The sequence below is a fragment of the Heptranchias perlo genome, unplaced genomic scaffold, assembly GCF_035084215.1.
Source record: "Heptranchias perlo isolate sHepPer1 unplaced genomic scaffold, sHepPer1.hap1 HAP1_SCAFFOLD_430, whole genome shotgun sequence".
Lineage (NCBI taxonomy): Eukaryota > Metazoa > Chordata > Chondrichthyes > Hexanchiformes > Hexanchidae > Heptranchias > Heptranchias perlo.
Window position 1 is genome coordinate 91461 of NW_027139443.1, and position 72089 is coordinate 163549.

Below are 72089 nucleotides of genomic sequence, written 5' to 3' on the forward strand. Positions count from 1 at the left end.
ACACTAATCCCACTGCCCCACTCTCCCCCCATAGCCCTGTATCAATCCCCACACTAATCCCACTGCCCCACTCTCTCCCCATAGCCCTGTATCAATCCCCACACTAATCCCACTGCCCCGCTCTCTCCCCATAGTCCTGTATCAATCCCCACACTAATCCCACTGCCCCACTCTCCCCATAGCCCTGTATCAATCCCACACTAATCCCACTGCCCCACTCTCTCCCCATAGCCCTGTATCAATCCCACACTAATCCCACTGCCCCACTCTCTCCCCATAGCCCTGTATCAATCCCACACTAATCCCACTGCCCCACTCTCTCCCCCCATAGCCCTGTATCAATCCCACACTAATCCCACTGCCCCACTCTCTCCCCATAGTCCTGTATCAATCCCCAAACTAATCCCACTGCCCCACTCTCTCCCCATAGCCCTGTATCAATCCCCAAACTAATCCCACTGCCCCACTCTCCCCCCATAGCCCTGTATCAATCCCACACTAATCCCACTGCCCCGCTCTCTCCCCATAGCCCTGTATCAATCCCACACTAATCCCACTGCCCCACTCTCTCCCCATAGCCCTGTATCAATCCCCACACTAATCCCACTGCCCCACTCTCTCCCCATAGCCCTGTATCAATCCCACACTAATCCCACTGCCCCACTCTCCCCCCATAGTCCTGTATCAATCCCCAAACTAATCCCACTGCCCCACTCTCTCCCCATAGCCCTGTATCAATCCCCAAACTAATCCCACTGCCCCACTCTCCCCCCATAGCCCTGTATCAATCCCACACTAATCCCACTGCCCCGCTCTCTCCCCATAGCCCTGTATCAATCCCACACTAATCCCACTGCCCCACTCTCTCCCCATAGCCCTGTATCAATCCCACACTAATCCCACTGCCCCACTCTCTCCCCATAGCCCTGTATCAATCCCCACACTAATCCCACTGCCCCACTCTCTCCCCCCATAGCCCTGTATCAAACCCACTCTAATCCCACTGCCCCGCTCTCTCCCCATAGCCCTGTATCAATCCCCACACTAATCCCACTGCCCCACTCTCTCCCCATAGTCCTGTATCAATCACACACTAATCCCACTGCCCCACTCTCTCCCCATAGCCCTGTATCAATCCCACACTAATCCCACTGCCCCACTCTCTCCCCATAGCCCTGTATCAATCCCACACTAATCCCACTGCCCCACTCTCTCCCCATAGCCCTGTATCAATCCCACACTAATCCCACTGCCCCACTCTCCCCCCATAGCCCTGTATCAATCCCCAAACTAATCCCACTGCCCCACTCTCCCCCCATAGCCCTGTATCAATCCCCACACTAATCCCACTGCCCCACTCTCTCCCCATAGCCCTGTATCAATCCCCACACTAATCCCACTGCCCCACTCTCTCCCCATAGCCCTGTGTCAATCCCCACACTAATCCCACTGCTCCACTCTCCCCCCATAGCCCTGTATCAATCCCCACACTAATCCCACTGCCCCACTCTCCCCCCATAGCCCTGTATCAATCCCACACTAATCCCACTGCCCCGCTCTCTCCCCATAGCCCTGTATCAATCCCCACACTAATCCCACTGCCCCACTCTCTCCCCATAGCCCTGTATCAATCCCACACTAATCCCACTGCCCCACTCTCTCCCCATAGCCCTGTATCAATCCCACACTAATCCCACTGCCCCACTCTCTCCCCATAGCCCTGTATCAATCCCACACTAATCCCACTGCCCCACTCTCTCCCCATAGCCCTGTATCAATCCCACACTAATCCCACTGCCCCACTCTCTCCCCATAGCCCTGGATCAATCCCACACTAATCCCACTGCCCCACTCTCTCCCCCCATAGCCCTGTATCAATCCCACACTAATCCCACTGCCCCACTCTCTCCCCATAGTCCTGTATCAATCCCCAAACTAATCCCACTGCCCCACTCTCTCCCCATAGCCCTGTATCAATCCCCAAACTAATCCCAATGCCCCACTCTCCCCCCAGAGCCCTGTATCAATCCCACACTAATCCCACTGCCCCGCTCTCTCCCCATAGCCCTGTATCAATCCCACACTAATCCCACTGCCCCACTCTCTCCCCATAGCCCTGTATCAATCCCCACACTAATCCCACTGCCCCACTCTCTCCCCATAGCCCTGTATCAATCCCCACACTAATCCCACTGCCCCACTCTCTCCCCATAGCCCTGTATCAATCCCACACTAATCCCACTGCCCCACTCTCTCCCCATCGCCCTGTATCAATCACACACTAATCCCACTGCCCCGCTCTCTCCCCATAGCCCTGTATCAATCCCCACACTAATCCCACTGCCCCACTCTCTCCCCATAGTCCTGTATCAATCACACACTAATCCCACTGCCCCACTCTCTCCACAATGCCCTGTATCAATCCCCACACTAATCCCACTGCCCCACTCTCTCCCCATAGCCCTGTATCAATCCCCACACTAATCCCACTGCCCCACTCTCTCCCCATAGCCCTGTATCAATCCCCACACTAATCCCACTGCCCCACTCTCCCCCCATAGCCCTGAATCAATCCCCACTCTAATCCCACTGCCCCACTCTCCCCCCATAGCCCTGAATCAATCCCCACTCTAATCCCACTGCCCCACTCTCTCCCCATAGCCCTGTATCAATCCCCACACTAATCCCACTGCCCCACTCTCTCCCCATAGCCCTGTATCAATCCCCACACTAATCCCACTGCCCCACTCTCTCCCTATAGTCCTGTATCAATCCCCACTCTAATCCCACTGCCCCACTCTCTCCCCATAGCCCTGTATCAATCCCACACTAATCCCACTGCCCCACTCTCTCCCCATAGCCCTGTATCAATCCCCACACTAATCCCACTGCCCCACTCTCTCCCCATAGCCCTGTATCAATCCCCACACTAATCCCACTGCCCCACTCTCTCCCCATAGCCCTGTATCAATCCCCACACTAATCCCACTGCCCCGCTCTCTCCCCATAGCCCTGTATCAATCCCCACACTAATCCCACTGCCCCACTCTCTCCCCATAGCCCTGTATCAATCCCCACACTAATCCCACTGCCCCACTCTCTCCCCATAGCCCTGTATCAATCCCCACACTAATCCCACTGCCCCGCTCTCTCCCCATAGCCCTGTATCAATCCCCACACTAATCCCACTGCCCCGCTCTCTCCCCATAGCCCTGTATCAATCCCCACACTAATCCCACTGCCCCGCTCTCTCCCCATAGCCCTGTATCAATCCCCACACTAATCCCACTGCCCCGCTCTCTCCCCATAGCCCTGTATCAATCCCACACTAATCCCACTGCCCCACTCTCTCCCCATAGCCCTGTATCAATCCCACACTAATCCCACTGCCCCACTCTCCGCCCATAGCCCTGTATCAATCCCACACTAATCCCACTGCCCCACTCTCTCCCCATAGCCCTGTATCAATCCCCACACTAATCCCACTGCCCCGCTCTCTCCCCATAGCCCTGCATTAATCCCACACTAATCCCACTGCCCCACTCTCTCCCCCCATAGCCCTGTATCAATCCCACACTAATCCCACTGCCCCACTCTCTCCCCCCATCGCCCTGTATCAATCCCACACTAATCCCACTGCCCCACTCTCTCCCCCCATAGCCCTGTATCAATCCCACACTAATCCCACTGCCCCACTCTCTCCCCCCATAGCCCTGTATCAATCCCACACTAATCCCACTGCCCCGCTCTCTCCCCATAGCCCTGTATCAATCCCACACTAATCCCACTGCCCCACTCTCTCCCCATAGCCCTGTATCAATCCCCAAACTAATCCCACTGCCCCACTCTCCCCCCATAGCCCTGTATCAATCCCCACACGAATCCCACTGCCCCACTCTCTCCCCATAGCCCTGTATCAATCCCCAAACTAATCCCACTGCCCCACTCTCCCCCCATAGCCCTGTATCAATCCCCAAACTAATCCCACTGCCCCACTCTCTCCCCATAGCCCTGTATCAATCCCACACTAATCCCACTGCCCCGCTCTCTCCCCATAGCCCTGTATCAATCCCCACACTAATCCCACTGCCCCACTCTCTCCCCATAGCCCTGTATCAATCCCCACACTAATCCCACTGCCCCGCTGTCTCCCCATAGCCCTGTATCAATCCCCACACTAATCCCACTGCCCCACTCTCTCCCCATAGCCCTGTATCAATCCCAAACTAATCCCACTGCCCCACTCTCTCCCCATAGCCGTGTATCAATCCCACACTAATCCCACTGCCCCACTCTCTCCCCATAGCCCTGTATCAATCCCCACACTAATCCCACTGCCCCACTCTCTCCCCATAGCCCTGTATCAATCCCACACTCATCCCACTGCCCCACTCTCTCCCCATAGCCCTGTATCAATCCCACACTAATCCCACTACCCCACTCTCTCCCCATAGCCCTGTATCAATCCCACACTATTCCCACTGCCCCACTCTCTCCCCCCATAGCCCTGTATCAATCCCACACTAATCCCACTGCCCCACTCTCTCCCCCCATAGCCCTGTATCAATCCCACACTAATCCCACTGCCCCACTCTCTCCCCCCATAGCCCTGTATCAAACCCACTCTAATCCCACTGCCCCGCTCTCTCCCCATAGCCCTGTATCAATCCCCACACTCATCCCACTGCCCCACTCTCTCCCCATAGCCCTGTATCAATCCCCACACTAATCCCACTGCCCCACTCTCTCCCCATAGCCCTGTATCAATCCCACACTAATCCCACTGCCCCACTCTCTCCCCATAGCCCTGTATCAATCCCCACACTAATCCCACTGCCCCACTCTCTCCCCATAGCCCTGTATCAAACCCACTCTAATCCCACTGCCCCACTCTCTCCCCATAGTCCTGTATCAATCCCGCACTAATCCCACTGCCCCACTCTCTCCCCATAGCCCTGTATCAATCCCACACTAATCCCACAGCCTCGCTCTCTCCCCATAGCCCTGTATCAATCCCCACACTAATCCCACTGCCCCACTCTCCCCCCATAGCCCTGTCTCAATCCCACACTAATCCCACTGCCCCACTCTCTCCCCATAGCCCTGTATCAATCCCCACACTAATCCCACTGCCCCACTCTCTCCCCATAGCCCTGTATCAATCCCCACACTAATCCCACTGCCCCACTCTCTCCCCATAGCCCTGTATCAATCCCCACACTAATCCCACTGCCCCACTCTCCCCCCATAGCCCTGTATCAATCCCCACACTAATCCCACTGCCCCACTCTCTCCCCATAGCCCTGTATCAATCCCCAAACTAATCCCACTGCCCCACTCTCTCCCCATAGCCCTGTATCAATCCCCACACTAATCCCACTGCCCCGCTCTCTCCCCATAGCCCTGTATCAATCCCCACACTAATCCCACTGCCCCGCTCTCTCCCCATAGCCCTGTATCAATCCCACACTAATCCCACTGCCCCGCTCTCTCCCCATAGCCCTGTATCAATCCCACACTAATCCCACTGCCCCACTCTCTCCCCATAGCCCTGTATCAATCCCACACTAATCCCACTGCCCCACTCTCTCCTCATAGCCCTGTATCAATCCCACACTAATCCCACTGCCTCGCTCTCTCCCCATAGCCCTGTATCAATCCCAAACTAATCCCACTGCCCCGCTCTCTCCCCATAGCCCTGTATCAATCCCACACTAATCCCACTGTCCCACTCTCTCCCCATAGTCCTGTATCAATCCCCACACTAATCCCACTGTCCCACTCTCTCCCCATAGCCCTGTATCAATCCCCACACTAATCCCACTGCCCCGCTCTCTCCCCATAGCCCTGTATCAATCCCACACTAATCCCACTGTCCCACTCTCTCCCCATAGTCCTGTATCAATCCCACACTAATCCCACTGCCCCACTCTCTCCCCATAGCCCTGTATCAATCCCCACACTAATCCCACTGCCGCACTCTCTCCCCATAGCCCTGTATCGATCCCCACACTAATCCCACTGCCCCACTCTCTCCCCATAGCCCTGTATCAATCCCCACACTAATCCCACTGCCCCACTCTCTCCCCATAGCCCTGTATCAATCCCCACACTAATCCCACTGCCCCACTCTCTCCCCATAGCCCTGTATCAATCCCACACTAATCCCACTGCCCCGCTCTCTCCCCATAGCCCTGTATCAATCCCCACACTAATCCCACTGCCCCGCTCTCTCCCCATAGCCCTGTATCAATCCCACACTAATCCCACTGCCCCACTCTCCCCCCATAGCCCTGTATCAATCCCACACTAATCCCACTGCCCCACTCTCCCCCCATAGCCCTGTATCAATCCCACACTAATCCCACTGCCCCGCTCTCTCCCCATAGCCCTGTATCAATCCGAAAACTAATCCCACTGTCCCACTCTCTCCCCATAGCCCTGTATCAATCCCACACTAATCCCACTGCCCCACTCTCTCCCCATAGCCCTGTATCAATCCGAAAACTAATCCCACTGTCCCACTCTCTCCCCATAGCCCTGTATCAATCCCCAAACTAATCCCACTGCCCCACTCTCTCCCCATAGTCCTGTATCAATCCCCACACTAATCCCACTGCCCCGCTCTCCCCCCATAGCCCTGTATCAATCCCACACTAATCCCACTGCCCCACTCTCCCCCCATAGCCCTGTATCAATCCCACACTAATCCCACTGCCCCACTCTCTCCCCATAGCCCTGTATCAATCCCACACTAATCCCACTGCCCCACTCTCTCCCCATAGTCCTGTATCAATCCCCACACTAATCCCACTGCCCCACTCTCCCCCCACAGCCCTGTATCAATCCCCACACTAATCCCACTGCCCCACTCTCTCCCCATAGTCCTGTATCAATCCCACACTAATCCCACTGCCCCGCTCTCTCCCCATAGCCCTGTATCAATCCCACACTAATCCCACTGCCCCGCTCTCTCCCCATAGCCCTGTATCAATCCCACACTAATCCCACTGCCCTGCTCTCTCCCCATAGCCCTGTATCAATCCCACACTAATCCCACTGCCCCACTCTCTCCCCATTGCCCTGTATCAATCCCACCCGAATCCCACTGCCCCGCTCTCTCCCCATAGCCCTGTATCAATCCCACACTAATCCCACTGCCCCGCTCTCTCCCCATAGTCCTGTATCAATCCCACACTAATCCCACTGCCCCACTCTCTCCCCATAGCCCTGTATCAATCCCACACTAATCCCACTGCCCCGCTCTCTCCCCATAGTCCTGTATCAATCCCACCCGAATCCCACTGCCCCGCTCTCTCCCCATAGCCCTGTATCAATCCCACACTAATCCCACTGCCCCGCTCTCTCCCCATAGCCCTGTATCAATCCCCACACTAATCCCACTGCCCCACTCTCCCCCCATAGCCCTGTATCAATCCCCACACTAATCCCACTGCCCCACTCTCCCCCCATAGCCCTGTATCAATCCCCACACTAATCCCACTGCCCCACTCTCTCCCCATAGTCCTGTATCAATCCCACACTAATCCCACTGCCCCACTCTCTCCCCATAGCCCTGTATCAATCCCACACTAATCCCACTGCCCCACTCTCCCCCCATAGCCCTGTATCAATCACACACTAATCCCACTGCCCCACTCTCTCCCCATAGCCCTGTATCAATCCCACACTAATCCCACTGCCCCGCTCTCTCCCCATAGCCCTGTATCAATCCTACACTAATCCCACTGCCCCACTCTCTCCCCATAGCCCTGTATCAATCCCCACACTAATCCCACTGCCCCACTCTCTCCCCATAGCCCTCTATCAATCCCACACTAATCCCACTGCCCCACTCTCCCCCCATTGCCCTGTATCAATCCCACACTAATCCCACTGCCCCACTCTCCCCCCATAGCCCTGTATCAATCCCACACTAATCCCACTGTCCCATTCTCCCCTCGCCAGAAAACTAATCTTTTTTTTGCATGCTTTTCGATTCCCTCGGCCCCCAGTCTATTCTCATACTCTCTCTTTGCCCCTCTTATTTCCTTTTTCACTTCCCCTCTGAACTTTCTATATTCTGCCTGGTTCCTCACTTGTGTTATCAACCTGACATCTGTCATACGCCCCTTTTTCCCGTTTCATCTTACTCTCTATCTCTTTTGTCATCCAGGGAGCTCTGGCATTCGTTACCCTACCTCTCTCCCTCGTGGGAATGTACCAGGTCTGTCCCCAAACCATCTCCTCCTTGAAGGCCGCCCTCCGTTCAATTACAGTTTTGCCTGCCAATCTTTGATTCCAATTTACCCGGGCCGGATCTGTTCTCATCCCACTGAGATTGGCCCTCCTCCAATTGAGTATTTTTACTTTAGAGTGGTCCGTGTCCTTTTCCATTGCTATTCTAAACCTTATGATATTGTGATCGCTGTTCCCTAGATGCTCCCCCACTGACACTTGCTCCACTCGGCCTGCCTCATTCCCTAGAACCAAGCCCAGCGATGCCTCCTACCTCATTGGGCCTGAAACGTACTGGTCAAGAAAGTTCACCTGAACACACTTCAAAAATTCCTCCCCCTCTTTGCCCCTTATATTAATACTATCCCAGGCTTTACAAACCCCTGGTTAGACCGCACCTGGAGTACTGCGAGCAGTTCTGGGCACCGCACCTTCGGAAGGACATATTGGCCTTGGAGGGAGTGCAGCGTAGGTTTACTGGAATGATACCCCGGACTACAAGGGTTAAGTTACGAGGAGAGATTACACAAATTGGGGTTGTATTCTCTGGAGTTTCGAAGGTTAAGGGGTGATCTGATCGAAGTTTATAAGATATTCAGGGGAACGGATAGGGTGGATAGAGAGAAACTATTTCCGCTGGTTGGGGATTCTAGGAGTAGGGGGCACAGTCTAAAAATTAGAGCCAGACCTCTCAGGAGCGAGATTAGAAAACATTTCTACACACAAAGGGTGGTAGAAGTTTGGAACTCTCTTCCGCAAACGGCAATTGATACTAGCTCAATTGCTAAATTTAAATCTGAGATAGATAGCTTTTTGGCAACCAAAGGTATCAAGGCAGCATTTGACCGAGTGTGGCACCAAGGAGCCCTAGTAAAATTGAAGTCAACGGGAATCAGGGGGAAAACTCTCCAGTGGCTGGAGTCATACCTAGCACAAAGGAAGATGGTCGTGGTTGTTGGAGGCCAATCATCTCAGCCCCAGGACATTGCTGCAGGAGTTCCTCAGGGCAGTGTCCTAGGCCCAACCATCTTCAGCTGCTTCATCAATGACCTTCCCTCCATCATAAGGTCAGAAATGGGGATGTTCGCTGATGATTGCACAGTGTTCAGTTCCATTCGCAAACCCTCAGATAATGAAGCAGTCTGAGCCCGCATGCAGCAAGACCTGGACAACATCCAGGCTCGGGCTGATAAGTGGCAAGTAACATTCGCGCCAGACAAGTGCCAGGCAATGACCATCTCCAACAAGAGAGAGTCTAACCACCTCCCCTTGACATTCAACGGCATTACCATCACCGAATCTCCCACCATCAACATCCTGGGGGTCACCATTGACCAGAAACTTAACTGGACCAGCCATATAAATACTGTGGCTACAAGAGCAGGTCAGAGGCTGGGTATTCTGCGGCGAGTGACTCACCTCCTGACTCCCCAAAGCCTTTCCACCATCTACAAGGCACAAGTCAGGAGTGTGATGGAATACTCTCCACTTGCCTGGATGAGTGCAGCTCCAACAACACTCAAGAAGCTCGACACCATCCAGGACAAAGCAGCCCGCTTGATTGGCACCCCATCCACCACCCTAAACATTCACTCCCTTCACCACCGGCGCACTGTGGCTGCAGTGTGCACCATCCACAGGATGCACTGCAGCAACTCGCCAAGGCTTCTTCGACAGCACCTCCCAAACCCGCGATCTCTACCACCTAGAAGGACAAGAGCAGCAGGCACATGGGTACAACACCACCTGCACGTTCCCCCTCCGAGTCACACACCATCCCGACTTGGAAATATATCGGCCGTTCCTTCATCGTCGCTGGGTCAGAATCCTGGAACTCCCTTCCTAACAGCACTGTGGGAGAACCTTCACCACACGGACTGCAGCGGTTCAAGAAGGCGGCTCACCACCACCTTCTCAAGGGGCAATTCGGGATGGGCAATAAATGCCGGCCTCGCCAGCGACGCCCACATCCCGTGAACGAATAAAAAAAAAAAAAAATTAAAAAAAATATGGGCCAAAGGCAGGTATGTGGAGTTAGATCACAGATCAGCCATGATCTTATCAAAAGGCGGAGCAGGCTCGAGGGGCTGAATGGCCTCCTCCTGTTCCTATGTTCCTATATTAGGATAGTTGAAGTCCCCCATTACCAATACTCTGTGGCTTTTGCACCTCTGTAATTTCCCTGCAAATTTGCTCCTCTATCTCCTTCCCACTAGTTGGCGGCCTGTAGAATACACCCAGTAGTGCAATGGCACCTCTACTGTTTCTTGACTCTAACCAAATAGATTCTGTCCTTGACCCCTCCAGGATATCCTCTCTCTCCAGCACTGCAATATTCTCCTTAATCAATACCCCCACCCCGCCCCCCTCCTCCTTTCTTTCCTGCCCCATCTTTCCCGAACACCTTGTATCCAGAAATATTTAGTGCCGATCCTGCCCTTTTTGGAGCCAGGTCTCCGTTATCGCCATGACGTCGTGTTCCCATGTGGCTATTTGGCCCTGCAGCTCACCGACCTTGTTAACCAGGCCTCGTGAGTTTACACACATGCACTGCAAACCAGTCTTAGGCGTTCTTGTACTCCCCCTTGGTCTGGTCCCACCTAATACTGTACTATCGCGAGCTCTAGTGTTACCTCCCTCTCACGATCCTTTGTGCCCCTTGTTCACCGACGTACAAACTGAGGGCAGGAGTAGGCCATTCGGCCCCTCGAGCCTGCTCCGCCATTTGATAAGATCGCGGCCAATCTGATTGTGACCTCACCCCCTACGTTCCCGTCGACCTACTATAACCTTTGACCCTCAGGAATCTCTCGAACTCAGCCACAAGGGGACACATCCCCTCGGCATCTACCCCTTCTAGTCCCCTCAGGATCTTATATGTTTCAGTAAGATCACCTCTCGTTCTTCTGAACTCCAATGTACACTTCAAATAAATGCTCGCCATTGGTTGTGAGGGGGCTTTGGACATCCTGAGATGGTGAGAAGGTGCTGTATAGATTGCAAGGGGCGTTAAATTGGGCCGTGTATGGCCCGTTGTTTCGGCGCTACGCGGCCTCTCCGGCATCCAAGATGGCGTCTTGGACGCGCGCGCACGTTTCCGGGGTGACGTGCGCCGGACGCCGTCTTGGTTTCGGAGTTAGCGCAGGCCGCAGATAACGAACGCTGGAATCACGTAAAGTCCGGAGAAAACGGCCTCAGTCAGTGTCCGACGCTGATTTAAAGTGATAGACACCATTTTGGGATTAACGCTCAACTCAACGCACAGTCTTAACCCCCGATCATCTGAACGTGTCTTCGAGTGTCTGGAGGACCCCCCACTGGTGCTATTTAAAGGGACCGTGCAGGATTTACAGGTTGGTGGCTGGATTATTGCTTCTGGCAGCCGAGACATTTGTCACTGTTTTTGGAGGTCTCCTAGACTTGAATACTAGGACACGGGGACATGGCCTAACATTTGAAGCCAGGACGTGCAGGAGTGAAGTCAGGAAATGCTTCTACACGCAAAGGGTGGGAGATGTTTGGAACGCTCTTCTGCAGACCGCAGTTGATGCTCGCTCACTTGTGAATGTTAAATCTGAGATTGATAGATTTCTGTGAACCAAGGGTATTAAGGGATATGGGGCAAAGGCGGGTATATGGAGTGAGGTCACAGGTCGACCATGATCTGATCGAATGGTGGAACAGGCTAAATCCCACCGCCACTTGCTGCCTCCTGATATGCGCCTCCTTCTCCTGCAAGGGAGCGGGACGTGTGTCTGGGTGATGTGCCTGTCATGGTTGAATAGCTGCCAGTGTGTGTGGCCTGTGCTTTGTGGGTGGGCGGCTTGAAACGGCGGTAACGTGTGAGAGTGAGAGGGTCGAGTGCTGATGGAAAGAGTTTATTGGTGTGTGGGTGATGGGGGTACAGTGTGTGGAGCAGTTGGTTGGAGACACCACTTGACAGTTGACCTCACTCACCTTGACCACTCATGTCAGAGCATTGAACTTCTTCCTGCACTGCATCCATGTTCATGATGCTGTGCGCCTGGCATTGACTTCATCCCCTACTGCCTTTTGGGTGAATGTCTGGAGGGCCTCTTGCTCCCGCCCCCACCCCCCACCCTGTGGATATAGGATGTCCCTCCTTCTGTCCACCTCTTGCACCAAGGCCTCTGGGGCATCAGCAGAGAACCTCGGTGCACAGAGTCTCAGATCGGCAGATTGGTGAGGCCTGTCGTGCAGATTGGAGGACGTGGGATTTAGTGGTGCGCAACCTTTATTCAAAGTTTTAACATAACTCATCAGTGTGTAAACATAGGGACGGGACCTGCATCTGTGCTTTACATGTGCGATGTCTGATCTCCGTTCAGACTCTGTGCAGAGAGCAGGCTGTTATATTCAGCAAATAACAGGTACCAGCTCCCGTAAAGAGCGTTCCAACAGACAGCCTGCCTTTAAGAGACTGGAGTCTCCCCCTGCTGGTGGAAAGTGCGAATCGCAGGGAACCCTCGCTCGGCGCTGATTTCCAACCCGGAATGCAGGCGAGCCCTCAGCCCTGACGAAAATCTCGTCCTGCCTGGGCCGGGACCAAAAGCGGATCGCGCTGCCCCCGCCCAAAAACAGGCCCGAACCAATTTTCTTCCCTCCCCCCCCCCTCAAGGCCTCTCCCTCAATCTTTCCGATCGCCGCTCCTCACGGATAATGTGCCCTGCTCCCTCGCGGCCTCCCCCCACCCATCCCCTGAAGTGCGCGGACTCATCCTGCAATAGCCACGCGATTCGGCTGCCCGTAAACCAGCTCGTGGCAGGGTATCGCCTCACCACAGCGTGCGACTGATGGCCTCGAAGAGCTGAGGCATCAGAGCACACTGCATGTCACTCAGCCTCATCGGCTTAACATCTCATCCCGAAAGACGGCATCTCCGACAGTGCGGCACTCCCTCGGTACTGGGACCAGGGAGTGTGGGCCTGGATTATGGGGCTCGAGTCCCAGAGTATATCCATCTACCTCCGACAGTGCGGCACTCCCTCAGTACTGGGACCGGGGAGTGTGGGCCTGGATTATGGGGCTCGAGTCCTAGAGTATATCCATCTCCCTCCGACAGTGCGGCACTCCCTCAGTACTGGGACCGGGGAGTGTGGGCCTGGATTATGGGGCTCGAGTCCTAGAGTATATCCATCTCCCTCCGACAGTGCAGCACTCCCTCAGTACTGGGACCGGGGAGTGTGGGCCTGGATTATGGGGCTCGAGTCCTAGAGTATATCCATCTCCCTCCGACAGTGCAGCACTCCCTCAGTACTGGGACCGGGGAGTGTGGGCCTGGATTATGGGGCTCGAGTCCTAGAGTATATCCATCTACCTCCGACAGTGCAGCACTCCCTCAGTACTGGGACCGGGGAGTGTGGGCCTGGATTATGGGGCTCGAGTCCGAGAGTATATCCATCTACCTCCGACAGTGCAGCACTCCCTCAGTACTGGGACCGGGGAGTGTGGGCCTGGATTATGGGCTCGAGTCCTAGAGTATATCCATCTCCCTCCGACAGTGCAGCACTCCCTCAGTACTGGGACCGGGGAGTGTGGGCCTGGATTATGGGGCTCGAGTCCTAGAGTATATCCATCTCCCTCCGACAGTGCAGCACTCCCTCAGTACTGGCACCGGGGGAGCGTGGGCCTGGATTATGGGGCTCGAGTCCCAGAGTATATCCATCTCCCTCCGACAGTGCAGCACTCCCTCAGTACTGGGACCGGGGAGTGTGGGGCTGGATTACGGGGCTCGAGTCCTAGAGTATATCCATCTCCCTCCGACAGTGCAGCGCTCCCTCAGTACTGGGACCGGGGAGTGTGGGCCTGGATTATGGGGCTCGAGTCCGAGAGTATATCCATCTCCCTCCGACAGTGCAGCACTCCCTCAGTACTGGGACCGGGGGAGTGTGGGCCTGGATTATGGGGCTCGAGTCCTAGAGTATATCCATCTCCCTCCGACAGTGCAGCGCTCCCTCAGTACTGGGACCGGGGAGTGTGGGCCTGGATTATGGGGCTCGAGTCCTAGAGTATATCCATCTACCTCCGACAGTGCAGCACTCCCTCAGTACTGGGACCGGGGGAGCGCGGGCCTGGATTATGGGGCTCGAGTCTCTGGAGTGGGGGTCTCGAACCCACGCCCTTGCCGACTCAGAGGCGAGAGAGTGGGCTACTCGCTGAGCCCCCTCCACTCCTCTCTGTCAAGCCCAGAACCGATCGTTTAACACTGAGGGAGGGTTGGGGCAACGTTACAGCCCTGGAGACATGTGACACTAATTCACAAAGCAAAGCCACCCCAGGGCGCTATTTGGGACTGGAGTGGGGGAGGGGGGCATGTGTGTGTCGGGGGGGGGAGGAGGGGGGGCAGGAGCGGGGGCGGGGTGGATGGGGGTTGTCCGAGGGGGAGCGCGAATTCAAGACGTTGGAGCGAGAAGCAATATTTCAGTGATTGGGGGGCCAACGGGGGCCACTTGGGGATAAGGCGATCTCAACTCATTAAAATGCAAATCCGTACAGGTTCCCTTCGAGCTGAAGCTCAACCGAGTCGCTGGTTGGGCCTCAGCTGGACGTTTCTGGGCGCCGCCATTCAGTGAGGCCATGGCCGATCTGCGCCCTGACTCCTTCCACCCGCCTAAGCCCCATGATTCCTTAATCCCAAAGATCGGTCAATCGCAGATTTGAGATGAACAATCGAGCGAGCGTCGACCGCCGTTTGGGGACGAGATTCCAAACTTCTCCCACCCTTTGCGTGTCGAAGTGTTTCTTAACTTCGCTCCTGAAAGTCCTGGCTCTAATTTTTAGGCTATGCCCCCTACTCCTGGACTCCCCAACCAGCGGAAATAGTCTCTCTCTATCCACCCTTTCAGTTCCCCCCTTAATATCTTGCAAACTTCGATCAAGTCACCCCCTAATCTTCTAAATTCCAGGGAACACAACCCTAGCTTGTGTGAAGTTCACCTCGTAATTTAACTCTTGGAGTCCAGGTATCATTCCAGTAAATCTACGCTGCACTCCCTGATGAGGGACCTCAGTTAGGTGGAGAATCTGGGGTCGTTCTCCTCAGGGCAGAGAAGGTTAAGGAGGGGATTTACCAGAATGGTACCAGGGATGAGGGACCCCAGTGGAGAGACTGGAGAATCTGGGGTCGTTCCCCTCAGAGCAGAGAAGGTTAAGGGGGAGATTTACCAGAATGGTCCCGGGGATGAGGGACCCCAGTGGAGAGACTGGAGAATCTGGGGTCGTTCTCCTCAGAGCAGAGAAGGTCAAGGAGGAGATTTGATCGAGATGTTCAAAATCGGGAAGGGGTTTTTGAGAGAGTAAATAAGGAGAGACTGTTTCCAGTGGGCAGGAGGGTCGGTGACCAGAGGTCGCAGTTGGGAAACATGAACGAGAGGGGGAAAATGAGGAGACATTTTTTTTCCCCCAACATACGGAGGGTTTTAAGATCTGGAACGCCCTGCCTGAAAGCCAAGGGGTGGAGTCAGATACGACTAGGGGACTTTCAAAAAGGACATTTTGATCAGCGGGAGGGAGTCAAAGGATGTGGGGAAAGGGTGGGGAAAAGTGGAGTTGAGGTAAAAATCAGATCAGCCGTGATCTCATCGGATGGCGGAGCAGGCTCGAGGGGCCGATTGGCCCACTCCTGCCCCCATCTCTCATGGACATGTGCTTGAAGGGGGCTGATCGGCAGGGTTGAGGGGTGGGGGCGAGGGGTTGATCGGACAGCACTGGCACTGGCTCGATGGGCCGAACGGCCTCCTTCTGCGCCGAAAGATTCTCCGATTCCGTGAAAATAGCCTTCTGGGACACAGTCAATGAGCAACTCGAGACATGACTTGTGACGAGTGTGACAGGCTCGGAACAGTTGGCTTTGTATCGACGGGTCCCAAAGCCCCCCTCCCCCCCGCCACCAGGACCGGGAGGGTCTTCCTCACCTCATGTCTGGGTCGTTGATGGAGACTGTGAACAACAAACACCAAACCCCCTGTTCACACAGGGCCTTTAACGCAGTGAAACGTCCCCCAAGGCCCTTCCCAGGAGCGATTCTCAAACAGAATTCGACACCGGGCCACTTAAGGAGATATTAGGGGCAGGTGACCAAAAGCTCGGTCAAAGAGGGAGGTTTTAAGGAGCGTCTTAAAGGAGGAGAGAGAGGGGGAGAGGTTTAGGGAGGGAATTCCAGAGCTCGGGGCCCAGGCAGCTGAAGGCACGGCCGCCAATGGTGGAGCAATGGGAATCGGGGATACACAAGAGGCCGGAATTGGAGGAGCACAGAGATCTCGGAGGGTTGGAGGAGGTTCAGAGATCGGGAGGGGGGCGAGGGCACTCCCTATCTCTGTAACCTCCTCCAGTCCCCCTACAATTCTCATCCTCCTGTTCAAATCCCTCCATGGCCCTCGCCCCCCCTCCCTATCTCTGTAACCTCCTCCAACCCCTACAATCCTCATCCTCCTGTTCAAATCCCTCCATGGCCCTCGCCCCCCCTCCCTATCTCTGTAACCTCCTCCAGCCCCGACAATTCTCATCCTCCTGTTCAAATCCCTCCATGGCCCTCGCCCCCCCTCCCTATCTCTGTAACCTCCTCCAGCCCCCCTACAATTCTCATCCTCCTGTTCAAATCCCTCCATGGCCCTCGCCCCCCTCCCTATCTCTGTAACCTCCTCCAGCCCCGACAATTCTCATCCTCCTGTTCAAATCCCTCCATGGCCCTCGCCCCCCCTCCCTATCTCTGTAACCTCCTCCAGCCCCCCTACAATTCTCATCCTCCTGTTCAAATCCCTCCATGGCCCTCGCCCCCCTCCCTATCTCTGTAACCTCCTCCAGCCCCTACAATTCTCATCCTCCTGTTCAAATCCCTCCATGGCCCTCGCCCTCCCCCTCCCTATCTCTGTAACCTCCTCCAGCCCCTACAATTCTCATCCTCCTGTTCAAATCCCTCCATGGCCCTCGCCCCCCCTCCCTATCTCTGTAACCTCCTCCAGCCCCTACAATTCTCATTCTCCTGTTCAAATCCCTCCATGGCCCTCGCCCCCCTCCCTATCTCTGTAACCTCCTCCAGCCCCTACAATTCTCATCCTCCTGTTCAAATCCCTCCATGGCCCTCGCCCCCCTCCCTATCTCTGTAACCTCCTCCAGCCCCTACAATTCTCATCCTCCTGTTCAAATCCCTCCATGACCCTCGCCCCCCCTCCCTATCTCTGTAACCTCCTACGACCCTCCGAGATCTCTGCGCTCCTCCAATTCTGGCCTCTTGCGTATCCCCCATTCCCATCGCTCCACCATTGGCGGCCGTGCCTTCAGCTGCCTGGGCCCTGAGCTCTGGAATTCCCTCCCTAAACCTCTCCCTCTCTCTCTCTCCTCCTTTAAGACGCTCCTGAAAGCCTCCCTCTTTGCCCGAGCTTTTGGTCACCCGTCCCTAAGATCTCCTCACGTGCCTCAAATTTTGTCCGGATTCGCGCCTTAGGGGAACATTTTCCGTCGGCTTTGCGGTCGGCGGTTGACGAGGCCTGGTCGCGGGGGTCCCGAAAAATGAGGCCCTCACTGCGAGGTAGCCGTCCTCAGCCGATTTCGAGCCCCCCCCGCCGCTCCCTCCCGCCGCAAGCCCGTTCAATAAGACAACGGCAGGCTCCGCCTGTCGGCCCCGTTCGCTCTGTCAGAGCTCCCGGGGAGACCAGCAGGCTATATTTAAAGCCAGTGGCCGTGAAATGCTCCCTGACCTCGACAGCCGGCGTGTATCGCCCTCCCCTCGACCCTCCCCCACCTTCGAGGGCTCCGAGGAATCCCAGCTAGCCCCTCCCCCAACTTCCCACCCCCCCCCGGGGGGCCCACATTCTGAACGTCACAGTCCAAAAAACAACACTAGGGGACTCAGGCGTCAGGCATCGGTAAGTCAGTCAGTTCCACTGCACAGTTCGGGCATCGGCAGAGATCGGGAGGGTGAGACTCCCCTTTAAAGGGGGTCCCTGATGGAGAGAGAGAGAGACTCCCTCTTTAAAAGGGGTCCCTGATGGAGAGAGAGAGAGACTCCCTCTTTAAAAGTGGTCCCTGATAGAGAGAGAGAGTGACTCCCTCTTTAAAAGGGGTCCCTGATGGAGAGAGACTCCCCTTTAAAGGGGGTCCCTGATAGAGAGAGAGAGAGACTCCCTCTTTAAAAGGGGTCCCTGATGGAGAGAGAGACTCCCTCTTTAAAAGGGGTCCCTGATGGAGAGAGAGAGACTCCCTCTTTAAAGGGGGTCCCTGATAGAGAGAGAGAGACTCCCTCTTTAAAAGGGGTCCCTGATGGAGAGAGAGAGAGACTCCCTCTTTAAAAGGGGTCCCTGACGGAGAGAGAGAGAGACTCCCTCTTTAAAAGGGGTCCCTGATGGAGAGAGAGAGACTCCCCTTTAAAAGGGGTCCCTGATGGGGAGAGAGAGAGACTCCCTCTTTAAAAGGGGTCACTGACGGAGAGAGAGAGACTCCCTCTTTAAAAGGGGTCCCTGATGGAGAGAGAGAGAGAGACTCCCTCTTTAAAAGGGGTCCCTGATGGAGAGAGACTCCCCTTTAAAGGGGGTCCCTGATAGAGAGAGAGAGACTCCCTCTTTAAAAGGGGTCCCTGATGGAGAGAGACTCCCCTTTAAAGGGGGTCCCTGATAGAGAGAGAGAGACTCCCTCTTTAAAAGGGGTCCCTGATGGAGAGAGACTCCCCTTTAAAAGGGGTCCCTGATGGAGAGAGACTCCCTCTTTAAAGGGGGTCCCTGATAGAGAGAGAGAGACTCCCTCTTTAAAAGGGGTCTCTGATGGGGAGAGAGAGAGACTCCCTCTTTAAAAGGGGTCCCTGATGGAGAGAGAGAGAGACTCCCTCTTTAAAAGGGATCCCTGACGGAGAGAGAGAGACTCCCTCTTTAAAGGGGGTCCCTGATAGAGAGAGAGAGACTCCCTCTTTAAAGGGGGTCCCTGATAGAGAGAGAGAGACTCCCTCTTTAAAGGGGGTCCCTGATGGAGAGAGAGAGAGACTCCCTCTTTAAAAGGGGTCCCTGATGGAGAGAGAGAGACTCCCTCTTTAAAGGGGGTCCCTGATAGAGAGAGAGAGACTCCCTCTTTAAAAGGGGTCCCTGATGGAGAGAGAGAGAGACTCCCTCTTTAAAAGGGGTCACTGACGGAGAGAGAGAGACTCCCTCTTTAAAGGGGGTCCCTGATAGAGAGAGAGAGACTCCCTCTTTAAAAGGGGTCCCTGATGGAGAGAGAGAGACTCCCTCTTTAAAAGGGGTCCCTGATGGAGAGAGAGAGACTCCCCTTTAAAGGGGGTCCCTGATAGAGAGAGAGAGACTCCCTCTTTAAAAGGGGTCACTGACGGAGAGAGAGAGACTCCCTCTTTAAAAGGGGTCACTGACGGAGAGAGAGAGACTCCCTCTTTAAAAGGGGTCCCTGATGGAGAGAGAGAGACTCCCTCTTTAAAAGGGGTCCCTGATGGAGAGAGAGAGACTCCCCTTTAAAAGGGGTCCCTGATGGGGAGAGAGAGAGACTCCCCTTTAAAAGGGGTCCCTGATGGGGAGAGAGAGAGACTCCCTCTTTAAAAGGGGTCCCTGATGGAGAGAGAGAGACTCCCTCTTTAAAAGGGGTCCCTGATGGGGAGAGAGAGACTCCCTCTTTAAAGGGGTCCCTGATGGAGAGAGAGAGACTCCCTCTTTAAAAGGGGTCCCTGATGGGGAGAGAGAGAGACTCCCTCTTTAAAAGGGGTCCCTGATGGGGAGACTCCCTCTAAATCTCCCTCCATCCTGTGATCTTTCAGTACACCAGAGGGCAGTTTGTAGAGCACGGCTTGTCGGCCACCTCGAGCCAGGAATTTTTCTGCGCCAGTAACGGAGAAGTAGCAAAGCAGCCGCAGAAGGAGGAGGCCATTCTGCCCATCGGGCCTGTGCCGGCTCTGTGAGAGAGCTCTCCAATTAGTCCCACTCCCCCCCTCCTCTTTCCCCCACACACCCCTGTAAATTTTACCCCTTCGAGTATTTATCCAATTCCCCTTTTGAAAGTTATTATTGAATCTGCTCCCTTTCAGGCCGTGAATTCCAGATCATCACTGCGTTAAATAAATGTCTCCTCATCTCCCCCTCTGGCTCTTTCCCCGATCGCCTTAAATCCGTGTCCTCTGGTCACCGACCCTCCTGCCCACTGGAAACAGTCTCTCCTTATTTACTCTCTCAAAACCCCTTCCTGATTTTGAACCCCTCGATCAAATCTCCTCCTTAAACTTCTCTGCTCTGAGGGGAACGACCCCAGATTCTCCAGTCTCTCCCACATAACTGAGGTCCCTCATCCCCAGGACCATTCTGGTAAATCTCCTCTGCACCCTCTCCGAGGCCTGGACATCCTTCCTAAAGTGCGGTGCCCAGAATTGGACCCAATACTCCAGCCGAGGCCCGACCAGTGTTTTATAAAGGGTTCAGTATAACTCCCTTGCTTTTTGTACTCGATGCCTCGATTAATAAAGCCCAGGGTCCCTTATGCTTTTTTAAACAACCTTCTCGACCTGTCCTGCCACCTTCGAAGATTTGTGTACAAACACCCCCAGGTCTCTCTGTTCCTGCACCCCCCTTTAAAGTCAATGGAGAATAAATGTTAATAATTTACTGGGAAGGTTTCCTGGTGCTGTCTGAGATCAATTGTGCCCCCATTATCCGTCTGCCATGGTCCCTCCTCATTTTGATTGCAAATGAGTCTATCCCAATGCTCTCCTGGCCGGCCTCCCATCGCCCACCCTCCGTAAACTCCAGCTCGTCCAAAACTCTCTGCTCCCCCCCCGTATCCTAACTCGCACCGAGTCCCGTTCACCCATCACCCCCTGTGCTCGCTGGACCGACACTGGTTCCCGGTCCGGGAACGCCTCGATTTTAAAATTCTCATCCTCCTGTTCAAATCCCTCCATGGCCCTCGCCCCCCTCCCTATCTCTGTAACCTCCTCCAGCCCCGACAATTCTCATCCTCCTGTTCAAATCCCTCCATGGCCCTCGCCCCCCTCCCTATCTCTGTAACCTCCTCCAGCCCCTACAATTCTCATCCTCCTGTTCAAATCCCTCCATGGCCCTCGCCCCCCCCCTCCCTATCTCTGTAACCTCCTCCAGCCCCGACAATCCTCATCCTCCTGTTCAAATCCCTCCATGGCCCTCGCCCCCCTCCCTATCTCTGTAACCTCCTCCAGCCCCTACAATTCTCATCCTCCTGTTCAAATCCCTCCATGACCCTCGCCCCCCCCTATCTCTGTAACCTCCTCCAGCCCCAACAATTCTCATCCTCCTGTTCAAATCCCTCCATGGCCCTCGCCCCCCCCTCCCTATCTCTGTAACCTCCTCCAGCCCCTACAATTCTCATCCTCCTGTTCAAATCCCTCCATGGCCCTCGCCCCCCCTCCCTATCTCTGTAACCTCCTCCAGCCCCTACAATTCTCATCCTCCTGTTCAAATCCCTCCATGGCCCTCGCCCCCCTCCCTATCTCTGTAACCTCCTCCAGCCCCTACAATTCTCATCCTCCTGTTCAAATCCCTCCATGGCCCTCGCCCCCCTCCCTATCTCTGTAACCTCCTCCAGCCCCTACAATTCTCATCCTCCTGTTCAAATCCCTCCATGGCCCTCGCCCCCCTCCCTATCTCTGTAACCTCCTCCAACCCCTACAATTCTCATCCTCCTGTTCAAATCCCTCCATGACCCTCGTCCCCCCCTCCCTATCTCTGTAACCTCCTCCAGCCCCCCTACAATTCTCACCCTCCTGTTCAAATCCCTCCATGACCCTCGCCCCCCTCCCTATCTCTGTAACCTCCTCCAACCCCTACAATTCTCATCCTCCTGTTCGAATCCCTCCATGGCCCCTCGCCCCCCTCCCTATCTCTGTAACCTCCTCCAGCCCCTACAATTCTCATCCTCCTGTTCAAATCCCTCCATGGCCCTCGCCCCCCTCCCTATCTCTGTAACCTCCTCCAGCCCCTACAATTCTCATCCTCCTGTTCAAATCCCTCCATGGCCCTCGCCCCCCCCTCCCTATCTCTGTAACCTCCTCCAGCCCCTACAATTCCCATCCTCCTGTTCAAATCCCTCCATGGCCCTCGCCCCCCCTCCCTATCTCTGTAACCTCCTCCAGCCCCTACAATTCTCATCCTCCTGTTCAAATCCCTCCATGGCCCTCGCCCCCCCTCCCTATCTCTGTAACCTCCTCCAGCCCCTACAATTCTCATCCTCCTGTTCAAATCCCTCCATGGCCCTCGCCCCCCCTCCCTATCTCTGTAACCTCCTCCAGCCCCGACAATTCTCATCCTCCTGTTCAAATCCCTCCATGGCCCTCGCCCCCCCTCCCTATCTCTGTAACCTCCTCCAGCCCCTACAATTCTCATCCTCCTGTTCAAATCCCTCCATGGCCCTCGCCCCCCCTCCCTATCTCCGTAACCTCCTCCAGCCCCTACAATTCTCATCCTCCTGTTCAAATCCCTCCATGGCCCTCGCCCCTCTCCCTATCTCTGTAACCTCCTCCAGCCCCTACAATTCTCATCCTCCTGTTCAAATCCCTCCATGGCCCTCGCCCCCCCCTCCCTATCTCTGTAACCTCCTCCAGCCCCTACAATTCTCATCCTCCTGTTCAAATCCCTCCATGACCCTCGCCCCCCTCCCTATCTCTGTAACCTCCTCCAGACCCTACAATTCTCATCCTCCTGTTCAAATCCCTCCATGGCCCTCGCCCCCCCCTCCCTATCTCTGTAACCTCCTCCAGCCCCTACAATTCTCATCCTCCTGTTCAAATCCCTCCATGACCCTCGCCCCCCTCCCTATCTCTGTAACCTCCTCCAGACCCTACAATTCTCATCCTCCTGTTCAAATCCCTCCATGGCCCTCGCCCCCCTCCCTATCTCTGTAACCTCCTCCAGCCCCTACAATTCTCATCCTCCTGTTCAAATCCCTCCATGGCCCCTCGCTCCCCTCCCTATCTCTGTAACCTCCTCCAGCCCCGACAATTCTCATCCTCCTGCTCAAATCCCTCCATGGCCCTCGCCCCCCCTCCCTATCTCTGTAACCTCCTCCAGCCCCGACAATTCTCATCCTCCTGTTCAAATCCCTCCATGACCCTCGCCCCCCCTCCCTATCTCTGTAACCTCCTCCAGCCCCTACAATTCTCATCCTCCTGTTCAAATCCCTCCATGACCCTCGCCCCCCTCCCTATCTCTGTAACCTCCTCCAGCCCCTACAATCCTCATCCTCCTGTTCAAATCCCTCCATGGCCCTCGCCCCCCCTCCCTATCTCTGTAACCTCCTCCAGCCCCTACAATTCTCATCCTCCTGTTCAAATCCCTCCATGGCCCTTGCCGTCCCTCCCTATCTCTGTAACCTCCTCCAGCCCCTACAATTCTCATCCTCCTGTTCAAATCCCTCCATGGCCCTCGCCCCCCTCCCTATCTCTGTAACCTCCTCCAGCCCCTACAATTCTCATCCTCCTGTTCAAATCCCTCCATGGCCCTCGCCCCCCCTCCCTATCTCTGTAACCTCCGAGATCTCTGCACTCCTCCAATTCTGGCCTCTTGCGTATCCCCGATTCCCATCGCTCCACCATTGGCGGCCGTGCCTTCAGCCGCCTGGGCCCAGAGCTCTGGAATTCCCTCCCTAAACCTCTCCCCCTCTCTCCCCTCCTTTAAGACGCTCCTTAAAACCTCCCTCTTTGACCGAGCTTTTGGTCACCTGCCCCTAATATCTCCTGATGTGTCTCGGGGTCAGATTGTGTTTGATAATCGCTCCTGGGACGGGCCTTGGGGGACGTTTCACTCCGTTAAGGGAGCTGTGTGAGCGGTGGATGGTGTTGTGTTAAGAATTATTTTTCGCGAAGTGATGTGTTACATCAGAGACCCAGACGAATAAATACACCACCTTTATTGAGTATAGTTGCACAAGGTGCCAGTGTGGGACTCAAAACCACGAGCTGGGAGTCACACTCCACGATGGGCAACAAGCCTCCGACAGAGGCCACCCGCGAGGCTTTTTTGCAGTTTGCCGGACGAGGGTGGAAGGAGTTCTCCCAGTTGGAGGAACTGGGGACAGAATAACTCAGGACAACCTCTCCGTCGGAATTCCCACCTGGCTCCTCGTGCCCTCGCACTTGGGCCCCATCGGGCCTGCGTCACACTGGGTCAGCTCAGGACCCTTGGGCGTCCTTACAGCACGGAGCACATTCTCTGCTCCTCCGCCAGGTAGGGGGCGTAGAAGGAAGGGCCGGGGCCCCTCGAGCCGTCGGACAGGCCTTGGATGGTGCGGTAGGCCGCTCTCTCCCCCAGGGGGAGCCCCAGGCCGGGCGAGGCGCAGGAGGGGGTGCTCCTGGGGCCCGGGCCGGCCCGACTGGGCCGCAAAGGCAGGCCGGGGGTCGAGTCTCCGCAGGGACGGAGGCCGGGCTCCGGCCAGGGGTCGGGCGGCGGGTCCGAGCCGGTCAGCCAGAGGTCGCGGGGGGGAGGTCGATGGGGGTCGCCAGGGGTCAGCCGATCCCGGCCCTCGGTCGGCTTGGTCACTCCGGACCCGGTCACTCCAGACCCGGTCACTCCGGACTTGGTCACTCCGGAATCGGTCACTCCGGACTCGGTTACTCCAGACCCGGTCACTCTGGACTCGGTCACTCCGGACCCTGTCACTCCGGACTCGATCACTCTGGACTCAGTTACTCCAGACCCGGTCACTCTGGACTTGGTCACTCCAGATTCGGTCACTCCAGACCCTTTCACTCCAGACTCGGTCACTCCAGATCCTGTCACTCCGGATTCTGTAACTCCGGACCCCATCACTCTGGACCTCATCACTCCAGATTCTGTCACTATGGATTCTGTCACTCTGGACACCATCACTCCAGATCCCGTCACTACGGATTCTGTCACTCCGGACCCAGTCACTCCAGATCCCGTCACTACGGATTCTGTCACTCCGGACCCAGTCACTCCAGATCCTGTCACTCCGGATTCTGTCACTCTGGACCCTGTCACTCCAGATCCTGTCACTCTGGATTCTGTCACTCTGGACCCCGTCACTCCAGATCCTGTCACTCCGGATTCTGTCACTCTGGACACCATCACTCCAGATCCCGTCACTACGGATTCTGTCACTCCGGACCCAGTCACTCCAGATCCTGTCACTCCGGATTCTGTCACTCTGGACCCCGTCACTCCAGATCCTGTCACTCCGGACCCCGTTACTCTGGACCCCGTCACTCCAGATCCTGTCACTCCGGATCCTGTCATTCTGGATCCTGTCACTCTGGACTCTGTAACTCCAGTCCTTGTCATTCTGGATCCTGTCACTCTGGATTCTGTCACTCGGGACCCTGTCACTCCAGACTTGGTCTCTCCGAACCCATTCACTCCGGACCCCGTCACTCCAGACTTGGTCTCTCCGAACCCGTTCACTCCGGACCCCGTCACTCCAGACTTGGTCTCTCCGAACCCGTTCACTCCGGACGCCGTCACTCCAGACTTGGTCTCTCCGAACCCGTTCACTCCGGACGCCGTCACTCCAGACTTGGTCTCTCCGAACCCGTTCACTCCGGACGCCGTCACTCCAGATTTGGTCTCTCCGAACCCGTTCACTCCGGACGCCGTCACTCCAGATTTGGTCTCTCCGAACCCGTTCACTCTGGACCCCGTCACTCTGGACCCCGTCACTCTGGACCCCGTCATTCTGGATTCTGTCACTCTGGATTCTGTCACTCTGGATTCTGTCACTCCGGATCCTGTCACTCTGGATTCCATCACTCTGGACCCCGTCACTCCAGACTTGGTCTCTCCGAACCCATACACTCCGGACCCTGTCACTCTGGACCCCGTCACTCTGGATTCTGTCACTCCGGACCCCGTCACTCTGGACCCCGTCACTCTGGACCCCGTCACTCTGGACCCCGTCACTCTGGATTCTGTCACTCTGGATTCCGTCACTCTGGATTCCGTCACTCCGGATCCTGTGACTCCGGATCCTGTGACTCCGGATTCTGTCACTCTGGATTCTGTCACTCTGGATCCTGTCACTCTGGATTCCATCACTCTGGACCCCGTCACTCCAGACTTGGTCTCTCCGAACCCATGCACTCCGGACCCTGTCACTCTGGACCCCGTCACTCTGGATTCTGTCACTCCGGACCCCGTCACTCTGGACCCCGTCATTCTGGATTCTGTCACTCTGGATTCTGTCACTCTGGATTCCGTCACTCCGGATTCTGTCACTCTGGATCCTGTCACTCTGGATCCTGTCACTCTGGATCCTGTCACTCTGGATCCTGTCACTCTGGATCCTGTCACTCTGGATTCTGTCACTCTGGATTCCATCACTCTGGACCCCGTCATTCTGGATTCGGTCACTCCGGATTCTGTCACTCTGGATTCCGTCACTCCGGATCCTGTGACTCCAGATTCTGTCACTCTGGATTCCGTCACTCTGGATCCTGTGACTCCAGATTCTGTCACTCTGGATTCTGTCACTCTGGATTCCGTCACTCCGGATCCTGTCACTCTGGACACTGTCACTCCGGATTCTGTCACTCCGGATCCTGTCACTCTGGACCCCGTCACTCCGGATTCTGTCACTCTGGATCCTGTCACTCTGGATTCCGTCACTCCAGACCCTGTCACTCCGGATTCTGCCCCGCCGAATCCTGCGTCTGTCTCCCACTCGATGGTTTCAAGGGAAAATCCTTCGAAGACAAAAGGAGGACAATCACCTGATTATCCAGTCAGAACCAGGGGGGGTGAAATCAGACTGGGGGGGGCGGCACGCAACAGGCGGGATCGCACTTTAGGCCCGTTATACGCCCAGCCCGATATTCAGTCCATTGGTCTATAACGGGCGGTATCGCACTTTAGGCCCGTTATACGCCCAGCATGATATTCAGTCCATTGGGCCTATAACGGGCGGTATCGTACCTTAGGCCCGTTATTCACCCAACCCGATATTCAGTCCATTGGTCTATAACGGGCGGTATCGTACCTTAGGCCCGTTATTCACCCAACCCGATATTCAGTCCATTGGTCTATAACGGGCGGTATCGTACCTTAGGCCCGTTATTCACCCAGCCCGATATTCAGTCCATTGGGCCTATAACGGGCGGTATCGTACCTTAGGCCCGTTATACGCCCAGCCCGATATTCAGTCCATTGGGCCAAAACGGGCGGTGTTGTACCTTAGGCCCGTTTTACGCCCAGCCCGATATTCAGTCCATTGAGCCTATAACGGGCGGCCGATAAGTTACCACCCATTGTGCGCCCCGGCCCTGCCCAATGCCTTAGGCACGTCCCAAAGCACCTAAGCAATCCCCAGTACCCCCTCTCCGTGGGATCTTTAACATCCACCCGAGAGGGGCAGACGGGGCCCTCAGTTTAACGTCTCATCCGAAAGACGGCACCTCCGACAGTGCAGCACTCCCTCAGTACTGGCACCGGGGAGTGTGGGCCTGGATTATGGGGCTCGAGTCCTAGAGTATATCCATCTCCCTCCGACAGTGCAGCACTCCCTCAGTACTGGCACCGGGGAGTGTGGGCCTGGATTATGGGGCTCGAGTCCTAGAGTATATCCATCTCCCTCCGACAGTGCAGCACTCCCTCAGTACTGGGACCGGGGTGTGTGGGCCTGGATTATGGGGCTCGAGTCCTAGAGTATATCCATCTCCCTCCGACAGTGCAGCACTCCCTCAGTACTGGCACCGGGGAGTGTGGGCCTGGATTATGGGGCTCGAGTCCGAGAGTATATCCATCTCCCTCCGACAGTGCAGCACTCCCTCAGTACTGGCACCTGGGGAGCGTGGGCCTGGATTATGGGGCTCGAGTCCTAGAGTATATCCATCTCCCTCCGACAGTGCAGCACTCCCTCAGTACTGGGACCGGGGAGTGTGGGCCTGGATTATGGGGCTCGAGTCCTAGAGTATATCCATCTCCCTCCGACAGTGCAGCACTCCCTCAGTACTGGGACCGGGGAGTGTGGGCCTGGATTATGGGGCTCGAGTCCCTGGAGTGAGACTCGAACCCACGACCTCCTGAGTCAGAGGTCCCCCGAGAGGGAACCAGGCTGACGCTCCACAGGGGGACCCACAAATTGATATCAAACCCCCCCACCCGAACCCGGCCCCCCGACTCCTTACCCGTGTCGTCCTGCACCATGCCCTGCGATGCCTCTGCAGTCGAATAGGGGAAGATTCGGGTCTGGACCCCCAGGCCCACCAGCGTGACGTGCTCCCCCATGGCCTGGAGCAGCTCCTTGACCGAGGCGTAGCCCAGGAGGGTGAGGGGTCGTCGGTAGAGGTCGGCGTAGCTTCTCTGCAGCTGGAAGAGCGTCAGGCCCCCGGGGCAGGCACCCAGCAGGCTGGTGACGTCCTCTCGCACCTGGCAGAGCGTCTCGGCCTCCCTGGGCCGGCAGGGGACCCCCGGGTCGGAGGGCAGGGGGTCACCGCGATGGGCTGTGCCATTCTCGGGCGGGTGATCGATGTCCATCGCAGAATCTGGAAAGAAACGGAGAAGAGAGAGAGAGATTAAAGGAGAGAGAGAGAGATTAAGGAGAGAGAGAGAGATTAAAGGAGAGAGAGAGAGATTAAAGGAGAGAGAGAGAGATTAAAGGATATAGAGAGAGAGAGAGATTAAAGGAGAGAGAGAGATTAAAGGAGAGAGAGAGATTAAAGGAGAGAGAGAGATTAAAGGAGAGAGAGAGAGATTAAAGGAGAGAGAGAGAGATTAAAGGAGAGAGAGAGATTAAAGGAGAGAGAGATTAAAGGAGAGAGAGAGATTAAAGGAGAGAGAGAGAGATTAAAGGAGAGAGAGAGAGATTAAAGGAGAGAGAGAGAGATTAAAGGAGAGAGAGAGATTAAAGGAGAGAGAGAGAGATTAAAGGAGAGAGAGATATTAAAGGAGAGAGAGAGAGATTAAAGGATAGAGAGAGAGAGAGAGATTAAAGGAGAGAGAGAGATTAAAGGAGAGAGAGAGATTAAAGGAGAGAGAGAGAGAGAGATTAAAGGAGAGAGAGAGAGATTAAAGGAGAGAGAGAGATTAAAGGAGAGAGAGAGAGATTAAAGGAGAGAGAGAGAGAGATTAAAGGAGAGAGAGAGAGATTAAAGGAGAGAGAGAGAGATTAAAGGAGAGAGAGAGATTAAAGGAGAGAGAGAGAGATTAAAGGATAGAGAGAGAGAGAGAGAGAGATTAAAGGATAGAGAGAGAGAGAGAGATTAAAGGAGAGAGAGAGATTAAAGGAGAGAGAGAGAGAGATTAAAGGAGAGAGAGAGAGATTAAAGGAGAGAGAGAGAGATTAAAGGAGAGAGAGAGAGATTAAAGGAGAGAGAGAGAGATTAAAGGAGAGAGAGAGAGATTAAAGGAGAGAGAGAGATTAAAGGAGAGAGAGAGAGATTAAAGGAGAGAGAGAGAGATTAAAGGAGAGAGAGAGAGATTAAAGGAGAGAGAGAGAGATTAAAGGAGAGAGAGAGAGATTAAAGGAGAGAGAGAGAGATTAAAGGAGAGAGAGAGAGATTAAAGGAGAGAGAGAGAGATTAAAGGAGAGAGAGAGAGATTAAAGGAGAGAGAGAGAGATTAAAGGAGAGAGAGAGAGATTAAAGGAGAGAGAGAGAGATTAAAGGAGAGAGAGAGAGATTAAAGGAGAGAGAGATATTAAAGGAGAGAGAGAGAGATTAAAGGAGAGAGAGAGAGAGATTAAAGGAGAGAGAGAGAGATTAAAGGAGAGAGAGAGAGAGATTAAAGGAGAGAGAGAGAGATTAAAGGAGAGAGAGAGATTAAGGAGAGAGAGAGAGAGATTAAAGGAGAGAGAGAGAGATTAAAGGAGAGAGAGAGAGATTAAAGGAGAGAGAGAGAGATTAAAGGAGAGAGAGAGAGATTAAAGGAGAGAGAGAGAGATTAAAGGAGAGAGAGAGAGATTAAAGGAGAGAGAGAGATTAAAGGAGAGAGAGAGAGAGATTAAAGGGAGAGAGAGAGAGAGATTAAAGGAGAGAGAGAGATTAAAGGAGAGAGAGAGATTAAAGGAGAGAGAGAGAGATTAAAGGAGAGAGAGAGAGATTAAAGGAGAGAGAGAGAGATTAAAGGAGAGAGAGAGAGATTAAAGGAGAGAGAGAGATTAAAGGAGAGAGAGAGAGATTAAAGGAGAGAGAGAGAGATTAAAGGAGAGAGAGAGAGAGATTAAAGGAGAGAGAGAGAGATTAAAGGAGAGAGAGAGAGATTAAAGGAGAGAGAGAGAGATTAAAGGAGAGAGAGAGATTAAAGGAGAGAGAGAGATTAAAGGAGAGAGAGAGAGATTAAAGGAGAGAGAGAGAGATTAAAGGAGAGAGAGAGAGAGATTAAAGGAGAGAGAGAGATTAAAGGAGAGAGAGAGAGATTAAAGGAGAGAGAGAGAGATTAAAGGAGAGAGAGAGATTAAAGGAGAGAGAGAGAGATTAAAGGAGAGAGAGAGAGATTAAAGGAGAGAGAGAGAGAGATTCTCCATCACCCACACACACAGTCTGTCCCACTCTCAGATACCAGCTCCTCCATCACCCCCACACACAGTCTGTCCCACTCTCAGATACCAGCTCCTCCATCACCCCCCACACACAGTCTGTCCCACTCTCAGATACCAGCTCCTCCATCACCCCCACACAGTCTGTCCCACTCTCAGATACCAGCTCCTCCATCACCCCCACACACAGTCTGTCCCACTCTCAGATACCAGCTCCTCCATCACCCACACACAGTCTGTCCCACTCTCAGATACCAGCTCCTCCATCACCCCCACACAGTCTGTCCCACTCTCAGATACCAGCTCCTCCATCACCCCCACACACAGTCTGTCCCACTCTCAGATACCAGCTCCTCCATCACCCCCTCACACAGTCTGTCCCACTCTCAGATACCAGCTCCTCCATCACCCCCACACACAGTCTGTCCCACTCTCAGATACCAGCTCCTCCATCACCCCCACACACAGTCTGTCCCACTCTCAGATACCAGCTCCTCCATCACCCCCACACACAGTCTGTCCCACTCTCAGATACCAGCTCCTCCATCACCCCCACACACAGTCTGTCCCACTCTCAGATACCAGCTCCTCCATCACCCCCACACAGTCTGTCCCACTCTCAGATACCAGCTCCTCCATCACCCCCACACACAGTCTGTCCCACTCTCAGATACCAGCTCCTCCATCACCCCCACACACAGTCTGTCCCACTCTCAGATACCAGCTCCTCCATCACCCCCACACACAGTCTGTCCCACTCTCAGATACCAGCTCCTCCATCACCCCCACACACAGTCTGTCCCACTCTCAGATACCAGCTCCTCCATCACCCCCACACACAGTCTGTCCCACTCTCAGATACCAGCTCCTCCATCACCCCCACACACAGTCTGTCCCACTCTCAGATACCAGCTCCTCCATCACTCCACTCTCAGATACCAGCTCCTCCATCACCCCCACACACAGTCTGTCCCACTCTCAGTACCAGCTCAGTCTCAGATACCAGCTCCTCCATCACCCCCACACAGTCTGTCCCACTCTCAGATACCAGCTCCTCCATCACCCCCACACAGTCTGTCCCACTCTCAGATACCAGCTCCTCCATCACCCCCACACACAGTCTGTCCCACTCTCAGATACCAGCTCCTCCATCACCCCACACAGTCTGTCCCACTCTCAGATACCAGCTCCTCCATCACCCCACACACAGTCTGTCCCACTCTCAGATACCAGCTCCTCCATCACCCCCACACACAGTCTGTCCCACTCTCAGATACCAGCTCCTCCATCACCCCCACACACAGTCTGTCCCACTCTCAGATACCAGCTCCTCCATCACCCCCACACAGTCTGTCCCACTCTCAGATACCAGCTCCTCCATCACCCCCACACACAGTCTGTCCCACTCTCAGATACCAGCTCCTCCATCACCCCCACACACAGTCTGTCCCACTCTCAGATACCAGCTCCTCCATCACCCCCACACACAGTCTGTCCCACTCTCAGATACCAGCTCCTCCATCACCCCCACACACAGTCTGTCCCACTCTCAGATACCAGCTCCTCCATCACCCCCACACACAGTCTGTCCCACTCTCAGATACCAGCTCCTCCATCACCCCCACACACAGTCTGTCCCACTCTCAGATACCAGCTCCTCCATCACCCCCACACACAGTCTGTCCCACTCTCAGATACCAGCTCCTCCATCACCCCCACACACAGTCTGTCCCACTCTCAGATACCAGCTCCTCCATCACCCCCACACACAGTCTGTCCCACTCTCAGATACCAGCTCCTCCATCACCCCCACACATCACACACAGTCTGTCCCACTCTCAGATACCAGCTCCTCCATCACCCCCACACACAGTCTGTCCCACTCTCAGATACCAGCTCCTCCATCACCCCACACACAGTCTGTCCCACTCTCAGATACCAGCTCCTCCATCACCCCCACACACAGTCTGTCCCACTCTCAGATACCAGCTCCTCCATCACCCCACACACAGTCTGTCCCACTCTCAGATACCAGCTCCTCCATCACCCCCACACACAGTCTGTCCCACTCTCAGATACCAGCTCCTCCATCACCCCACACACAGTCTGTCCCACTCTCAGATACCAGCTCCTCCATCACCCCCACACACAGTCTGTCCCACTCTCAGATACCAGCTCCTCCATCACCCCCACACACAGTCTGTCCCACTCTCAGATACCAGCTCCTCCATCACCCCCACACACAGTCTGTCCCACTCTCAGATACCAGCTCCTCCATCACCCCCACACACAGTCTGTCCCACTCTCAGATACCAGCTCCTCCATCACCCCCACACACAGTCTGTCCCACTCTCAGATACCAGCTCCTCCATCACCCCACACACAGTCTGTCCCACTCTCAGATACCAGCTCCTCCATCACCCCCACACACAGTCTGTCCCACTCTCAGATACCAGCTCCTCCATCACCCCCACACACAGTCTGTCCCACTCTCAGATACCAGCTCCTCCATCACCCCCCACACAGTCTGTCCCACTCTCAGATACCAGCTCCTCCATCACCCCACACACAGTCTGTCCCACTCTCAGATACCAGCTCCTCCATCACCCCCACACACAGTCTGTCCCACTCTCAGATACCAGCTCCTCCATCACCCCCACACACAGTCTGTCCCACTCTCAGATACCAGCTCCTCCATCACCCCCACACACAGTCTGTCCCACTCTCAGATACCAGCTCCTCCATCACCCCCACACACAGTCTGTCCCACTCTCAGATACCAGCTCCTCCATCACCCCCACACACAGTCTGTCCCACTCTCAGATACCAGCTCCTCCATCACCCCACACACAGTCTGTCCCACTCTCAGATACCAGCTCCTCCATCACCCCCACACACAGTCTGTCCCACTCTCAGATACCAGCTCCTCCATCACCCCACACACAGTCTGTCCCACTCTCAGATACCAGCTCCTCCATCACCCCCACACACAGTCTGTCCCACTCTCAGATACCAGCTCCTCCATCACCCCCACACACAGTCTGTCCCACTCTCAGATACCAGCTCCTCCATCACCCCCACACACAGTCTGTCCCACTCTCAGATACCAGCTCCTCCATCACCCCCACACACAGTCTGTCCCACTCTCAGATACCAGCTCCTCCATCACCCCCACACAGTCTGTCCCACTCTCAGATACCAGCTCCTCCATCACCCCCCACACAGTCTGTCCCACTCTCAGATACCAGCTCCTCCATCACCCCCACACACAGTCTGTCCCACTCTCAGATACCAGCTCCTCCATCACCCCCACACAGTCTGTCCCACTCTCAGATACCAGCTCCTCCATCACCCCCACAAACAGTCTGTCCCACTCTCAGATACCAGCTCCTCCATCACCCCCACACAGTCTGTCCCACTCTCAGATACCAGCTCCTCCATCACCCCCACACACAGTCTGTCCCACTCTCAGATACCAGCTCCTCCATCACCCCCACACAGTCTGTCCCACTCTCAGATACCAGCTCCTCCATCACCCCCACACACAGTCTGTCCCACTCTCAGATACCAGCTCCTCCATCACCCCCACACACAGTCTGTCCCACTCTCAGATACCAGCTCCTCCATCACCCCCACACAGTCTGTCCCACTCTCAGATACCAGCTCCTCCATCACCCCCACACACAGTCTGTCCCACTCTCAGATACCAGCTCCTCCATCACCCCCACACACAGTCTGTCCCACTCTCAGATACCAGCTCCTCCATCACCCCCACACACAGTCTGTCCCACTCTCAGATACCAGCTCCTCCATCACCCCCACACACAGTCTGTCCCACTCTCAGATACCAGCTCCTCCATCACCCCCACACACAGTCTGTCCCACTCTCAGATACCAGCTCCTCCATCACCCCCACACACAGTCTGTCCCACTCTCAGATACCAGCTCCTCCATCACCCCCACACACAGTCTGTCCCACTCTCAGATACCAGCTCCTCCATCACCCCCACACACAGTCTGTCCCACTCTCAGATACCAGCTCCTCCATCACCCCCACACACAGTCTGTCCCACTCTCAGATACCAGCTCCTCCATCACCCCCACACAGTCTGTCCCACTCTCAGATACCAGCTCCTCCATCACCCCCACACACAGTCTGTCCCACTCTCAGATACCAGCTCCTCCATCACCCCCACACAGTCTGTCCCACTCTCAGATACCAGCTCCTCCATCACCCCCACACACAGTCTGTCCCACTCTCAGATACCAGCTCCTCCATCACCCCCACACAGTCTGTCCCACTCTCAGATACCAGCTCCTCCATCACCCCCACACACAGTCTGTCCCACTCTCAGATACCAGCTCCTCCATCACCCCCACACACAGTCTGTCCCACTCTCAGATACCAGCTCCTCCATCACCCCCACACACAGTCTGTCCCACTCTCAGATACCAGCTCCTCCATCACCCCCAAACACAGTCTGTCCCACTCTCAGATACCAGCTCCTCCATCACCCCCACACAGTCTGTCCCACTCTCAGATACCAGCTCCTCCATCACCCCCACACACAGTCTGTCCCACTCTCAGATACCAGCTCCTCCATCACCCCCACACACAGTCTGTCCCACTCTCAGATACCAGCTCCTCCATCACCCCCACACACAGTCTGTCCCACTCTCAGATACCAGCTCCTCCATCACCCCCACACACAGTCTGTCCCACTCTCAGATACCAGCTCCTCCATCACCCCCACACAGTCTGTCCCACTCTCAGATACCAGCTCCTCCATCACCCCCACACACAGTCTGTCCCACTCTCAGATACCAGCTCCTCCATCACCCCCACACACAGTCTGTCCCACTCTCAGATACCAGCTCCTCCATCACCCCCACACAGTCTGTCCCACTCTCAGATACCAGCTCCTCCATCACCCCCACACACAGTCTGTCCCACTCTCAGATACCAGCTCCTCCATCACCCCCACACACAGTCTGTCCCACTCTCAGATACCAGCTCCTCCATCACCCCCACACACAGTCTGTCCCACTCTCAGATACCAGCTCCTCCATCACCCCCACACACAGTCTGTCCCACTCTCAGATACCAGCTCCTCCATCACCCCCACACAGTCTGTCCCACTCTCAGATACCAGCTCCTCCATCACCCCCACACACAGTCTGTCCCACTCTCAGATACCAGCTCCTCCATCACCCCCACACAGTCTGTCCCACTCTCAGATACCAGCTCCTCCATCACCCCCACACACAGTCTGTCCCACTCTCAGATACCAGCTCCTCCATCACCCCCACACACAGTCTGTCCCACTCTCAGATACCAGCTCCTCCATCACCCCCACACACAGTCTGTCCCACTCTCAGATACCAGCTCCTCCATCACCCCCACACAGTCTGTCCCACTCTCAGATACCAGCTCCTCCATCACCCCCCCACACAGTCTGTCCCACTCTCAGATACCAGCTCCTCCATCACCCCCACACACAGTCTGTCCCACTCTCAGATACCAGCTCCTCCATCACCCCCACACACAGTCTGTCCCACTCTCAGATACCAGCTCCTCCATCACCCCCACACACAGTCTGTCCCACTCTCAGATACCAGCTCCTCCATCACCCCCACACACAGTCTGTCCCACTCTCAGATACCAGCTCCTCCATCACCCCCACACAGTCTGTCCCACTCTCAGATACCAGCTCCTCCATCACCCCCACACAGTCTGTCCCACTCTCAGATACCAGCTCCTCCATCACCCCCACACACAGTCTGACCCACTCTCAGATACCAGCTCCTCCATCACCCCCACACAGTCTGTCCCACTCTCAGATACCAGCTCCTCCATCACCCCCACACACAGTCTGTCCCACTCTCAGATACCAGCTCCTCCATCACCCCACACAGTCTGTCCCACTCTCAGATACCAGCTCCTCCATCACCCCCACACACAGTCTGTCCCACTCTCAGATACCAGCTCCTCCATCACCCCCACACACAGTCTGTCCCACTCTCAGATACCAGCTCCTCCATCACCCCCACACACAGTCTGTCCCACTCTCAGATACCAGCTCCTCCATCACCCCCACACACAGTCTGTCCCACTCTCAGATACCAGCTCCTCCATCACCCCCACACACAGTCTGTCCCACTCTCAGATACCAGCTCCTCCATCACCCCCACACACAGTCTGTCCCACTCTCAGATACCAGCTCCTCCATCACCCCCACACAGTCTGTCCCACTCTCAGATACCAGCTCCTCCATCACCCCCACACAGTCTGTCCCACTCTCAGATACCAGCTCCTCCATCACCCCCACACACAGTCTGACCCACTCTCAGATACCAGCTCCTCCATCACCCCCACACAGTCTGTCCCACTCTCAGATACCAGCTCCTCCATCACCCCCACACACAGTCTGTCCCACTCTCAGATACCAGCTCCTCCATCACCCCACACAGTCTGTCCCACTCTCAGATACCAGCTCCTCCATCACCCCCACACACAGTCTGTCCCACTCTCAGATACCAGCTCCTCCATCACCCCCACACACAGTCTGTCCCACTCTCAGATACCAGCTCCTCCATCACCCCCACACACAGTCTGTCCCACTCTCAGATACCAGCTCCTCCATCACCCCCACACACAGTCTGTCCCACTCTCAGATACCAGCTCCTCCATCACCCCCACACACAGTCTGTCCCACTCTCAGATACCAGCTCCTCCATCACCCCCACACACAGTCTGTCCCACTCTCAGATACCAGCTCCTCCATCACCCCCACACAGTCTGTCCCACTCTCAGATACCAGCTCCTCCATCACCCCCACACACAGTCTGTCCCACTCTCAGATACCAGCTCCTCCATCACCCCCCCACACACAGTCTGTCCCACTCTCAGATAACAGCTCCTCCATCACCCCCACACACAGTCTGTCCCACTCTCAGATACCAGCTCCTCCATCACCCCCACACACAGTCTGTCCCACTCTCAGATACCAGCTCCTCCATCACCCCCACACACAGTCTGTCCCACTCTCAGATACCAGCTCCTCCATCACCCCCACACACAGTCTGTCCCACTCTCAGATACCAGCTCCTCCATCGCTCAGATGTGGGGAGTTACCTAATGTTACGGTGCAGTTTATCGGCCGTTGGGGGTTCGAGATGTGAACCTCGGGTATCTGCTCGAGAAATTCGATAATCGAGGCGCACCCCAACTCCTGGACCAGTCGCGAAAGTTCCTGGCCGTGCTTGATTCTGAAACGCTCGCAGAGGTTCCTGATCCTGAGCCCAAGCCTGTACTCTTGGAGCAGCTCGAGGGTCAGTGTCTTGCACAGGTCTGTGCGGAGGGAAGAGAAACAGAGTCAGGCACCCTCACCTCCTGTTGTCCGATGGCTGACGGCAATTTTTGAGGCGAATTTTACAATTGCACACTCGGCCACCGCAGGACTGATTGGTGGTCGGGGGGACAGACGCTGGCACTATAGTGGTGAAAAGAGAGGAATGAGACAGACAGTGACACTATAGTCGTGAATAGGGAGGGACTACATAGGCAGGGGCACTATAGTAGTGAGCTGAGAGGATGTAAACAGATAGGGGCACTATCGTGGTGAATAGAGAGGAACATGATAGACAGGGCCATTATATAGTGATTAGATAAACTGGACAGACAGTGTCACTATAATAGTGATTAGAGTGGAAGAGGACAGACAGGGACACTATAGTAGTGAGTAGAGAAGAACCAGACTGACAGGTGCACTATAGTGGTGAATGGAGAGGAACATGATAGACAGGGCCATTATATAGTGATTAGATAAAGTGGACAGACAGTGTCACTATAATAGTGATTAGAGTGGAAGAGGACAGACAGGGACACTATAGTAGTGAGTAGAGAAGAACCAGACTGACAGGGACACTATAGTAGTGAATAGAGAGGAACCAGACTGACAGGGACACAATAGTGGTGAATAGAGGGGAATTAAGCAGACAGGCGCACTATAGTGGTGAATAGAGAGGAACCAGGCAGACAGGGACACTATAGTAGTGAGTGGAGAGGAACCAGACAGACAGAGACACTATAGTAGTGAATAGAGAGGAACCAGACAGACAAGGTGCACGATAGTAGTGAATAGAGAGGAACCAGACTGATAGGGACACGATAATGGTGAATAGAGAGGAATTAAGCAGACAGCCGCACTATAGTGGTGAATAGAGAGGAATTAGACACTCAGGGACACGATAGTGGTGAATAGAGAGGAACCAGACAGACAGGCGCACTATAGTCGTGAATAGAGAGGAACCAGACTGACAGGGACACGATAATGGTGAATAGAGAGGAATTAAGCAGACAGGCGCACTATAGTGGTGAATAGAGAGGAATTAGACACTCAGTGGCACTATAGTGGTGAATAGAGAGGAACCAGACAGACAGGCGCACTATAGTAGTGAATAGAGAGGAACCAGGCTGACAGGGACACGATAATGGTGAATAGAGAGGAATTAAGCAGACAGGCGCACTATAGTGGTGAATAGAGAGGAATTAGACACTCAGGGGCGGTAGTGAATTGAGTAGAGGAGGAGCAGCTCACCGAACGTACTGTGCACCAAGATTGGTGTCTCCTCGTGCATCACCAACGCACTCTGCGCCTCCGTCCTGCTTTGTGCCCCTGAAGGTTGCTGCGGTTCATTCTCTGAGCTGTGGGCCCCAGAGGCGGAGCCCAGTGCGAGGGAGGCGCCGACCAGTGGAACCGGCCCTGGACACATTGAGGGGGGGAAAAGCGTCAGTACAGAGGAGAGCGAGAACGCAGGCACGACCGAGGGTGGCACGGGGCACGTAACCGAGCCCGCGCCCCCCCCACCACCCCTGGACCCTGAACCCCCGCTCGTCCCTCTCCACTCGACCACTCCTCCAGGCCGCCTCTCGGGCGCCAGCCCCCGGCGGCCGGCTGTTCGACTGCGGGAGGCGTCGCGGACGGGGGGGGGCACCGATCCTCAGCCTTTGCCCGGAGCCATGGGCTCCCTTACTTATCAGCGAGGGGCGTGGGGGGGATGAGTAGGAGTGCAGGAGGCCTTTCTATTGTTGGAGTCAGGGCTGATTTCTCCCCACAAACACATCGCACGCCCCCCTGGCCACCATGCCCCTCCGCAGGACAGTCCTGGAAGTCGGAACAACAAACGCCATCCACCATTCACACAGCGCCTTTAACAGAGTGAAACGTCCCCCAAGGCGCTTCCCAGGAGCGATGATCAAACACAATCTGACCCCGAGACACATGAGGAGATATTAGGGACAGGTGACCAAAAGCTCGGTCAAAGAGGGAGGTTTTAAGGAGCGTCTTAAAGGAGGAGAGAGAGAGGGGGAGAGGTTTAGGGAGGGAATTCCAGAGCTCAGGGCCCCAGGCAGCTGAAGGCACGGCCGCCAATGGTGGAGCGATGGGAATCGGGGATACGCAAGAGGCCAGAATTGGAGGAGCGCAGAGATCTCGGAGGGTCGTAGGAGGTTACAGAGATAGGGAGGGGGGGCGAGGGTCATGGAGGGATTTGAACAGGAGGATGAGAATTGTAGGGGCTGGAGGAGGTTACAGAGATAGGGAGGGGGGGCGAGGGCCATGGAGGGATTTGAACAGGAGGATGAGAATTGCAGGGGCTGGAGGAGGTTACAGAGATAGGGAGGGGGGGACGAGGGCCATTGAGGGATTTGAACAGGAGGATGAGAATTGTAGGGGGACTGGAGGGGGTTACAGAGATAGGGAGGGGGGGGGGCGAGGGCCATGGAGGGATTTGAACAGGAGGATGAGAATTGTAGGGGCTGGAGGAGGTTACAGAGATAGGGAGGGGGGGACGAGGGCCATTGAGGGATTTGAACAGGAGGATGAGAATTGTAGGGGGACTGGAGGGGGTTACAGAGATAGGGAGGGGGGCGAGGGGCCATGGAGGGATTTGAACAGGAGGATGAGAATTGTAGGGGCTGGAGGAGGTTACAGAGATAGGGAGGGGGGGCGAGGGCCATGGAGGGATTTGAACAGGAGGATGAGAATTGTAGGGGGACTGGAGGGGGTTACAGAGATAGGGAGGGGGGCGAGGGGCCATGGAGGGATTTGAACAGGAGGATGAGAATTGTCGGGGCTGGAGGAGGTTACAGAGATAGGGAGGGGGGGCGAGGGGCCATGGAGAGATTTGAACAGGAGGATGAGAATTGTAGGGGCTGGAGGAGGTTACAGAGATAGGGAGGGGGGGCGAGGGCCATGGAGGGATTTGAACAGGAGGATGAGAATTGTAGGGGCTGGAGGAGGTTACAGAGATAGGGAGGGGGGGGGCGAGGGCCATGGAGGGATTTGAACAGGAGGATGAGAATTGTAGGGGCTGGAGGAGGTTACGGAGATAGGGAGGGGGGGCGAGGGCCATGGGGGGATTTGAACAGGAGGATGAGAATTGTAGGGGCTGGAGGAGGTTACAGAGATAGGGAGGGGGGCGAGGGTCATGGAGGGATTTGAACAGGAGGATGAGAATTGTAGGGGCTGGAGGAGGTTACAGAGATAGGGAGGGGGGCGAGGGCCATGGAGGGATTTGAACAGGAGGATGAGAATTGTAGGGGCTGGAGGAGGTTACAGAGATAGGGAGGGGGGCGAGGGCCATGGAGGGATTTGAACAGGAGGATGAGAATTGTAGGGGCTGGAGGAGGTTACAGAGATAGGGAGGGGGGCGAGGGCCATGGAGGGATTTGAACAGGAGGATGAGAATTGTAGGGGCTGGAGGAGGTTACAGAGATAGGGAGGGGGGCGAGGGCCATGGAGGGATTTGAACAGGAGGATGAGAATTGTAGGGGCTGGAGGAGGTTACAGAGATAGGGAGGGGGGCGAGGGCCATGGAGGGATTTGAACAGGAGGATGAGGATTGTAGGGGCTGGAGGAGGTTACAGAGATAGGGAGGGGGGCGAGGGCCATGGAGGGATTTGAACAGGAGGATGAGAATTGTCGGGGCTGGAGGAGGTTACAGAGATAGGGAGGGGGGCGAGGGCCATGGAGGGATTTGAACAGGAGGATGAGAATTGTAGGGGCTGGAGGAGGTTACAGAGATAGGGAGGGGGGGCGAGGGCCATGGAGGGATTTGAACAGGAGGATGAGAATTGTAGGGGCTGGAGGAGGTTACAGTGATAGGGAGGGGGGGCGAGGGCCATGGAGGGATTTGAACAGGAGGATATGAATTTTAAAATCGAGGCGTTCCCGGACCGGGAACCAGTGTCGGTCCAGCGAGCACAGGGGGTGATGGGTGAACGGGACTCGGTGTGAGTTAGGATACGGGGGGGCAGCAGGGGTTTTGGACGAGCTGGAGTTTACGAAGGGTGGACGATGGGAGGCCGGCCAGGAGAGCATTGGGACAGTCGAGTCTGGAGGTGACAAAGGGCACGGGCGAGGGTCTCAGCAGCGAATATTTCTGACCCTCTCATTGTGTATTGTTTGCCCCGCTCCCACTCCCTACCCTGTGGGAGGCCGTTTGCTCCCTCCTCGGAGACAGAAAGCAGTCGGATGACGAGGGTTTTCTGCCCTGGGCTGGTCACCGTCTCCACCTCAGGCAGGTCCCTCAGGAAGTCCTGGAGCGAGCCAAAGCCAGCCCTCCGCAGGAGATGTGACAGTTCGACCCCACGCTGTTTGAGGCACAGGGCGGCCAGCTTGTCGGAACGCAGCCCGTCCCTGTACCCCTTCGTCCGCAGTACTTCCTGGAGCCACTTGGAGCATTCTGCTCCGTCCTCAGCACCTGTCAGGCAAAGGAGTCAGAGGTTAACCACCAACGCAGCCACCACAGAGTAAAGCTCCCTCTACACTGTCCCGTCAAACACTCCCAGGGCAGGTACAGGGTTAGATACAGAGTAAAGCTCCCTCTACACTGTCCCATCAAACACTCCCAGGGCAGGTACAGGGTTAGATACAGAGTAAAGCTCCCTCTACACTGTCCCGTCAAACACTCCCAGGGCAGGTACAGGGTTAGATACAGAGTAAAGCTCCCTCTACACTGTCCCGTCAAACACTCCCAGGGCAGGTACAGGGTTAGATACAGAGTAAAGCTCCCTCTACACTGTCCCGTCAAACACTCCCAGGGCAGGTACAGGGTTAGATACAGAGTAAAGCTCCCTCTACACTGTCCCGTCAAACACTCCCAGGGCAGGTACAGGGTTAGATACAGAGTAAAGCTCCCTCTACACTGTCCCATCAAACACTCCCAGGGCAGGTACAGGGTTAGATACAGAGTAAAGCTCCCTCTACACTGTCCCATCAAACACTCCCAGGGCAGGTACAGGGTTAGATACAGAGTAAAGCTCCCTCTACACTGTCCCGTCAAACACTCCCAGGGCAGGTACAGGGTTAGATACAGAGTAAAGCTCCCTCTACACTGTCCCGTCAAACACTCCCAGGGCAGGTACAGGGTTAGATACAGAGTAAAGCTCCCTCTACACTGTCCCATCAAACACTCCCAGGGACAGGTACAGGGTTAGATACAGAGTAAAGCTCCCTCTGCACTGTCCCATCAAACACTCCCAGGGCAGGTACAGGGTTAGATACAGAGTAAAGCTCCCTCTACACTGTCCCATCAAACACTCCCAGGGCAGGTACAGGGTTAGATACAGAGTAAAGCTCCCTCTACACTGTCCCATCAAACACTCCCAGGGCAGGTACAGGGTTAGATACAGAGTAAAGCTCCCTCTACACTGTCCCATCAAACACTCCCAGGGTCAGGTACAGGGTTAGATACAGAGTAAAGCTCCCTCTACACTGTCCCATCAAACACTCCCAGGACAGGTACAGGGTTAGATACAGAGTAAAGCTCCCTCTACACTGTCCCATCAAACACTCCCAGGGCAGGTACAGGGTTAGATACAGAGTAAAGCTCCCTCAACACTGTCCCATCAAACACTCCCAGGGCAGGTACAGGGTTAGATACAGAGTAAAGCTCCCTCTACACTGTCCCATCAAACACTCCCAGGGCAGGTACAGGGTTAGATACAGAGTAAAGCTCCCTCTACACTGTCCCATCAAACACTCCCAGGGCAGGTACAGGGTTAGATACAGAGTAAAGCTCCCTCTACACTGTCCCATCAAACACTCCCAGGGACAGGTACAGGGTTAGATACAGAGTAAAGCTCCCTCTACACTGTCCCATCAAACACTCCCAGGGTCAGGTACAGGGTTAGATACAGAGTAAAGCTCCCTCTACACTGTCCCATCAAACACTCCCAGGGCAGGTACAGGGTTAGATACAGAGTAAAGCTCCCTCTACACTGTCCCATCAAACACTCCCAGGGTCAGGTACAGAGTTAGATACAGAGTAAAGCTCCCTCTGCACTGTCCCATCAAACACTCCCAGGGCAGGTACAGGGTTAGATACAGAGTGAAGCTCCCTCTACACTGTCCCATCAAACACTCCCAGGGACAGGTACAGGGTTAGATACAGAGTAAAGCTCCCTCTACACTGTCCCGTCAAACACTCCCAGGGTCAGGTCCAGCGCGAGTTAAACTCGGACACCTCCCCTCACCCCCCTCTCCGTAACTCCGATTCGAAGAGGCGAGCAGTGATGTACCTTTGAGTTGAGACGCTGGGATCTCCGGCCGTGCGTCCAATCCCGTTGTCACGACCCCCGTCCCGTCTGGAGCTGCTTTGCCTGCCGGAATCTCCTCAGGCCGCTCCTGGCCCTCGTCCGGAGGCTTCCCGCTCTCCCTCGGCAACCGTCCCGGCCTCCTGGTCTGGGCCGGGGAGGGCCATTCCCCAACTTTCACCTGCTCCAGGAAGGAGCTTCGATCGGGGCCTGGCCCCGGCTCCGCCGGCCGCTGACCCCCGGCCCTGGCCCTCACGGCCTGACTGTAAGTCAGAGGCCGCTCGCCCTCCGCCCGCTGGGAGCAGGCAGGCCCGGGCTGGGGCAGCGGGCTGGCTCCCCGACCTCCGACCCCCCCGGGCCTTCGGGCCTGCTGACCGACAGCCGGCTCCCGAGGGGCCTGGGGCTCGCCGCGACACCGAGCCTCCCCTGGACGGGTGGGCGGGTACTCCAGCACCAGGCTGGGGCCGGCCCGCGGCTGGCGGCTCGCCCCCGGAGGCGCCGGCCGGGCCCTTGAAGCCTGAGCCTGGATTAGTGGAGCCACCCCGGGCCGCTCCCGCCAGCCGGGGATTAAGGAGTCCCCCATGAAGATGATGGGCTGCAGGTACCTGGGGAACGGGGCCTGCTGGGCTGGGTGCTGGAAGGACAGAGGGCAGCCCAGAGACTGCAGCGTCAAGGGGCCCGGGTCTGTTGGCCATTGACCGTAGCCTGGGTGGGGCCTGGGCTGCGAGGCCCGGACGGGAGCCAGTTGAGGGCCTGAGACTTGCGGGAGGACATCGGGCAGGGACGAGAGGAGCCCGGGCCCCATCGCCGGAGCCCAGGTCCGCGGGGGCTGGGGGAACAGGGCAGGCTTCTGTTGGCCGCTAGGCCCGGCTCTGGGGGACGGGCTCCGAGGGGCCTGCCTGGACGTCGGTGCGTCTGGACAACGGCCTGGCCGTCCGGTGGCCCCAATTCCCCTGGCCGTCAGCCTCTCCTCTCCCCCCACCACCCTGCTCTGCACCATCTCCTCCATCTGCTCCACCATCTGGCTGGTGGAAGCGAATCCGTACTTCGCGAGGTCCAGCTCGCGGCCGTGATGCTTCCGGAAGGCGGTGGAGAAGCCGGAGACGGTCACGCCCTTCGGATTGGCGTAGAGAACCAGGAGGACGTCAATCTTCAGTTCCTCCAAAATCTCCATCTCGGGTCCTGCTCGAGAGACAACAGAGGCATGGACTTCAGCGGGAGAGCTCCCCCCAGACAGACAGACCAGAGACGCAGACGGATACAGACACAGACAGGCAGAGGCACTTAGACAGGCACGGACACAGACACACGGAGACGGACACACAGACACAGACAGACGGAGTCACTGGACAGACACACATAGACAGACACACAGACAGGCACGGAGACGGACACACAGACACAGACAGACGGAGTCACTGGACAGACACACATAGACAGACCCACAGGCAGGCACGGAGACGGACACACAGACACAGACAGACGGAGTCACTGGACAGACACACATAGACAGACCCACAGGCAGGCACGGAGACGGACACACAGACACAGACAGACGGAGTCACTGGACAGACACACATAGACAGACACACAGACAGAGACGCACACAGGCAGACACGGACAGAGACACGAGACAGACGCACCCAGACAGAATACAGACACAGGCAGATACAGACACGCAGACAGACAGAGACGCACACACCCCACAGACAGAGACACAGACAGTCAGACACACAGGCAGAGACAAACACAGACAGACACACAGACAGAGACACAGACAGAGAATTGCAAATGTTACACCCTTGTTCAAAATTAAGGATAAACCCAGCAACTACAGGCCGGTCAGTTTAACCTCAGTGGTGGAGAAACTTTTAGAAACGATAATCCGGGACAGAATTAACAGTCACTTGGATGAGTGTGGATTGATTAGGGAAAGTCAGCACGGATTTGTTAAAAGCAAATCGTGTCTAACTAACCTGATAGAGTTTTTTGATGAGGTTACAGAGAGGGTCGATGAGGGCAATGTGGTGGATGCGGTGTATATGGACTATCAAAAGGCGTTTGATAAAGTGCCTCATGATAGGATTATCATCAAGATTGAAGCCCATGGAATAAAGGGGGCAGTAGCAACACGGAGACAGAATCGGCTTAGTGACAGGAAACAGAGAGTAGTGGTGAAGGGTTGTTTTTCGGACTGGAGGGAGGTGTACAGTGGTGTTCCCCAGGGGTCGGTGCTGGGACCACTGCTTTTCTTGATATACATTAATGACTCGGACTTGGGAGTACAGGGCAAAATTTCAAAATATGCAGATAACACAAAACTTGGAAGGGTAGTAAACAGTGAGGAGGATAGTGATAGACTTCAAGAGGATACAGACAGGCTGGTGGAATGGGCGGACACGTGGCAGATGAAATTTAACGCAGAGAAGTCCGAAGTGATACATTTCGGTTTGAAGAATGAGGAGAGGCAATATAAACTAGAGGGCACAATTCTAAAAGGGACAGAGAGATCTGGGGGTATATGTGCACAAATCGTTGAAGGAGGCAGGGCAGGTTGAGAAAGTGGTTAAAAAAGCATACGGGATCCTGGGCTTTATAAATAGAGGCATGGAGTACAAAAGTATGGAAGTCATGATGAACCTTTATAAAACACTGGTTCGACCACAACTGGAGTATTGTGTCCAGTTCTGGGCACCGCACTTTAGGAAAGATGTGAAGGCCTTAGAGAGGGTGCAGGAAGAGATTTACGAGAATGATTCCAGCGATGAGGGACTCCAGTTACGTGGATAGACTGGAGAAGCTGGGGTTGTTCTCCTTGGAACAGAGACGGTCGAGAGGAGATTTGATCGAGGGGTTCAAAATCATGAAGGGTCCAGACAGAGTAGATAGAGAGAAACTGTTCCCATTGGCGGACGGGTCAACAACCAGAGGACACAGATTTAAGGTGATTGGTGAAAGAACCAAAGGCGACATGAGGAAAAACTTTTTGACCCAGCGAGTGGTCGTGATCTGGAATGCACTGCCCGAGGGGGTGGTGGAGGCAGATTCAATCATGGCCTTCAAAAGGGAACTGGATAAATACTTGAAGGGAAAAAATTTGCAGGGCTACGGGGAAAGGGCGGGGGCGTGGGACGAGCTGGATTGCTCTTGCCTAGAGCCGGCACGGACTCGATGGGACGAATGGCCTCCTTCCATGCTGTAACCGCTCTATGATTCTATGAGACACAGACACAGACACACCGACACATAGACACAGACACAGACACACACACAGACATGGAGACACAGACAGAGAGACACACGAACACACGAACACACATATACAAACACACACACATACAATCACACACACAAACACACACACACAAACACACATACAGACACACACAAACACACAAACACACACACAAACACACATACAGACACACACACAGACATGGAGACACAGACAGAGAGACACACGGACACACAAACACAAACACACATATACAAACACACACACATACAATCACACCCATACGCAAATACACATACAAACAAACACACACACAAACAAACACACACACAAACACACACACAAACACACACACACAAACACACACACACAAACACACATACAGACACACACAAACACACAAACACACACACACACATACAGACACACACAAACACACACACACACACAAACACACATACAGACACACACAAACACACACACAAACACACACACAAACACACATACAGACACACACAAACACACACACAAACACACACACAAACACACATACAGACACACACAAACACACACACACAAACACACATACAGACACACAAACACACACACACAAACACACATACAGACACACACAAACACACACACACACACACACAAACACACATACAGACACACACAAACACACACACACACACACACAAACACACATACAGACACACACAAACACAAACACACATACAGACACACACAAACACACACATACAAACACACACACACAAACACACATACAGACACACACAAACACACACACACAGACAATCACACACACATACACAAACACATACATACATAAACACACACAAACACACACACACACAAACACACACACACTGACATACAGACACAAACAGAGACACACACACAGACTCACACACACACAGACATACAGACACAGACGGAGACACACACACACACACACACAGACAATCACACACACATACAGAGACACACAGACACAAACACTCCCACTGACATACAAACACAGACAGACAGACACACAGGCAGGTGCACACACACAGGCACAGATACAGACACAGATACAGACATTTGAAGTGCGGTCACTGTTTGTAATGTAGGAAACACGGCAGCCAATTTGCGCACAGCAAGATCCCACAAACAGCAATGATAAAAGACCAGGTCATCTATTTTTTTAGTGATGTTGGTTGAGGGATAAATATCGGCCCCAGGACATCGGGGAGAACTCCCCCCTGCTCTTCTTCCAATAGTGGGCCGTGGGATCTTTTACACCCACCCGAGAGGGGCAGACGGGGCCCTCGGTTTAACGTCTCATCCGAAAGACGGCACCTCCGACAGTGCAGCACTCCCTCAGTACTGGGACCGGGGGAGTGTGGGCCTGGATTATGGGGCTCGAGTCCTAGAGTATATCCATCTCCCTCCGACAGTGCAGCACTCCCTCAGTACTGGCACCGGGGAGTGTGGGCCTGGATTATGGGGCTCGAGTCCTAGAGTATATCCATCTACCTCCGACAGTGCAGCACTCCCTCAGTACTGGGACCGGGGAGTGTGGGCCTGGATTATGGGGCTCGAGTCCTAGAGTATATCCATCTACCTCCGACAGTGCGGCACTCCCTCAGTACTGGCACCGGGGAGTGTGGGCCTGGATTATGGGGCTCGAGTCCTAGAGTATATCCATCTCCCTCCGACAGTGCAGCACTCCCTCAGTACTGGCACCGGGGAGTGTGGGCCTGGATTATGGGGCTCGAGTCCTAGAGTATATCCATCTACCTCCGACAGTGCAGCACTCCCTCAGTACTGGGACCGGGGAGTGTGGGCCTGGATTATGGGGCTCGAGTCCTAGAGTATATCCATCTACCTCCGACAGTGCAGCACTCCCTCAGTACTGGCACCGGGGGAGTGTGGGCCTGGATTATGGGGCTCGAGTCCTAGAGTATATCCATCTCCCTCCGACAGTGCGGCACTCCCTCAGTAAACAGAGAGAAAGATAGAGAGAAACTGCTCCCATTGGCGGAAGGGTCGAGAACCAGAGGACACAGATTTAAGGCGATTGGTGAAAGAACCAAAGACGACATGAGGAAAAACTTTTTTACCCAGCGAGTGGTTAGGATCTGGAATGCACTGCCCGAGGGGGTGGTGGAGGCAGATTCAATCATGGCCTTCAAAAGGGAACTGGATAAATACTTGAAGGGAAAATATTTGCAGGGCTACGGGGAAAGGGCGGGGGAGTGGGACTAGCTGGATTGCTCTTGCATCGAGCCGGCACGGACTCGATGGGACGAATGGCCTCCTTCTGTACTGTAACCGCTCTATGAATCTATGAGACACAGACACAGACAGACAGAGGCATGGAGACACAGACAGAGAGACACACGAACACACAAACACACAATCACATACACATACACACAAACACACACAAACACACACACACACAAACACAAACACACAAACACACACACATACACAAACACACACATACACAGACAATCACACACACACTGACTTACAGACACAGACAGAGAGACACATAGACAAACGCACACACACACTGACATACAGACACAAACAGAGACACACACAGACTCACACACACAGACATACAGACACAGACGGAGAGACACACACACACACAAACACACACAGGCACACAAACACAGACACAGATACAGACACAAACACAGACACAGACATTTGAAGTGCGGTCACTGTTTGTAATGTAGGAAACACGGCAGCCAATTTGCGCACAGCAAGATCCCACAAACAGCACTGTGATAAATGACCCAGATCATCTGTTTTTTTTTCAGTGGTGTTTGTTGAGGGATAAATATCGGCCCCAGGACACCGGGGAGAACTCCCCCCTGCTCTTCTTCCAATAGTGGGCCGTGGGATCTTTTACACCCGCCCGAGAGGGGCAGACGGGGCCCTCGGTTTAACGTCTCGTCCCGAAAGACGGCACCTCCGACAGTGCAGCACTCCCTCAGTACTGGCACCGACCGGGGGGAGTGTGGGCCTGGATTATGGGGCTCGAGTCTCTGGGAGTGGAGAGACAATTTACACACACCAACCACTGAGGTGCGAAGGGTGGTAACATGTTCAGCAGGTACCTTTCTGCGAGGGTGCGTCTTTCTCCCTCCCTCGCTGTCTGCTCTTTTCACTCGCTGGCACTCATCCTCGCCCAATCTGCCTCTCGTCTCCCTCGGTGTCGTCCGCCTTCTCCTGCTGGCACCCTCGCCCTCCCCGGTCTCCGTCCGTCTGCTTGTCTCTCTCTCTCTCTCTTTCTCTCTCTCTCTCACTTTCTGCATCTAGTTCTGCAGTTTCACTTTCTGTTCCTCAACCTCCGGAGACTCACGCAAACACACGCCCACTCCCTCCTTCCTCCCATGGACACGCCCATCCCCTCGCACAGGCACTGACGCAGCAGTAGGGGTCCCTGCCTCACCAGTGTGGAAAGGGCTCGCTCCCTCCAGACATCTCCCCTCCTCGACTTTCACATTCCCTCCGTCTGCCCCGCTCGCTATCACCAGCAAGACCTGCTCTCCCTCTCTCTCCTATTCCTCTTCTCTCTCTCTCTCCTATTCCTCTTCTCTCTCTCTCTCCTATTCCTGTTCTCTCTCTCTCTCCTATTCCTGTTCCCTCTCTCTCCTATTCCTCTTCTCTCTCTCTCTCCTATTCCTGTTCTCTCTCTCTCTCCTATTCCTGTTCTCTCTCTCTCCTATTCCTGTTCTCTCTCTCTCTCCTATTCCTGTTCTCTCTCTCTCCTATTCCTGTTCTCTCTCTCTCCTATTCCTGTTCTCTCTCTCTCTCTCCTATTCCTGTTCTCTCTCTCTCTCCTATTCCTGTTCTCTCTCTCTCCTATTCCTGTTCTCTCTCTCTCTCCTATTCCTGTTCTCTCTCTCTCTCCTATTCCTGTTCTCTCTCTCTCCTATTCCTGTTCTCTCTCTCTCTCCTATTCCTGTTCTCTCTCTCTCTCCTATTCCTGTTCTCTCTCTCTCTCCTATTCCTGTTCTCTCTCTCTCTCCTATTCCTGTTCTCTCTCTCTCTCCTATTCCTGTTCTCTCTCTCTCTCATATTCCTGTTCTCTCTCTCTCCTATTCCTGTTCTCTCTCTCTCCTGTTCCTCTTCTCTCTCTCTCTCCTATTCCTCCTCTCTCTCCTATTCCTGTTCTCTCTCTCTCCTATTCCTGTTCTCTCTCTCTCTCCTATTCCTCTTCTCTCTCTCTCTCCTATTCCTGTTCTCTCTCTCTCTCCTATTCCTCTTCTCTCTCTCTCTCCTATTCCTGTTCTCTCTCTCTCCTATTCCTCTTCTCTCTCTCTCCTATTCCTGTTCTCTCTCTCTCCTATTCCTCTTCTCTCTCTCTCCTATTCCTGTTCTCTCTCTCTCTCCTATTCCTGTTCTCTCTCTCTCTCCTATTCCTGTTCTCTCTCTCTCCTATTCCTGCTGTCTCTCTCTCCTATTCCTGTTCTCTCTCTCTCCTATTCCTCTCTCTCTCTCTCCTATTCCTCTTCTCTCTCTCTCTCCTATCCCTGATCTCTCTCTCTCTCTTCTATTCATGATGTGGAGATGCCGGTGATGGACTGGGGTTAACAATTGTAAACAATTTTACAACACCAAGTTATAGTCCAACGATTTTATTTTTAATCCCACAAGCTTTCGGGGGCTTTCCCCTTCCTCAGGCGGTGTGGAAATGACAATTTCGAATCCTTCGCATTTTAAGATCACACAACAAAGCCTGATGATTACTGCCCGTTGCCAAGGCAATCACAGTGAGCAGACAGAAAGGTGTCACCTAAAAGGCCACTGAATATACAAACCCCCCCAAAAAAAGAGAGAGAGAGAGATAAGGAAGACAGTCAATGACCCGTTATATTAAAAACAGATAACATTTGTTCGCTGGTGGGGTAACGTGTAGCGTGACATGAACCCAAGATCCCGGTTGAGGCCGTCCTCATGGGTGCAGAACTTGGCTATCAATTTCTGCTCCACGATTCTGCGTTGTCGTGTGTCTCGAAGGCCGCCTTGGAGTACGCTTACCCGAAGGTCGGTGGCTGAATGTCCATGACTGCTGAAGTGTTCCCCGACTGGGAGGGAACCCTCCTGTCTGGCGATTGTTGCGCGGTGTCCGTTCATCCGTTGTCGCAGCGTCTGCATGGTCTCGCCAATGTACCATGCTCTGGGGCATCCTTTCCTGCAACGTATGAGGTAGACAACGTTGGCCGAGTCACAGGAGTATGAACCGTGCACCTGGTGGGTGGTGTCCTCTCGTGTGATGGTGGTATCTGTGTCGATGATCTGGCATGTCTTGCAGAGGTTACCGTGGCAGGGTTGTGTGGTGTCGTGGACGCTGTTCTCTTGAAAGCTGGGTAATTTGCTGTGAACGATGGTCTGTTTGAGGTTGGGTGGCTGTTTAAAGGCGAGTAGTGGAGGTGTGGGGATGGCCATAGCGAGGTGTTTGTCCTCATTGATGACATGTTGAAGGCTGCGGAGAACATGGCGTAGTTTCTCCGCTCCGGGGAAGTACTGGACCACGAAGGGTACTCTGTTGGTTGCGTCCCGTGTTAGTCTCCTGAGGAGGTCTATGCGATTTTTTGCTGTGGCCCGTCGGAACTGTCGATCGATGAGTCGAGCGTCATATCCCGTTCTTACTAGGGCGTCTTTCAGCGTCTGTAGGTGTCCATCGCGTTCCTCCTCGTCTGAGCAGACCCTGTGTATTCGCAGGGCCTGTCCATAGGGGATGGCCTCTTTGACGTGGTTAGGGTGGGAGCTGGAAAAGTGGAGCATCGTGAGGTTGTCCGTGGGCTTGCGGTAGAGTGAGGTGCTGAGGTGCCCGTCTTTGATGGAGATTCGTGTGTCCAAGAAAGAAACTGATTCTGAGGAGTAGTCCATGGTGAGCTTGATGGTGGGATGGAACTTGTTGATGTTATCGTGTAGTCTCTTCAGTGATTCCTCACCGTGGGTCCATAGAAAGAAAATGTCGTCGATGTATCTGGTGTATAGTGTTGGTTGGAGGTCTTGTGCAGTGAAGAAGTCCTGCTCGAACTTGTGCATGAAAATGTTGGCGTATTGGGGTGCGAATTTGGTCCCCATGGCTGTTCCGTGTGTTTGGGTAAAGAACTGGTTATCGAAGGTGAAGACATTGTGATCCAGGATGAAGCGGATGAGTTGTAGGATGGCTTCCGGAGATTGGCTGTTGTTGGTGTTGAGTATTGATGCTGTCGCAGCGATGCCGTCATCGTGGGGGATACTGGGGGATACTAAAGGATATCCAAGAAGATCGCGCATTTAGACACAGACATCAAGTTTTTACAGAGCTGCAAGAAAGCAGACAAGATCCCGAAAGGACTCCAGATCACGAACCCACTCAGGTCCACATACAACTCGGATTATGCTGAGAGACTCTGCCGCCGTACATCTCGCACACTCCGCAACCATCTCGTACACCAACTCTACAGCAGACGCCACAACCTCGAAACCAAGATAGAGTCCATACTCTCAACCTGTACTCAGGACACAGCAGACCAGCTACGAGACACCGCCAAACAGACGAGGCAACGGAACTACGCTGCCTACATGAAAACCAAGAGCAGGAAGCTTGAGAAACTCGGCATCACCACCAGCATCGACCAAGCTTCCCCTGGTACCACGGTTGCAACCACAGGGAAGTCTATCGTCAATTTGTCCGACCACACCCTTCAACCAGACGAAATCGAAGTTCTCAGCCGAGGGCTCAATTTCTGCCCCACTACCAAAATGGACCCCACGAGTCTCGCGGCGGACACAGAGGAATTCATCAGGAGAATGAGGCTCCGGGAATTCTACCACAAACCACAAAATTTCAGCAGCGAACCCAATGAGACAATCGACGATCCGGAACAGCAGACAGAGGGATCCGCGGTACAGCAACCGAAGAGGAAAGAGTCAAACTGGACTCCTCCAGAGGGTCACTGCCCTCAGCTGGACATGTATGCTCAAGCTGTCAGGAAATGCGTCAATGCCAGATTCATCAGCCGCACTCAGAAGACAGTCCAGAATGTCACCCGAGCACAACGCAACGCCATCAACGCTCTCAAGACCAACCGCAACATCGTCATCAAACCAGCGGACAAAGGAGGAGCCATAGTCATACAGAACAGAACGGACTATTGCAAAGAAGCATACCGACAACTGGACAACCAGGAACACTACAGACGGTTACCCGCAGACCCGACCAAAGAACACACCCACCAGCTCAACAAACTGATCAAGACCTTCGATCCAGACCTTCAAAGCATCCTACGCACTCTCATCCCACGTAATCCCCGCGTGGGAGACTTCTACTGCCTCCCAAAGATACACAAAGCCAACACACCTGGACGTCCTATCGTATCAGGCAACGGAACCCTGTGTGAGAACCTCTCTGGATACATCGAGGGCATCCTGAAACCCATCGTACAGGGAACCCCCAGCTTCTGTCGCGACACTACAGACTTCCTACAAAAACTCAGTACCCACGGACCAGTTGAACCAGGAACACTTCTCACCACGATGGATGTCTCGGCACTCTACACCAGTATCCCCCACGATGACGGCATCGCTGCGACAGCATCAATACTCAACACCAACAACAGCCAATCTCCGGACGCCATCCTACAACTCATCCGCTTCATCCTGGATCACAATGTCTTCACCTTCGATAACCAGTTCTTTACCCAAACACACGGAACAGCCATGGGGACCAAATTCGCACCCCAATACGCCAACATTTTCATGCACAAGTTCGAGCAGGACTTCTTCACTGCACAAGACCTCCAACCAACACTATACACCAGATACATCGACGACATTTTCTTTCTATGGACCCACGGCAAGGAATCACTAAAGAGACTACACGATAACATCAACAAGTTCCATCCCACCATCAAGCTCACCATGGACTACTCCTCAGAATCAGTTTCTTTCTTGGACACACGAATCTCCATCAAAGACGGGCACCTCAGCACCTCACTCTACCGCAAGCCCACGGACAACCTCACGATGCTCCACTTTTCCAGCTTCCACCCTAACCACGTCAAAGAGGCCATCCCCTATGGACAGGCCCTGCGAATACACAGGGTCTGCTCAGACGAGGAGGAACGCGATGGACACCTACAGACGCTGAAAGACGCCCTAGTAAGAACGGGATATGACGCTCGACTCATCGATCGACAGTTCCGACGGGCCACAGCAAAAAATCGCATAGACCTCCTCAGGAGACTAACACGGGACGCAACCAACAGAGTACCCTTTGTCGTCCAGTACTTCCCCGGAGCGGAGAAACTACACCATGTTCTCCGCAGCCTTCAACATGTCATCAATGACGACGAACACCTCGCTATGGCCATCCCCACACCTCCACTACTCGCCTTTTAACAGCCACCCAACCTCAAACAGACCATCGTTCGCAGCAAATTACCCAGCTTTCAAGAGAACAGCGTCCACGACACCACATAACCCTGCCACGGTAACCTCTGCAAGACATGCCAGATCATCGACACAGATACCACCATCACACGAGATGACACCACCCACCAGGTGCACGGTTCATACTCCTGTGACTCGGCCAACGTTGTCTACCTCATACGTTGCAGGAAAGGATGCCCCGGAGCATGGTACATTGGCGAGACCATGCAGACGCTGCGACAACGGATGAACGGACACCGCGCAACAATCGCCAAACAGGAGGGTTCTCTCCCAGTCGGGGAACACTTCAGCAGTCATGGACATTCATCCACCGATCTTCGGGTAAGCGTACTCCAAGGCGGCCTTCGAGACACACGACAACGCAAAATCGTCGAGCAGAAATTGATAGCCAAGTTCCGCACCCATGAGGACGGCCTCAACCGGGATCTTGGGTTCATGTCACGCTACACGTTACCCCACCAGCGAACAAATGTTATCTGTTTTTAATATAACGGGTCAGTTGCTGTCTTTTCTATGTTTCTACCTCTCTATCTCTGTTTTTTTTTGTTTGTTGTTTTTTTTGGTGATTTGTATATTCTGAGACCTGGCAGGTAACACCTGTCTGTCTGCACACTGATTGCCTTGGCAACGGGCAGTTGAAAAAACTGTCTGTTATCACCAAGCATTGTTCTGTGAATTATAAATGCGATTTCATTTCGAGGATTTCATTTCCACATCGTTCACCTGAGGAAGGAGGTAGCCTCCGAAAGCTTGTGAATTTAAAATAAAATTGCTGGACTATAACTTGGTGTTGTAAAATTGTTTACAAATCTCCTATTCCTGTTCTCTCTCTCTCCTATTCCTGTTCCCTCTCTCTCCTATTCCTGTTCTCTCTCTCTCTCTCTCTCTCTCCTATTCCTGTTCTCTCTCTCTCTCTCTCCTATTCCTGTTCTCTCTCTCTCTCTCTCTCTCCTATTCCTCTTCTCTCTCTCTCTCCTATTCCTGTTCTCTCTCTCCTATTCCTTTTCTCTATCTCTCTCTCTCTCTCCTATTCCTCTTCTCTCTCCCTCTCTCCTATTCCTGTTCTCTCTCTCTCTCTCCTATTCCTGTTCTCTCTCTCTCTCTCTCTCTCCTATTCCTCTGCTCTCTCTCTCTCCTATTCCTGTTCTCTCTCTCCTATTCCTGTTCTCTATCTCTCTCTCTCTCTCCTATTCCTCTTCTCTCTCTCTCTCTCCTATTCCTGTTCTCTCTCTCTCTCCTGTTCCTGTTCTCTCTCTCTCTCTCTCTCTCCTATTCCTCTTCTCTCTCTCTCTCCTATTCCTCTTCTCTCTCTCTCTCCTAGTCCTGTTCTCTCTCTCTCCTATTCCTGTTCTCTCTCTCTCTCCTATTCCTGTTCTCTCTCTCTCTCTCTCTCCTATTCCTGTTCTCTCTCTCTCTCTCTCCTATTCCTGATGTGGAGATGCCGGTGATGGACTGGGGTTGACAATTGTAAACAATTTTACAATACCAAGTTATAGTCCAGCAATTTTATTTTAAATTCACAAGCTTTCGGAGATTTTCTCCTTCCTCAGGCAAATGTGCCTGAGGAAGGAGAAAATCTCCGAAAGCTTGTGAATTTAAAATAAAATTGCTGGACTATAACTTGGTGTTGTAAAATTGTCTCCTATTCCTGTTCTCTCTCTCTCCTATTCCTGTTGTCTCTCTCTCTCTCTCTCTCCTATTCCTGTTCTCTCTCTCTCCTATTCCTGTTCTCTCTCTCTCTCCTATTCCTGTTCTCTCTCTCTCCTATTCCTGTTCTCTCTCTCTCCTATTCCTGTTCTCTCTCTCCTATTCCTGTTCTCTCTCTCTCTCCTATTCCTGTTCTCTCTCTCTCTCCTATTCCTGTTCTCTCTCTCTCTCCTATTCCTGTTCTCTCTCTCTCTCTCCTATTCCTGTTCTCTCTCTCTCCTATTCCTGTTCTCTCTCTCTTTCTCTCTCTCCTATTCCTGTTCTCTCTCTCTCTCTCTCTCTCTCCTATTCCTCTTCTCTCTCTCTCTCCTACTCCTATTCTGTCTCTCTCTCTCTCTCTCCTATTCCTGTTCTCTCTCTCTCTCTCTCCTATTCCTCTTCTCACTCTCCGATTCCAAACATCTCAGTGGGGTGAATGGGTCTATCAAGTGCGGTACAGGACAAGAGAGGGCCCAGGTTAGTTATCCTTGGTCTGTGTGGAGCTTGGGCGGGCAATTCGACCACGGTGTGCATCGCTCCCAACCGTCCTGCCCCCGAGGACACACCCTCCGCCTCGCTGCCCCCCACCCCTGAAACCCTCGCTGTGCTCCTCAATTGAGATTCACCTTCCTCCCGCCTCCCTCGCCCACAAAAACCCAACCGAGCTGCCCATGTCTCCGTTGGCCCCACCTTCTCCGAATCCATCCCCCCTGATTTCCCGGGCCTCAGCTCCCGCGCAGCGATCCCTCGCCCTGGCTCCCGAGGCTCACACCTTCTGCCGAATTCCCCGAGGGCCCAATGAACGATCTGGACTCGGGAATCGCGAGGACAATCTTCAAACTCTGCGGACGACACCGAATCGGGCGGGTGGGGTTTCGTGCCGAGGAGGACAGGGACAAAATACAGGAGGACGTTAATAAACTTACAGAACGGGGCCGAATGGGCCTCCTCCTGTTCCTATAGTAACAGGCTCGAGGGGGCTGAATGGGCCTCCTCCTGTTCCTATAGTAACAGGCTCGAGGGGCAGAATGGGCCTCCTCCTGTTCCTATAGTAACAGGCTCGAGGGGCCGAATGGGCCTCCTCCTGTTCCTATAGTAACAGGCTCGAGGGGCTGAATGGGCCTCCTCCTGTTCCTATAGTAACAGGCTCGAGGGGCTGAATGGGCCTCCTCCTGTTCCTATAGTAACAGGCTCGAGGGGGCTGAATGGGCCTCCTCCTGTTCCTATAGTAACAGGCTCGAGGGGCTGAATGGGCCTCCTCCTGTTCCTATAGTAACAGGCTCGAGGGGCTGAATGGCCTCCTCCTGTTCCTATACCCCCAGATCTCTCTGTTCCTGTACCCCTTTTAGAGTTGTGCCCTCGAGTTTATTTTGCCTCTCCTCGTTCTTCCGACCGAAATGTATCACTTCGCATTTCTCTGCGTTAAATTTCATCTTCCACGTGGCCGCCCATTCCACCAGCAGTGGGAAGCCCCAATCCCTTATCGGGGGGCTGTCTCTTTAAATCTCTTAAAGGTAACCAGCACCTGTTATTTGCGAAAAATTACAGTCTGCTGTCTGCACGGAGTCTGAATGGAGATCAGACATCCCACACGTAAAACACACAGATACAGGTCCCGTCCCCATGTTTACACACTGATGAGTTCGGTGACCCTCTCCTCCAGCCCCGACAATTCTCATCCTCCTGTTCAAATCCCTCCATGGCCCTTGCCCCCCCTCCCTATCTCTGTAACCTCCTCCAGCCCCGACAATTCTCATCCTCCTGTTCAAATCCCTCCATGGCCCTCGCCCCCCCTCCCTATCTCTGTAACCTCCTCCAGCCCCTACAATTCTCATCCTCCTGTTCAAATCCCTCCATGGCCCTCGCCCCCCTCCCTATCTCTGTAACCTCCTCCAGCCCCTACAATTCTCATCCTCCTGTTCAAATCCCTCCATGACCCTCGCCCCCCCTCCCTATCTCTGTAACCTCCTCCAGCCCCTACAATTCTCATCCTCCTGTTCAAATCCCTCCATGGCCCTCGCCCCCCCTCCCTATCTCTGTAACCTCCTCCAGCCCCTACAATTCTCATCCTCCTGTTCAAGTCCCTCCATGGCCCTCGCCCCCCCCTCCCTATCTCTGTAACCTCCTCCAGCCCCGACAATTCTCATCCTCCTGTTCAAATCCCTCCATGGCCCTCGCCGCCCCTCCCTATCTCTGTAACCTCCTCCAGCCCCTACAATTCTCATCCTCCTGTTCAAATCCCTCCATGGCCCTCGCCCCCCCTCCCTATCTCTGTAACCTCCTCCAGCCCCTACAATTCTCATCCTCCTGTTCAAGTCCCTCCATGGCCCTCGCCCCCCCCTCCCTATCTCTGTAACCTCCTCCAGCCCCGACAATTCTCATCCTCCTGTTCAAATCCCTCCATGGCCCTCACCCCCCCTCCCTATCTCTGTAACCTCCTCCAGCCCCTACAATTCTCATCCTCCTGTTCAAATCCCTCCATGGCCCTCGCCCCCCCTCCCTATCTCTGTAACCTCCTCCAGCCCCTACAATTCTGATCCTCCTGTTCAAATCCCTCCATGGCCCTCGCCCCCCCTCCCTATCTCTGTAACCTCCTCCAGCCCCTACAATTCTCATCCTCCTGTTCAAATCCCTCCATGGCCCTCGCCCCCCCTCCCTATCTCTGTAACCTCCTCCAGCCCCTACAATTCTCATCCTCCTGTTCAAATCCCTCCATGGCACTCGCCCCTCCCTCTCTCCGTAACCTCCTCCTCCGGGGGAGTGTGGGCCTGGATTATGGGGCTCGAGTCCTAGAGTATATCCATCTCCCTCCGACAGTGCAGCACTCCCTCAGTACTGGGACCGGGGAGTGTGGGCCTGGATTATGGGGCTCGAGTCCTAGAGTATATCCATCTCCCTCCGACAGTGCAGCACTCCCTCAGTACTGGGACCGGGGAGTGTGGGCCTGGATTATGGGGCTCGAGTCCTAGAGTATATCCATCTCCCTCCGACAGTGCAGCACTCCCTCAGTACTGGGACCGGGGAGTGTGGGCCTGGATTATGGGGCTCGAGTCCTAGAGTATATCCATCTCCCTCCGACAGTGCAGCACTCCCTCAGTACTGGCACCGGGGAGTGTGGGCCTGGATTATGGGGCTCGAGTCCTAGAGTATATCCATCTACCTCCGACAGTGCAGCACTCCCTCAGTACTGGCACCGGGGAGTGTCACCATTTCAGAATGGGGAGAACATATGTAAACATTTACATGTCACGCTCGTTTTTTTCCCCAACTCGGGCGCCATCTTGTGCGTCGATACAAAACAAAAAGTTTTATTGGTCAGCTGGTCGGGGGCTGAACCCCACGCTGTCAATTACACGCCGGAGATCGCAAAGTCCTGCCAATTTCTGTCAGGCGTCACGCCTTCCTCCCGTCACGCTCTCCCCGTCACGCCCCGTTGCTAGGACGACAGCCGACCCTCTGACATCCACACCCGCAATGCCCACCCCTCCCCCACCTCCCCGCATCCCCTCCCTCCCTCCCTCCTCGGAGATCCGCCACGTCTCGAAGGCGGTGGTCACTTCCTGTCAGCGTCACGCCCACTTCCTGTCACAGCCGAGGCGTCACGCCCCCTCGTTAAAGGGCCCACGTGCCCCTGGCAAAGTCCGACCTTGTAATACTGTCCTGCTTCTTCATCCTGGGGGTCCCTTTAACTCGGAAATTCCATCCCCACCAATGCCCACCATTAATTTTTATGCAGTTTTAATAAAAATTAAACACGGGGTCCCAGTGATAAAAGTTTCTGAACGGTGATAACGGACATTAAAGCTGCAGTTTCGATGTAAACTGTTCCTCCGTCACATCCCTCGCTGCAAAGGCTGACGACTCCGCGCTTCTGTTACGGCGAGCTATTCGACTGCCGAGGGCTTCACTTCAGCCTCCGAATATCCCTCCCCCGCCCTCCCACACCCCCGCAAGTCGGGTTCCTGGGCAGCTCTCCCGCCCCCGTCACTGGTCGAGGGGCTTGGCCGATTCGGACTTGTTGACGGAGGCCCATGGGCGAGGGTGAGGGAGCATCAGGTTGGCACGGCGGACCTGGCCGGACAGCAGAGGCGTGGCGAAGGTGACAGGTCGAGGCGGGTAGAAGGACTTGGGTTCGCGGGACTTGGAGGGCATCTCGTCGTCCTTGTGGGCGCCTCGGTGTCTCATGAGCGTGGCAGCTGGGGTCGTCTGGGACTTCATCAGACGCGACTGAAGACGGGGGGAGAGACGTGGGGGGAGGAAAGGATTGGAGGAGAGGGTCAGGTATTAGGGCAGAGATTGTCACCGCGCCCGCAGGCAAAGTACAGACACACGCAACTACACACAGACACACAGCCCACACACAAACCAACAACACACGCAACTACACACAGACACACAGCCCACACACAAACCAACAACACACACAACTACACACAGACACACAGCCCACACACAAACCAACAACACACACAACTACACACAGACACACAGCCCACACACAACCCAACAACACACGCAACTACACACAGACACACAGCCCACACACAACCCAACAACACGCGCAACTACACACAGACACACAGCCCACACACAACCCAACAACACACGCAACTACACACAGACACACAGCCCACACACAACCCAACAACACACACAACTACACACAGACACACAGCCCACACACAAACCAACAACACACGCAACTACACACAGACACACAGCCCACACACAAACCAACAACACACGCAACTACACACAGGCACACAGCCCACACACAAACCAACAACACACGCAACTACACACAGACACACAGCCCACACACAAACCAACAACACACACAACTACACACAGACACACAGCCCACACACAAACCAACAACACACGCAACTACACACAGACACACAGCCCACACACAAACCAACAACACACACAACTACACACAGACACACAGCCCACACACAAACCAACAACACACGCAACTACACACAGACACACACACCCCAACACACAAACCAACAACACACGCAACTACACACAGACACACAGCCCACACACAAACCAACAACACACGCAACTACACACAGGCACACACACCCACACACAAACCAACAACACACACAACTACACACAGACACACACACCCCGACACACAAACCAACAACACACGCAACTACACACAGACACACACACCCCAACACAACCCAACAACACACACAACTACACACAGGCACACACACCCCAACACAACCCAACAACACACGCAACTACACACAGACACACAGCCCACACACAAACCAACAACACACGCAACTACACACAGACACACACCCCACACACAACCCAACAACACACACAACTACACACAGACACACACCCCACACACAACCCAACAACACACAACTACACACAGGCACACAGCCCAACAACACAACCCAACAACACACACAACTACACACAGACACACACCCCACACACAAACCAACAACACACAACTACACACAGGCACACACCCCACACACAACCCAACAACACACAACTACACACAGACACACAGCCCAACAACACAACCCAACAACACACACAACTACACTCAGACACACACCCCACACACAACCCAACAACACACACAACTACACACAGACACACAGCCCAACACAAACCAACAACACACACAACTACACACAGACACACACACCCCAACACAACCCAACAACACACGCAACTACACACAGGCACACAGCCCACACACAAACCAACAACACACACAACTACACACAGACACACACACCCCAACACAACCCAACAACACACGCAACTACACACAGGCACACAGCCCACACACAAACCAACAACACACACAACTACACACAGACACACAGCCCACACACAAACCAACAACACACACAACTACACACAGCCCACACACAAACCAACAACACACACAACTACACACAGACACACATCCCACACACAAACCAACAACACACACAACTACACACAGGCACACAGCCCACACACAACCCAACAACACACACAACTACACACAGACACACAGCCCACACACAAACCAACAACACACACAACTACACACAGGCACACACACCCCAACACAACCCAACAACACACACAACTGCACACAGACACACAGCCCACACACAAACCAACAACACACGCAACTACACACAGGCACACAGCCCACACACAAACCAACAACACACACAACTACACACAGGCACACACACAGCCCACACACAAACCAACAACACACACAACTACACACAGACACACAGCCCACACACAAACCAACAACACACACAACTACACACAGGCACACACACAGCCCACACACAAACCAACAACACACGCAACTACACACAGGCACACAGCCCACACACAAACCAACAACACACACAACTACACACAGGCACACACACAGCCCACACACAAACCAACAACACACACAACTACACACAGGCACACACACCCCAACACAACCCAACAACACACACAACTACACACAGACACACAGCCCACACACAAACCAACAACACACACAACTACACACAGGCACACACACCCCAACACAACCCAACAACACACACAACTACACACAGACACACAGCCCACACACAAACCAACAACACACACAACTACACACAGGCACACACACCCCAACACAACCCAACAACACACACAACTACACACAGACACACACCCCAACACAACCCAACAACACACGCAACTACACACAGACACACAGCCCACACACAAACCAACAACACACGCAACTACACACAGACACACAGCCCACACACAAACCAACAACACACGCAACTACACACAGACACACAGCCCACACACAAACCAACAACACACACAACTACACACAGACACACAGCCCACACACAACCCAACAACACACACAACTACACACAGACACACAGCCCACACACAAACCAACAACACACACAACTACACACAGACACACAGCCCACACACAACCCAACAACACACACAACTACACACAGACACACAGCCCACACACAAACCAACAACACACACAACTACACACAGGCACACACACAGCCCACACACAAACCAACAACACACGCAACTACACACAGACACACAGCCCACACACAAACCAACAACACACGCAACTACACACAGCCCACACACAAACCAACAACACACACAACTACACACAGACACACAGCCCACACACAACCCAACACACACGCAACTACACATAGACACACAGCCCACACACACCCCAACAACACACACAACTACACACAGGCACACAGCCCAAAACAACCCAACACACACACAACTACACACACACAGCCCACACACAAACCAACAACACACAACTACACACAGACACACAGCCCACACACACCCCAACAACACACACAACTACACACAGGCACACAGCCCAACACAACCCAACACACACACAACTACACACACACAGCCCACACACACCCCAACAACATGCAACTACACACAGGCACACAGCCCAACACAACCCAACACACACACAACTACACACAGACAAACAGCCCAACACAAACCAACAACACACACAACTACACACAGACACACACACCCCAACACAACCCAACAACACACGCAACTACACACAGGCACACAGCCCACACACAAACCAACAACACACACAACTACACACAGACACACACACCCCAACACAACCCAACAACACACGCAACTACACACAGGCACACAGCCCACACACAAACCAACAACACACACAACTACACACAGACACACAGCCCACACACAAACCAACAACACACACAACTACACACAGCCCACACACAAACCAACAACACACACAACTACACACAGACACACATCCCACACACAAACCAACAACACACACAACTACACACAGGCACACAGCCCACACACAACCCAACAACACACACAACTACACACAGACACACAGCCCACACACAAACCAACAACACACACAACTACACACAGGCACACACACCCCAACACAACCCAACAACACACACAACTGCACACAGACACACAGCCCACACACAAACCAACAACACACGCAACTACACACAGGCACACAGCCCACACACAAACCAACAACACACGCAACTACACACAGGCACACAGCCCACACACAAACCAACAACACACACAACTACACACAGGCACACACACAGCCCACACACAAACCAACAACACACACAACTACACACAGACACACAGCCCACACACAAACCAACAACCCACACAACTACACACAGGCACACACACAGCCCACACACAAACCAACAACACACGCAACTACACACAGGCACACAGCCCACACACAAACCAACAACACACACAACTACACACAGGCACACACACAGCCCACACACAAACCAACAACACACACAACTACACACAGACACACAGCCCACACACAAACCAACAACACACACAACTACACACAGGCACACAGCCCACACACAACCCAACAACACACACAACTACACACAGACACACAGCCCACACACAAACCAACAACACACACAACTACACACAGGCACACACCCCAACACAACCCAACAACACACGCAACTACACACAGACACACAGCCCACACACAAACCAACAACACACGCAACTACACACAGACACACACCCCAACACAACCCAACAACACACGCAACTACACACAGACACACAGCCCACACACAAACCAACAACACACGCAACTACACACAGACACACAGCCCACACACAAACCAACAACACACGCAACTACACACAGACACACAGCCCACACACAAACCAACAACACACACAACTACACACAGACACACAGCCCACACACAACCCAACAACACACACAACTACACACAGACACACAGCCCACACACAAACCAACAACACACACAACTACACACAGACACACAGCCCACACACAACCCAACAACACACACAACTACACACAGACACACAGTCCACACACAAACCAACAACACACACAGACACACAACCCAACAACACACACAACTACACACAGACACACAGCCCACACACAAACCAACAACACACACAACTACACACAGGCACACACACAGCCCACACACAAACCAACAACACACGCAACTACACACAGACACACAGCCCACACACAAACCAACAACACACGCAACTACACACAGACACACACCCCAACACAACCCAACAACACACGCAACTACACACAGACACACAGCCCACACACAAACCAACAACACACGCAACTACACACAGCCCACACACAAACCAACAACACACACAACTACACACAGACACACAGCCCACACACAAACCAACAACACACACAACTACACACAGACACACAGCCCACACACAAACCAACAACACACACAACTACACACAGACACACAGCCCACACACAAACCAACAACACACACAACTACACACAGACACACAGCCCACACACAACCCAACAACACACTCAACTACACACAGACACACACACCTCAACACACCCCAACAACACACAAAACTACACACACACCCCAACAACACACACAACTACACACAGCCCACACACAAACCAACAACACACACAACTACACACAGACACACACCCAACACAGCCCAACAACACACACAACTACACACAGACACACACCCAACACAGCCCAACAACACACACAACTACACACAACTACACACCTCACATACAGCCCAACAACACACACAACTACACACCCCACACACATCCCACACACAACCCAACAACACACAGAACTACACACAGACACACACCCCACACACAACTAGACACACACAGCCCACACACAACCCAACAACACACGCAACTACACACAGGCACACAGCCCACACACAAACCAACAACACACGCAACTACACACACACACACCCCACACACAAACCAACAACACGCAACTACACACAGGCACACAGCCCAACAACACAAGCAATTACACACAGGCACACAGCCCAACAACACACACAACTACACACAGACACACACCCCACACACAACTAGACACACACAGCCCACACACAACCCAACAACACACGCAACTACACACAGACACACAGCCCACACACACCCCAACAACATGCAACTACACACAGGCACACACCCCAACAACACACACAACTACACACAGACACACAGCCCACACACACCCCAACAACATGCAACTACACACAGACACACAGCCCAACACAACCCAACACACACACAACTACACACAGGCACACAGCCCAACACAACCCAACACACACACAACTACACACAGACACACAGCCCACACACAACCCAACAACACACTCAACTACACACAGACACACACACCTCAACACACCCCAACAACACACAAAACTACACACACACCCCAACAACACACACAACTACACACAGCCCACACACAAACCAACAACACACACAACTACACACAGACACACACCCAACACAGCCCAACAACACACACAACTACACACAGACACACACCCAACACAGCCCAACAACACACACAACTACACACAACTACACACCTCACATACAGCCCAACAACACACACAACTACACACCCCACACACATCCCACACACAACCCAACAACACACAGAACTACACACAGACACACACCCCACACACAACTAGACACACACAGCCCACACACAACCCAACAACACACGCAACTACACACAGACACACAGCCCAACAACACAAGCAATTACACACAGGCACACAGCCCAACAACACACACAACTACACACAGGCACACAGCCCACACACACCCCAACAACATGCAACTACACACAGGCACACAGCCCAACAACACACACAACTACACACAGACACACAGCCCACACACACCCCAACAACATGCAACTACACACAGGCACACAGCCCAACACAACCCAACACACACGCAACTACACACAGACACACAGCCCACACACACCCCAACAACACACACAACTACACACAGACACACAGCCCACACACAAACCAACAACACACACAACTACACACAGACACACACCCAACACAGCCCAACAACACACACAACTACACACAGACACACAGCCCACACACAACCCAACAACACACACAACTACACACAGACACACACAACTACACACAGGCACACAGCCCAACACACAAACCAACAACACACAACTACACACAGACACACACAACTACACACAGACACACAGCCCACACACACCCCAACAACACACGCAACTAAACACACACACACAGCCCAACAACACACAACTACTCACACACACACACACACCCCACACACACCCCAACAACACATGCAACTACACACAGGCACACACCCCACACACAACTAGACACACACTCAAAAACACACACACACAAACCCACAAATACACACAGACACAAATGCACACACAAACCCACAAATACTCACCCACACACAAACCCCTTCCCACGCCCACGGCCCCCCGCCCCGGTTAAATAGCCTCCGACCTACCCTGGCGTCCTCGCCCAGCTCCAGATGGTCCATCGCCGAGGAGCCTCCCAGACTGGGGCCGGAGCCAGAGATCTGCGACAGGTCGCTGAGGTCCCACATCGACTTGCTGGCCTTGGGGGCCGGAGCCCGGGTCCCCGCCCCCGCCATCTTGGCCCGCCTGGCGTTCCTCAGGATGTCGCTCAGGGCCGGCGCCGCCTCGGGGGCCCCTCGCCCCGCCCGCTGCCGCTGCCAGGCCGAGACGGACACCTTGAAGGAGCTGCGGGCGTCACCCGTCCCCGCGGGGGGCGGGGCCTCGTCCCCGGCCCCGCCCCCGCTGCTCTGGGCCTCCGGGGCCAGCGTGCGGCGGGCAACGACATGGTTGAGGCTGATGGACTTGGAGGGGGCCAGCGGGCGCTCGAGGGGGCCGCCGAAGCAGCTGGCCAGGAGCGCGACCGGCTGCAGGGCGCCCGTGGTGACGAAACGCAGTGGCGAAGAGAGGCCGTTGGGAAGGGCCGCGCCCCACTTGGCCCCCTCGGCCGGAGGGGGGGCGAAGTCGCTATTTCGGAGGGGCTTGGAGGCAGCGTAAAGGGTGCGGAACTCCCGGTCGAAGGCGTCGACCACTTGGCCAGTGAGGAGGGTGACCAAGTTCCGCTGGAGGCGGGCGTCGGTCCAGGTGAAGCTGGCGGGAGAAAAGAAAGAGGAGAGGGGTCATTGGGGGTCCGAGACGGGCATCGGCCGGCCCTCCCGGGCATCGCTACTCCCTCCCGGGCATCGATACTCCCTCCCGGGCATCGCTACTCCCTCCCGGTCATCGCCAACCCCTCCCGGTCATCGATACTCCATCCCGGGCATCGCCAGTCTCTCCCGGTCATCGTTACTCCCTCCCGGGCACCGATACTCCCTCCCGGGCATCGCCAACCCCTCCCGGTCATCGATACTCCATCCCGGGCATCGCCAGTCTCTCCCGGTCATCGTTACTCCCTCCCGGGCATCGCTACTCCCTCCCAGGCATCGCTACTCCCTCCCGGTCATCGCCAACCCCTCCCGGTCATCGATACTCCATCCCGGGCATCGCCAGTCTCTCCCGGTCATCGTTACTCCCTCCCGGGCACCGATACTCCCTCCCGGGCATCGCCAACCCTTCCCGGGCATCGCCAGTCTCTCCCGGGCATTGCTACTCCCACCCGGGCATCGCTACTCCCTCCCGGGCATCGCTACTCCCTCCCGGGCATCGCCAGTCTCTCCCGGGCATCGCTATTCCCCCGGGCATCGCTACTCCCACCCGGGCATCGCCAGTCTCTCCCAGGCATCACCAGTCTCTCCCGGTCATCGTTACTCCCTCCCGGGCATCGCTACTCCCTCCCGGGCATCGCCAACCCCTCCCGGGCATCGCTACTCCCTCCCGGGCATCGCCAACCCCTCCCGGGCATCGCTACTCCCACCCGGACATCGCCAGTCTCTCCCAGGCATCACCAGTCTCTCCTGGGCATCGCTACTCCCTCCCGGGCATCGCCAGTCTCTCCCAGGCATCGCCAGTCTCTCCCTGGCATCGCTACTCCCACCCGGGCATCGCTACTCCCTCCCGGGCATCGCTACTCCCTCCCGGGCATCGCCAATCCCTCCCGGGCATCGCCAATCCCTCCCGGGCATCGCCAACCCCTCCTGGGCATCTCCAATCCCTCCTGGGCATCGCCAACCCCTCCTGGGCATCGCCAATCCCTCCCGGGCATCGCCAATCCCTCCCGGGCATCGCCACTCCCTCCCGGGCATCGCCAACCCCTCCCGGGCATCGCCAACCCCTCCTGGGCATCGCCAACCCCTCCTGGGCATCGCCAATCCCTCCCGGGCATCGCCACTCCCTCCCGGGCATCGCCAACCCCTCCTGGGCATTGCCAACCCCTCCTGGGCATCGCCAATCCCTCCTGGGCATCGCCAATCCCTCCCGGGCATCGCCACTCCCTCCCGGGCATCGCCAACCCCTCCCGGGCATCGCCAACCCCTCCCGGGCATCGCCAATCCCTCCCGGTCATCGCCAATCCCTCCCGGGCATCGCCAATCCCTCCCGGTCATCGCCAATCCCACCCGGGAATCGCCAGTCCCTCCCGGGCATCGCCAATCCCTCCCGGGCATCGCCAGTCCCTCCCGGGCATCGCCAGTCTCTCCCGGTCATCGCCACTCCCTCTCGGGCATCGCCAGTCTCTCCTGGGCATCGCCAATCCCTCCCGGGCATTGCCAATCCCACCCGGGAATCGCCAACCACTCCCAGGCATCGCCAGTCCCTCCCGGGCATCGCCAATCCCTCCCGGGCATCGCCAGTCCCTCCTGGGCATCGCCAATCCCTCCCGGGCATCGCCAGTCCCTCCCGGGCATCGCCAACCCCTCCCGGGCATCGCCAATCCCTCCCGGGCATCGCCAGTCTCTCCCGGGCATCGCCAATCCCTCCCGGGCATCGCCAGTCCCTCCCGGACATCGCCAATCCCTCCTGGGCATCGCCAATCCCTCCCGGGCATCGCCAGTCCCTCCCGGGCATCGCCAGTCCCTCCCGGGCATCGCCAGTCTCTCCTGGGCATCGCTACTCCCTCCCGGGCATCGCCACTCCCTCCCAGGCATCGCCAGTCCCTCCCGGGCATCGCCAGTCCCTCCCGGGCATCGCCACTCCCTCCCAGGCATCGCCAATCCCTCCCGGGCATCGCCAGTCCCTCCTGGGCATCACCAATCCCTCCCGGGCATCGCCAATCCCTCCCGGTTATCGCCAACCCCTCCAGGACATCGCCAGTCTCTCCCGGGCATCGCTACTCCCTCCCGGGCATCGCCAGTCCCTCCCGGGCATCGCCAATCCCTCCCGGTTATCGCCAACCCCTCCAGGACATCGCCACTCCCTCCCGGGC

At 54.7% G+C, this 72089-nt stretch overlaps 2 protein-coding genes across 2 annotated transcripts; both read right to left on the reverse strand.

The window, feature by feature from the left end:
• Positions 1-24102: 24102 nt before the first annotated feature.
• On the reverse strand, positions 24103-50883 carry LOC137312777 (mucin-19-like). Its single transcript, XM_067979210.1, has 7 exons — positions 50675-50883; positions 44282-45478; positions 42187-42462; positions 39297-39461; positions 37832-38047; positions 28349-28705; positions 24103-26908 (listed from the first exon to the last, which is right to left on the reverse strand). Exons 2-7 carry the CDS (start codon positions 45468-45470, stop codon positions 24399-24401), a joined length of 4713 nt encoding a protein of 1570 aa, XP_067835311.1. The 5' UTR covers positions 45471-45478; positions 50675-50883; the 3' UTR covers positions 24103-24398.
• Positions 50884-60979: 10096 nt separating this feature from the next.
• LOC137312776 (protein FAM83E-like) lies at positions 60980-69888 on the reverse strand (the record flags this gene model as incomplete). The annotated part of the gene is made up of 2 exons (XM_067979209.1): positions 60980-61919; positions 69223-69888. Coding segments are annotated over 2 exons (909 nt in total), but the record flags the coding sequence as incomplete, so codon positions are not given.
• Between the last annotated feature and the right edge of the window lie 2201 nt (positions 69889-72089).

Excerpts from the sequence above, each read along its gene's own strand:
- LOC137312777 (XM_067979210.1), bottom strand. The coding sequence starts at position 45,470 with ATGGAGATTTTGGAGGAACTGAAGATTGACGTCCTCCTGGTTCTCTAC. Across the intron at positions 28,706-37,831 it reads AAACTGCACCGTAACATTAG|ATTCTGCGATGGACATCGAT; the intron begins GTAACTCCCCAC and ends GTTTCTTTCCAG. Across the intron at positions 26,909-28,348 it reads CATGGTGCAGGACGACACGG|GATTTTCCCTTGAAACCATC; the intron begins GTAAGGAGTCGG and ends TTGTCTTCGAAG.